General features: G+C 41.9%; 2 protein-coding genes and 1 long non-coding RNA gene across 4 annotated transcripts; 2 read left to right on the top strand and 1 right to left on the bottom strand.

Annotated features, from left to right (window-relative positions):
• Positions 1–1310: 1310 nt before the first annotated feature.
• On the bottom strand, positions 1311–34739 carry SP4 (Sp4 transcription factor). Of its 2 annotated transcripts, XM_077303579.1 has the most exons (6): positions 34444–34735; positions 33728–33819; positions 31814–33344; positions 7111–7342; positions 6766–6962; positions 1311–5077 (listed from the first exon to the last, which is right to left on the bottom strand). In XM_077303579.1, the coding sequence occupies exons 1-6, from the start codon at positions 34448–34450 to the stop codon at positions 4830–4832; spliced, it is 2307 nt and encodes a 768-aa protein (XP_077159694.1). In that variant the 5' UTR covers positions 34451–34735; the 3' UTR covers positions 1311–4829. The 2 variants fall into 2 exon arrangements, with proteins under 2 accessions (XP_077159694.1, XP_077159695.1); XM_077303580.1 differs by lacking the exon at positions 7111–7342 and having other exon boundaries at positions 34444–34739.
• GVQW3 (GVQW motif containing 3) lies at positions 15510–16042 on the top strand. The gene is given in 1 exon segment (XM_077303583.1): positions 15510–16042. A coding segment is annotated over 1 exon segment (414 nt). The 3' UTR covers positions 15924–16042.
• Positions 33829–45521, top strand: LOC143820588 (uncharacterized). The gene is made up of 3 exons (XR_013225413.1): positions 33829–34010; positions 41270–41692; positions 44797–45521. It is a non-coding gene; the product is annotated as an uncharacterized LOC143820588 (long non-coding RNA).
• Positions 45522–60948: the final 15427 nt, after the last annotated feature.

Here is a 60948-nt window from a genome sequence, read left to right as displayed (position 1 = left end):
ATGTCCCAGTGAGGAGCCTTGCAGCCACATTTTGTACCAGCTGTAATTTCTGGGTTAAAGCCAAGGATAGGCCCACATAGAGCGAGTTACAGATATAATCTCAGATCATTCATAGGCAAAATATTTGTGTGTTCTTCCACAGTGTCAACAGGAGAATCTCCAGCTGGTGCAAAAGGTTAATCGGTGTCAAGGCGATGCCAGTGCTGTTCAAAGTAGATGGATCGTGACAACAAAGAGCTGTACCATGCTGAGCATTTATTTTGCCGATCCCAGTCTTCCCAGTCCAATCCAGCAGCAGCATAATTGGCATGGAAACCCAGAATGATGAATGTCTGTCGGAGTCATCAGCAGGTGATCGGCAATGATGCTTCTCAGCTGGATGGTCCAGTAGCAGGAGCAAATCATCATCAGAGTTGGATGGATAATGAACTACTAATACCAGTGGATGGGTGTTATTTTTTGACATGCAGGCCCTTTGGCACATTGTAGGGCATGAGCCTGTTATGTGGCCTTCCCTGAGACATAAGACATCCTTTTGTGCCATTTTGGCATCACACTCATGACATTTTTTAAAATAATGCCATCATTGTTTACAGGATGAATCCATATTTCCTTGGAGAAAGAACCCCTGAGGTAAAAAGTCACAGCTTGCTGTGATCTCACTGGCAGCAAGAAGAGAACTGAGGGAAGAGTGCTAGCTCCCTTAAGAGATCAGGGCCCTGCCCGAACTTCCACAATTCTGCAGGGCCTGCAAAAGGGACCTCCTCCACTAGGCATTTGCTTTGAGGTCTACCAACTCAAAACATCTACAGGTTGCCCCCCCCCCAGACTGAGAGGTCGAACCTACCCAGGGATTGTCAATGTTATTGTTCTGTTGAAATGCTGTTCCGGTTGGCATATTATATCATGATTGTTATCTGTTATATTGTTATCTGTTCTATGTAAATATTCTACAATGTTTTATGTAAACCACCCAGAGCTATATGGAAGGCTGGTATAAAAATATAATTAAATAAAAATAAATCATGTGACTTTTGGGTGGGAAAGTCACTCTATTACTCCTTAGTGGAAAGGTTTGCACTTCTGGGAGTGAATTCTTTACAGTGAAAGCTCACTAGCTTCTCTTTGTGGCTGGCCTGAGCCAACACAGTCCCATGTGGGACTGCTCAGAAGCTATGAAGATGAACTGTGATGTTTTAAATTTTGTTTTATTATACAACTCTTGAGTGCTTAGATTTTTATTGGCTATATGACACAAATATTTATTACAAACAATAAAAATAAGCACAAATATATAGAATAAGCACACATTTAAATTCAAGAGAATTTTAATAGGTTACTTGCAAATTGTTATTGCAGGCAACAACATCTACACAGTTTTAGTTCCAAATCCACAAAAACACACAAAATTTATACAAATTAACATAGTAAAAATTAATGCCTTAGAGGCTTTGCTGGCAGAATCGGTTTTTAAATTCTAGAATGGGTGTTCTTTGCCTCCCCCTTTTCCTTTTTCTTATAAAAATTTACAAGTGAAATTACTACAAAACTTTTAATAAGGATTTTCTGCAAAACATTTACAATTTTACCACCAACTATTTTCTCTGTTTCAGAATCATTATGTAGATTTAACATCCTATGCTGCACATCAATTTTTGTGGGATGACAATTTAGTGACATGCATAAAAAAATCACAAGGCATTAGAAATGGAGACTTAAATACAAATATTCTTGCAATAAAACAGTTATAAAATTGAAAAATAGGACCCAAACATCATGCTTACCTAAATTTGACAAATAAACTTTTTCTCCTAGATTATACACACTTGTATTACTTCTTTCATGAAACAGTGTGATAAATAATGACTTAACATCAATTTCTAATGTAATCAAGAAACACATACACAGCCCCTATTCCAAGAAAGAATATTGTAAGGAGAGGGGGAAAAAAACTATTCCAACACTGGAGGTCTACCATGATAAATACACTTTGCACTGATAATTACAATAAAGCAAAATTTTATAATGGTGGCAAAGGAAATGAACAGTGAAACAAGTTACTACTGCACATCTGTGCCCTATTACATACAACAGTTATATCCCACTGAGTCAAATAAAGGACACTGAAATTTACGATCCTTCTAAGACTGAAAAGTGGACTCAGAATGGTATGCAGAACAGACTATCAAAATGTTTCTAATTCCAGGGGTAAAGAGTGCACCTGCTAACACAGATTAATTTGCATTAGATTCTGTAATGCCAACAATATTTCGATATACTTGTAATAGGGATTTGCTGCAGATTAAAAAATAATTTCCATTTCACATCTGCATACATAAGTATGCATATAAATATCTAACAGCTGTGCAGAGTCCTCATACCTTCCATTTATAAAAATTCTTTATTTCTAAGTAAACATGATTCTTTAAGGAAATTTTGTTTGCTTAACTAAATTTTTATAGCAGTGATTGTGAAAAATAATGATAAAATGTATTTGATGCTTCAGTTCATAATCAACAAAATTAATTCATAATAATTAATGACCACCTGTATTAAATGTATCATCTGATTCTGATGCTTCAAAGCCAGGCACATCAGCTGCAAATCTTTTAAATAAAATATACAAAATAATACATAACCTCCCCCCCATCAAATTTAAAGACTAAATTCAATGTCTACAAAAGGCTCAAGAAACTTGATGTTTGTAACCACAGTGGAAAACTGTCTTCTATGCTCTGTATATAACTGAAAGTATAAAGGACTTTCAGCCTCACATTTCACTACACAGGGCATCCCTAAAGTGTATGTGGTACAAATTAGCAATAAATTTTTGTCATTAAAAATGCATGCAATGTCACAAAATACCTGTGTAAGATTATAAAAAGGTATCTGTTTTCTCAAACAGCTCCCAACGACAAAGATCATTTTCAAAGGGCAAGTGTTAACTTTGTGTTCTGTACTTTTTTTTACCACTAACATATTCTGGTGTAAAAGTCTATAAACAGGGTTGTCAGAAGATCTTTTCCAAATGAGTAGAGTAATAAAACTTGATGTTTATATCTATGGAAAATATTTAAAAATCTGAAGCATGTTTGACCATGCTTTTTTGCATAAGGATGTATACAGATGTCCCAATCCAGCCAAGGAGATCTGTATGTAGAAACCACCATATAGATGTTCACTGGGCATGTACCTCCATTTGTATTGTGAGGATCATCCAGGTGCTAATGTCCAGCTAGCTGTGCATTCTCGTGCAGATGGGGATAAGCACATCTATCTGCAATGATTACCTCTTATATGCATGTACGTATCCTTGAATAAAACTGATCAGGGACAAAAGTTCTTCAATATCTGGCCTTTTTTGAACTCTGCTCTATCAAATGAATATATATGGAAAATTTATGGAAAATATAATAGCTTCTTTTAATTGTCCAGAAAAGGAACTATATTTTGCTGATATGTCTTGTGCCTAAAGAATCAAACTTATTGATGATACAAGAAATTCCTTACAATTATTTTTTTCTGGCCTATTTAGATACTGAAAAGGAAATGTAAAATTCTGCCAAGGATCCAAACCAAATCTTGCCTAACAGGACTTTACAGCTTGAGTTTCACAACAGTCTGCTTTGCTATACAGTAAACCACTTTTGAAACTGAGGAAAGTTTCAAAAGCTGTTTTCTATGTGGTCTTGAGAGGCTGCTATTCAAAGTAAAAGATTTTTTTAAAATCCTACTGGATATACCACCCCTGATGATGCATCTTTGAATCCATGCCACTATTGTTCCTAATAAAAGAAAAGGAATAGATTAATTCAGAGTTAAGCATTTGGTTCAAGTGTTTCATCCTTTTCTTTGGCTGCTATATCAGAAGCTGAAGAATTCAGCATATTAACCACAGTATTTGAAACTGCCATAGTGGTGCATAAGCACGTAAAATTCTACATTCCACCACTTATTCTAATAACATTAAATGTTTAAAATTACAGATATTTTAAAAGCTGAAGTTAACCAAAGTTTAGTAACCAATCATCTGTGTTTTGAAATGGGATGAAATAAGGTATAAGATGTCAGACAGGTTCCCAAGTTTCACTTTTACACAGAAATTAATTAAAATCTTATGTCAATATATTTCTAAGATTGAATATTTGCTACTGTATACATTGGCTCTATAGATCTCTTAATCTCTCCATGAGAGTAATCTGTATTTACTGATTGTCGTTATATACACTACTATAATGTAGTGGTTAAAATTATCTGAGATGCATCTCAGTCTCACTTAGCAGCTGTATTGCACATGCTGCCATCTGAATCATTAAAAAACAAACAAGGATGGCCAAACTTAATAAACATTTCACAAACCAAAAAGATGGTATTCACTAAATTATGAATTTTTGTTGTGCCTTTTGGAGAAAGGGAGTTCTCATGAAAACACTAGAGACCCTCATGTGAAAACAACCCGAGCCAACAGCCATGCTGTTGCATATTTATAGTTTGTTGCTACAACAAATATTAACATATAAAAGAGAAGAAAAATTGAATCAAAATCTTTTCCATGATACAGAGCTACATAAATTAGTACAGTGTGTGGAAACAATATTTTCCTCATCTGTTTTATCCATAATTTATCCAGGTCAATTGGCTGTTTTAATTTTTGAAAATTTTGTCTTGTATGATGTACACTTTCTGTGCTAATCCTCCAGGTTGGAATACTTACAGAAATCAAGGCTGACTACATGATTTCCTGCTCTGTAATACATATACAAGCCCACTTCCATATCTTGAAAGGTTGTAAACTCAAGTGCAGCTCTAGGCATTTGTACAATGTTCTTTCAAAATTCTTCCATGTTTGTTGAAACATTAGGAGTTGCTGGGTTTGAATCTTGAGAAATTGCTGCAACTGTGACAATCCTTGGAGATCCAAGAACCTCAGTAACTGAAGAGTCCAATTCACCTGAGGTAAGAATAGCAAGGGCTGTTCCTCCACCCTTCTTATTTTGATGGGTTTTGACATGCTTGGAGAGATGGTCACTTCGCATAAATCTTTTAGAGCACTCTGGGCATTCAAATCTTTTCTCACCTATTGAAAAAAGGCAGAATGACCAAATCATTACTTCCCCCCCAAAATGCTATGTGGCAATTCTCTGGCCTCAATCAGAGAGGAAGTCCCAGTTATTTGAACTGTCAATCTTTTATTTCTTTTTTATCTTGCTAAAATATAATCATTTTGAAAATATGCTTAAGTAGTAGCAGATCAACATGTGGCACATATTTCTGTAACTATTGAATGATAGTATTTAATTTGTATGTGTGTGTGTGTTTTTTCTACACAAATTATTTGCAACCCCTTTTTCTTGTTTCTTTAAAAAGAAAATCATCTGAAGAACCATTCACAAATCATGATAGTAAGTTTACAATGGCTTGTTCACAGTATGTGAATCTAGCGTCCTCATATAGTTTCCTAAATATTGCTGAAAATATGTCTTGTGCATAGATGGATCTTGATATGAATGTGTTTGAAATGACTACCAGAGTATCCATTAGTTAGTTATGGATACAAAATTACAAAGTTAGTTATTTTATACAGTTATTAGCCAGATGCTAACTTACCACACTATAAACTGGTGTGGCTTGGGCTTCTTTCTATCAAGATACATAGAAGTTAACTTGATGCATGTGTTCTGACTTCAACGTTTATCTATCTTGATGGGATCTTAAACAGTTCAAAATAATTCTTATCAATCCTTCTAAAAAGACTGAAATATGGGAATCTTTGCCAATGGTTTTGTAAGATAATATATAAGCAAACAAGTTGATATAAATATCTAAATTTATATTAATGTATTGCTTTTGCTAACATGAATTCTAATGCACTATGTCATCTTTTATCACCTAGTGACTTTATTGTGCTTGCTATACATCCAACTTAGACAAATGCAGAACCAAAAGAATACATTTTATAATTCTGGGATAGCATTTACTTCTGCAGTCCTTTGCTGGTAATAATAGAAGTTTTATTCACTAACTATTCAGAAGATTGCACAATAAGGACAAGATGAGTTTAGTGAGACACCCATGGCGGTGTAAAATGCTCCCAAATTACAGCCAACTTATAGCAGCCCTGTAAAGTTTTCAAGACATGAGATGATCAGAGGTGATTTGCCATTGCTTGTCTCTGCATAGCAACCCTAGATGTCCTTGGTGGTCTCCTGGTACAAGTACTAATTAGGGCCAACCCTGCTTAACTTAACATCTGGTGAAATTACACATGAACACACATGAAGATGCCTTATACTGAATCAGACCATTGGTCCATCAGTCTGTCTACTCAGACCAGCAGTGTCTCTTCAGGGTCTTAGTCCAAGGTCTTTCACATCCCCTGATCCTTTTAACTGGAAATGCCAGGGGTTGAACCTGATATCTTCAGCATGTCAAGTAGATGTGATATCACTGAGTCGCTATTCCTCCCTGATCAGGCGAGACTGAGTCATCCAGCTCAGAGCACTTTCCCATATAGTATTAGAATTCTCCTGGTATGTTTTTTACTTCACACACACACACACACACACATTATGCAACAGTGAATTTTCTAAGAACCACTCTTATTTTTCTATACCAAAGTTCAAGACCATCTTCTAAGTTTTAATATTTACTTTAAAATCAGCATATTAAATATGTTCAGATTTTTAAAAAATACTCAGCATTCTAAGAAACACTACACCCTTCTAAGCCCACTAACTTCAAACCCTGTACAGTCTAATCACTGACCTGTGTGGGTTCGTCTATGTCTCTGCAGCTCATCACTCCTTGTAAATCTTTTCCCACAGAAGATCCAATTGCAAATAAATGGTCGTTCTCCAGTATGCCAGCGAAGGTGTGCCCGGAGATGAGATGTTTTACCATATACTTTTCCACAACCTTCAATATGGCAGATATGTTGTTTCTTTTTCCCTGGTTCATTACCTCTAACAAGCACAAAATGCAAACAGAAAAATAAATTACTTCAGGCATTCATAATTTCTTCACTAAAAGAAGTAATAGTAATATATAAGAGCAACAGGATCACTGGTAGCCCTGAGATGCCTGATGCTATATAGCTATCATGGCAATTACCTTCCTTCTCCTTCTCTGCAATTAGGGCACGAGCAAGCAACTCTTCTTAACCTTTTGCCAGGCTGCACTTCTTGATCAGAAGCTTGCTGGGCTTGCTGCAACTGCACCTGAGTTATCTGATCAGGACTAACAGCACCAATTGCTGCATTAGCAATGCCTCCTACTGCTACAGTTACAGGAGCTATTGTGGCTTGCTGTACTTTGACTCCTCCATCCTGTCCTTGTTGTTGACCTGTAAAATAAGAAAAATCTTAACATCTACAGTTTATCACAACAAGACTGCAACATAATTTGTAGCATCCTCTTTACTGTGTTATAAAATGGAGAAATCCCATATCACAACATGCAATTTCCTCTATATTCATAATACTTGCAGGGGGGAACCCCTCACTATCCTATCAAGTTGTGAATCCTTTACATTAAAGCACTAAGCCAGTGCTTCTCCTCAGCCACACTGTGCTACTTGCAAATAGTGACAGGAAAATAGTCTGTTTATAAAATTGCTACATTCCTTATCAGACAGGGCATACTGCTAGCCTGGCTACAGCTATGTCTGCACTGTGCAGTAAAACCACTGTGGAAAGCCCTTACTGTCATAAGTGAATTTGGATGTATTAAAAATGGAATTAACCTTGTACTTGCCCATAACTCTTCTTCAGTTGGGGTAATTCTACTAATGATCTAAGTTACCTTGAATGTTATTTATTAAAAACATTAATTAGACACCTGACTGCAGCACTCAAGGCAGCTTACAATATATTAATATATAATTATAATATAAATAAGTTATAAAACACATGAGATAGCAGCTTAAAATCTCCATTAGGACTGCTAATAAATAAAAATTAAATTAGCCAAATAATTTTTCTCCTAAATTAGCCAAATAAAAGTGTCCTAAATAAAATTGTTTTCAATAAAACTGTATTAGATAAGGTGAATACTTAGATCAGGTGACATATATATAATACTGACAACATATGTTTAATAACAAGATTATACATTTACATATACATTTGTCAGAACGATCTGACAAACCCAAGATGTGAATTGCTTCATCAGTATCCCTGTAGTACAGACAGGATAGGATGCATGAGTATTTAGACAAACTAACTTAGAAGCATTAAAATTTGTAAACAAGTGAAGAGAAATAGATGCTATCAATCCAGAAGAGCATGTAAAGTAGAACAAGAGTTGTCAATGCTAGATCCTTCTCAGTTGATCATCCAGAACTTCTTCAGTATTACACACGTGGCTTTAACTGTAATGAAGCCCAAGATGATTCCTATGGGTGGAATGAGCATCAATTTTAACATACTGAACATGAAACCATATACTGCAGCACATTTAGGTTGTAGTGAGATCTTTGGCACATTAAATCCTTTGGTCAATTTATGAACCCTATTAAAACATGGGATTATACCCATCTTAAATATACTGCTATTGCAGCAATATGCTTTGAGAAGATCGGTAGACTAAATACAGCTGAAAGGGAAGAAGAAGATAACAAAATTTTTCAGTTCTTTTCTTTGATTCATCCACTTCACTGAAGAGAGGCATATGCTGTTGAACAGCAGACCCTATAACTTCTAGGAGGAAGATACTGCTTGCAACAAAACAAGCATACCTAGAACAGATTCTATGGAGGATTGGTCTTTCACTGCTTTGTGTCTCTACCAAGGAATTTGGAAAAAAAACCTGCTTAAAAATAAATACAAACTCACTACCTGCACCCTCTAAAGTAGCGATCCCCAACCTGTGGGCCGCGGACCACATGTGATCCTTTGACTAATTGGAGGTGGGGCCCGAAGGACGCCTTCTCCCCCCCCCAGCCCTTTACAACACACTTCGGTTGTCATTGTCTCCCATCACTCCCAGATGGGACTATCTCGTTGCAGAGAAACAAGCTCAGGGTTCTCATTGATTTGTCATTGTCATGAGTTAAAATTTCCATGAAAATAAAATGTTCCTTCTGTTCATTGTTGTGGCGTGTCTGTATCTTATTTTGAAGGGATGTTTAAACATTACCATAGCGATCAGAGAGGGCAGTGGTTGAAAGTAGAGGAGTAAACTACCCCCGCCCACCACTGGGCCTGAGTAAAAGTCATTGAGTGGTCCCCGGTGAGTGGTCCCCAGCGTTGAGTGGTCCCCAGGGTTAAAAAGGTTGGGGACCACTGCTCTAAAGTTGTCTCGAGCGGTGGTCCCCAACCACCGGGCTGCAGCCCGGTGCCGGGCCGCGAAGACCCTGGCACCGGGTTGCAGCTCCCTCTCCCCGCCCCCCCCAGTAGAAACTTCCCAGGCCGCAAGCAAATCAGCCACAAAGCGGCCAATTAGCTTGCGGCCCGGCAAGCTTCTTTTTGCGGGAGGTGGTAGAGGGAAGCAGGGCCGCGTATGCGCGTTTGCGCCATGCGTGGCCGCAAACACGCATTCGTGGCCGCACATGCGTGGCCGGGCGATCGCCCTCCCCACCGCCACCGGTCCGCAGCCTTAAAAAGGTTGCGGACCACTGCTCTAGAGTTTGCCTGACATGAAACTGACTTCTTCTATATGCCTTTAGACACTTTAAAGAAATCTTGGGAGAACTGGCAATAATACAATATTACTGCAACACCCTAATTATTAAAACTTCTTATTTCAGTTGATATATCTTCAAGGCCTTGGCCATCAGCATGTCCTCACCAGGCATTTAAGGCATGTTATAGAATAACTAGGGGAAAAGCCCATTGTATCCAGGAATAAAACGGGTGCTAGAGCTTGGGGGTGGGAGAAAGGGAGGGGTGTTCAGTCTGTAAGTGCATGGGGGTGAAGGGGTGTGATGTGTAGGGTGTGGTGGCCTGGTGGCAAATGAGGGCATGGGAGTGGAGAGGTGTCTCAAGTTTACTATTGCCTTTCCTTCCTCTCCCTAGAGCAGATACCTCATGAGAGGTGGGTTCAAGAGAGCTCTGAGAGAACTACGACTGTCCCAAGGTCACCCAGCAGGCATCAGGTGTCTCAAAGCAGTTTACAATCACCTTCCCTTCCACTCCCCATAACAGACACCCTGTGCAGGAAGTGGGGCTGAGAAAGCTCTGAGAGAACTGGAATTGTCTCAAGGTCAACTTGGCCATGCTGCCTATGGGAAATCAAACCTGGCTTTCCAGTTTAGAGGCTGCCATTCTTTAACTGTTACTGCACAATAGCTCTCAGAGACCAATGCTAGAGTTGCTCTTCTCCCTCCCCTGTTTCGTTCTGCTAAAATTGGTCCAACATTAAAATCTTTCGCAAGGAATCTTAAAGGCACCCCCAACCGGAGGGATTTCTCCTCAAAATTCTCACACGGAGGCTGGGCCTTAGAGGGCTCTCCCTGTGATTGGTTGACTCTCCTTTCCCCACATTCTCATTGGCTCTGGTTGCCGTCTGTTGCAGGGAGCCTCGCTGAGACCAGCTTCCAGGGTTTTAAAGGCCCCTTCAAGCTTCTTAGGGACACATTGAAGATGGACCATTTTTATTCTGTAGAGCTGACTTCTTTTGGCAGCAAGTTCAAGGGGATGTGAAGGGCCAGAAGTACAGATGGTGGGGATTATTAAAAGTCCATATTTTATCTGGAAAAGTACAGGGAATATTTGCTAATGTATTCGCAAAACTTGCTGACATCTTTGTTAGAACAGCTTTGGATCCCTAATGACTCTTCAGACCTGGTTTGTGCTTGCAGAACTGAGGTGGAAGCGCCCTGAGGGAGGAGAAAAGATTAGACCAGCCCAACCCAAAGGGCCTCCCATGCAATCCTGGCAGGTCACTCATCAGGCACCCAACAGCTCAGTCAGCGGTCTGAGGCAAAGTGAGTGAAGTTGTTGGATGTGAAGGTTGAGGGTAGGAGACGCAGCCTGATTGGGTGGCTGGCCACTCAGGCGGCAGGATGATACAGACAGAAACATTCATTGGTCCTTAAATTGTGAGGCCCAAGGCCGGAGCATTCATTGGCCCTCAAATTGTGAGGGCCAAAAGGTAATTGTGAGGCCCAAAAGGTCACTAGGCCTTTTATTATAGTTACAGATACAGATGACTAATCATAGTATGAGTGAACAGCAGCGTTGTCACTGCATATTTGTTCAGGAATTCAAATATGCTTTTTAATTTTTAGTTTATTTATAGGAACAAATCTGGAAGTTCTAAATTTTAAGATCAAACAGTTTGTCGTTCCCCTTAAGCAATTCTCTTGCATCCGTCATCAGCTGGTTTACTAGTCCAACACAAAAATGTGGCCTAATAGGCAAACAAAATCAAACTACTCAAAATAATAGAATGCAAAGCAGACTACATTCATCTCCAGGGAATTCACACCACAAAACTGAAAGGCAAACTCGTAGCTAAAATCACAGGATGCCCACAAGTGGACTGACAGTTGGATCGAACTATTACAGTGATAGGCAAGAAAATGGAGCACTGCGAGGTCTAATTACTACTTTAACTATAATTTCAATAGTACACTGAACTATCCTGAGCCTGCAGCAAGGAAGGAGCAATCTATAAAATCAATTTAAAAAATAAATACAGCAAAGCTCTAGAAATATCTTTGAGTAGCTATCAGAATGACAAGCAAAAATCAAACTTAATGCTTACTTTGAAGAGATGTAGTCACTATATTTAGCTGTACAAAGTATGTGCAGCACAAGACGGTACATGGCAAATAACAACTGTTTTGCAAACTCAGGCAGCAAGGATAGATGGTTATTCAAATCCTAGTATGCAGCCATACAGTGCTGTTGGATTGTCTGTTCAGCCTCAAGTTTCACAGAAGCAGACAATGATATCAAAGGGTTGCCAAAAAGGAGCAAATTTCAAGTTTGCATTGGTACTTGGAGAAGGAATGACTCATCATTCTTTTTCATCTCTGTTTCCTTTCCTTTTCTCCAATAAAAGCTTTACGATACATCATTCTTGAACAGTGAATAGTTGTTAATCACTTATCACCCAACAGACAAAGGGAGTACAAAGATTTTTCACCTACTAAAGTTCTTTTAGGATCCCAGTCAGTGACTAGATATATAACTAAATCATAAGAAAGTATTACCAGAATGAAGTGGCAAACATGGTAAAATACAATGCCTCCTGAGTTAGCACACAAATGACACTCCAAAAAATATGTGCAATTGTGTCAACCTTACCTAAGGAACAGAGTTGTTGTAAATAATGTACCCTTCCCCTCATAATTGCAAACAAGTAGGTGTTTAGTCTGGCCGGGATGAATGCTCTTAAAAGGCTTTGGGAAGTTGATAGGTACAGGTTTTACTAAAGGGAGATGGGATGAGGTCTCAAATAATTTATTAAACAGTCCTTGTTTAAAATGGACCATCCAAAGATTACCTTACTCTCTGACAACTATTTATGATCCTTTGATACATTAGCATATTTTAAGAAGTATGTTGTGAGCGCAATGTTTAGTAGGGCAATAAAGGAAAGACACATGGGTTGTTGGTAACAATCAATTGAGGAAGTATGACCAAATTTTACAATCGCAAACTGGATTGGAATCAGATACAGAATTACCAGAAGACAGTACAATAGCAGCCTTCAACATATCAGACAAAACTGTTACATTTTCTTAAAAGTCATTTATATTTCAAAGGAATTAATTTCCACATGTGCAGAGGAATCAGGTTCAATGGCAACCTGAAGACAGAAATTATGAATTTATACAATACTGTATTTAAAATTCATAGCCAACCAGATATTGGAAATGTCAAAGTTTTCACTATGTAGGCTTCATGCTTTACCTTTATTTCAACAGTTGTTTATGAACTACCTTATTACATGTATAAATTCAAATCAAATCAAATTTTATTATGGCCATTGCCAACCATAACAGGAAACTAAAAAAGAATAAATTTAGAGTAAAACTTAATTGTTAATAAAACCAATCAACCAAAAGATAAAAACTATTAAAATTGCACAGTACTTTGCAACCTGGAAGGTGGTAGGAGTGTAATCTCCCATGAAGAGCTTTTTATTCCAAATCTATTCATCCTCAGCATTCATATCTCTAATCAGAGGCTTAATAATTAGTGGTTTCCTATAAAAAGGGCATCTGAATAAAACATAGCTAATGGTTTCCACTTCATAAGTATTGCATGGACAGGTTCTCTTCTCCCTAGGGATCTTATTAAATTTTCCTTCTAGAACAGCAGAAGGTAGGGTACTAAATTCCTATATGTATAGGATAGAAATTTAAATATCATCAGTAAATGTTAAATTGTTTACTTCCGTGATTTTCTAACATTCCATTTCCAAATATACAAGTTACATTTTTAAACATTTAGTTTCTTTTTCACAAGTCTACCCAAATCTACTCATGCTCACTAAACTGTTGCTTGTCCTTTTTTAATGATACCAACTGCTGGAATTGATAGCCAACAGCAATTTTCTTTTGCTGTTTAAAAGGATTTGCTCAATATGATGAGGGTAGATCCCACAGAATCATGCCTCCATCTACTGGCCAGTCAAAGGTGTCAATCTTGCTATATGCAGATGACATGGTGTTGATCTCTCTAACTAAAATTGGCCTAAAGAGACTGCTGGACAAGCTGGGACTATACTACAGAGATGAGAGGCTAAATATAAATTACACAAAAACAAGGTGATGGTGTTTAGGAGGAACCCAAAAAATCTGTATGGAACATTTTGGGTACACCAATTGAACAATGTAGTTCCTACAAATATCTTGGAATAACATTCAGTGAAACAGTCTCCTGGAATGCACATCTCCCTGATATGAGCATCAGCACTGAAGTTTAGGTGCTATAGCTAAATTCTTTTTCACAAAAGGAGACTATCTGGTTGATCTGGCCATTAAACCTTTCAACAGTAAGATGATTTGTCTGCTATATGGAATAGAAATATGGGGCTGGGGAGAAGATATATTAGCCAATATAGAGAGGGTCCAAAATCTGTTCATTAGAAGAATTCTGGCATTACCAGTGGGATTACCTGCAGCCTTTATGAGAGCCAAGTTAGGACTACCTTCTCTCGGTGGTAGGGTAAAGGTTATTATACTTAACTGTTGGATGAAAATTACTCTCTGTGACACAGATTCTCTCAGTAGAAAGAGTTTGCTGATTGTATTAGAATGAGACAAAATCTGTTCTAATTTTCGCAATCAAACTCAAGCTCAGTATTCTATCCCTGATAATCTACTGAGATCCAAAAATGATCTATGAGAATGGATTTTCCATATGGATGAAGTAATTGACAGCGGTGTAATAGGCCATTCTAAAGTTGCACCCACAGACATTCAACCTTTTTAGGTCCTAACTGTTACTAGTTGGGTTTTTATGGTTCCAGTTCTAGTTTCCTCCCGCCCTTCTGGTTTCTATCCAAGGGAAGGCCTGCTCATGGGCAGTCCCCATGTGTGCATAGAAGATATTTTATGAACAACAGTCACATATAAGAGCAACAATGTTTACTTTGCCACTTTCCTATCCTCTATTTTATCCTATCTCTATCATTTATAATCCATATTTACATGAAATACTGTTTCACATTAGGTTAATACAGGAGAAAACATATTGTCAGTTTCATAGTACAAACATACTTGTATTTTATTTTTCAAAAGAAAAGGGGTGGGGTGGGCATTTATCATTTTTCTTGCCAATATTTCTTCATTCAAAGGAACATCCCTGCACTAAATGTTCAAAATGCATTATCATTATGATAGGGAGAAAAGAATAAGCATTCCCTCCTTGTTCCGTTACTCTGTGAATAAACCTCCCCACAAAAAGAAGAAGTTTAAAAAGCCCATGCTTTTCTTCTGGTAACCAGCATTAAGGATCTCTTACCTATTAGCAAATGTAACATTTAGGCAGCCCCTTAGTGTGATCAGACTGAGAAGTCTCCATTAAAATGTCAAGTGAAAAGTGCAGTAGTTTGGGCTTTGAATATGAAATAAACTTTCCAGGAACACTTGTCTTCTACAGGGATTTCAGAACCACATACATATGACTATTTTCAGACAGAAGAACAGTCATATGACAATCTTTCCCCTAAATATATCTACAGCAAATGTAAATGAGCCTTAAGTATGGATAATAAAGGATAGGAAAGTGGCAAAATAAACATGGGGGCTGCACATAAGTAGGCCCACCCTTAGATCAGTCTTTATTGCTAAAAGCCTCTAGGGATGCTGCACACCACAGCTAAAAGCTGAAGAATATTTTAGGGGTTTCTCAACAGAATAATATACAAGGTTGTCTTAAAAGTTTGGTGAATGGTCCGATATCTCAACAGCAACATGGGCTGCACGCACATGCACATGGCTATCCAGAGACACGTCAAGAAGTACCACCAAGTGTGGAGTACACATGACTGTCAAGGTAAACCTGCTGAAGGCAGTTGAATGTAGTCAGTCTGAGAGGTAGGGTCACAGTGCAATGGAGCAATGAGTGAACATCAAGTTCTGCTACAAATTGGGGAAAATGGTAACAGAAATGCATGAAATGTTGGTGCAAGTGTATGGGATGGAAGTCGTGAGTAGAAAAAGTGTTTACAACTGGTTCAAATGTTTTCACGATGGGAAAGAAATGACGGAGGATGAGCCACGTTTAGGTTGGCCATCAACAAGGAGAACCTCAGACATAATTGAGCAAGTGCAACAAATGTGGGTATAAGATTGGCAACTGACTCTATGATTGATGGAAGAGGAATTGGGCATTAGCAAGGGCACGGTGCGCACCATCATCCGCAAAGATTTGGGTAAGCCAGACTTTCTCAACCATGGTTTCATGAAACCTTGGGGTTTCCTGATGACCCTGGAAGGGTTTCCCAAATGGATGGAAGTTAATTAATTTTTAATATAATTTTTAAATTTGTTAAACATTTATCAGTTGATATGACCATATACAGTCATGACAACCTTCCTCCCTTCCCAAAATGGCTAATGATGGACCTGGAAGAGGTGGGAAGGGAAGAGGCTCCAGGTGGGTGTGTACACAGCTCTGTTTCCCAACCATATTCTGCATGATTGTGCCACTTCTGGGGTTTCTTAAAGCCTGAAAAACATTTCAGGGTTTCTCCCTTGAGAAAGGCCAGGGTAAGAAGATGATCTGGTCCCCGTTTGTGCCAATAAAAGTAATGTGTTTGTATCTTCTGCTTTGTTTGTTTTCTGATACTATCCACACCTTTTAGACACAACTCATAACTTTTGACCTAGGACATCTAGCTTTCTCCCCTCCCCATCCATAGGAGAAGAGTGATAGGAGTGGCAACCCCCTGGGTGCATCTCCTATCACCAAGGTGGAGGTGGATGGGTTATTTGAAGGATTCTTAATTTTATAAAAATGCTCTACCCTTCTGGAAGTAGGTTGGATCAATGCAGGTTTTTGCTACAGTTTCTGTGTTATGTCTTTAAGGCCCTCCAAGACTGGGAATGCAATGTGGAACCGCACAGAAGAGCAATATAAATGCACATGCGCACAAACAGAAATGCTAACACACAACAGGGTTTAGGCAGGTATAAGCCTGGGTTTAGGCAGGTATAAGGGAAGTGACCATGTCCTCATAGAATTCCTTTTGAGATGGGGAGCCAAGGAAGCTGGTAGCCAGACACGGATGTTGGATTTTCATAGGACAAACTTTAATAAACTCAGAGACATGATGAGTGTCATACCATGGACGAGAAGGCTGGAAGGGAAGGGAGCATGTGAAGGGTAGGCGCTACTCAAACAAGAGCTATTGCATGCTCAATCAATGACTATCCCAGAAAGACGAAAACACTGCAGGAGCTCTAAGAAGCCTATTTGGATGAACAGAGAACTTCAAGAGGAACTAAGAAAGAAAAGGAAATGTTCAGGAAATGGAAATGTTCAGGAAATGGAGGGAAGGACAGAGCTCTAAAGAAGAGTACCTACAGGTTACTAGGCACTGTAGATCAATCATCAGAAAGGCCAAAGCTGAGAGTGAGCTAAGATTGGCCAGGGATGCCCATTGAAACAAGAAAATATTTTTCAGTGATGTGAAGAGCAAACGTAAAGTAAAGGAGGCAATAGGCCCACTGTTGGGTGCGGATGGACAAACTCTAACGGAAGATGCTGAAAAAGCAGAAAGGCTTAGTGCCTATTTTACATCTGTTTTTTCCCACAGGTCAAAGTGTTTAGGCACATCTAGAGATGGCCGTAGCCATAGTGTCTAGGTGGCAGGTTGACATGGACAGAGAGGTTGTCGAGAGGCATTTAGCTGCACTGGATGAGTTCAAATCCCCTGGTCCGGATGAAATGCACCCAAGAGTGCTCAAAGAACTTTCCAGAGAACTTGCACAGCCCTTGTCCATCATATTCGGGACCTCTTTGAGGACTGGAGATGTCCCGGAGGACTGGAAGAGAGCAAACGTTATTCCAATCTTCAAAAAAGGGAAGAAGGATGACCCGGGAAACTACAGACCAGTGAGTCTGACCTCTGTTGTGAGGAAGATAATGGAGCAGATATTAAAGGGAGCGATCTGCAAACATCTGGAGGACAATTTGGTGATCCAAGGAAGTCAGCATGGATTTGTCTCCAACAGGTCCTGCCAGACCAACCTGGTTTCCTTTTTTGACCAAGTAACAGGTTTGCTGGATCGGGGAAATTCGGTTGATGTCATTTACTTGGATTTTAGTAAAGCTTTTGACAAGGTTCCCCATGATGTTCTGATGGTTAAGTTGCAGGGCTGCAATCTGGATTTTCAGATAGTTAAGTGGATAGGGAATTGGTTAGAGAACCACACTCAAAGAGTTGTTGTCAATGGTGTTTCATCAGACTGGAGAGAGGTGAGTAGCGGGGTACCTCAGGGCTCGGTGCTTGGCTCGGTACTTTTTAACATATTTATTAATGATCTAGATAGGGGGGTGGAGGGACTACTCATCAAGTTTGCAGATGACACCAAATTGGGAGGACTGGCAAGTACTCCGGAAGATAGAGACAGAGTTCAACGAGATCTGAACACAATGGAAAAATGGGCAAATGAGAACAAGATGCAATTTAATAAAGATAAGTGCAAAGTTCTGCATCTGGGTCAGAAAAATGAAAAGCATGCCTACTGGATGGGGGATACGCTTCTAGGTAACACTGTGTGTGAACGAAACCTTGGGGTACTTGTGGATTGTAAACTAAAGATGAGCAGGCAGTGTGATGCAGCGGTAAAAAAGGCAAATGCCATTTTGGGCTGTATCAACAGGGGCATCACATCAAAATCACAAGATGTCATAGTCCCATTGTATATGGCACTGGTCAGACCACACCTGGAGTACTGTGTGCAGTTCTGTAGGCCTCACTTCAAGAAGGACGTAGATAAAATTGAAAGGGTACAGAGGAGAGCGACGAAGATGATCTGGGGCCAAGGGACCAAGCCCTATGAAGATAGGTAGAGGGACTTGGGAATGTTCAGCCTGGAGAAAAGGAGGTTGAGAGGGGACATGATAGTCCTCTTTAAATATTTGAAAGATTGTCACTTGGAGAAGGGCAGGATGCTGTTTCTGTTGGCTGCAGAGGAGAGGACACGCAGTAATGGGTTTACACTTCAAGTACAACGATATAGGCTAGATTATCAGGAAAAAATTTTTCACAGTCAGAGTAGTTCAGCAGTGGAATAGGCTGCCTAAGGAGGTGGTGAACTCCCCCTCACTGGCAGTCTTCAAGCAAAGGTTGGATATACACTTTTCTTGGATGCTTTAGGATGCTTAGGGCTGATCCTGCGTTGAGCAGGGGGTTGCACTAGATGGCCTGTATGGCCCCTTCCAACTCTATGATTCTATGATTCTAAGCACTGATTTCACATGTTCAGATGCTGGACAAATACCACAGTAAGGGAGAGTATTATAAGGTGCAAAGATCACACATAAACAGACTTTTACTATTGACTTCTGAAAAATACACTGTTGAACATTAGAACGAACCACATCCTTTAAACAAGGCCCTACATCTCTTCTGTTTCAAATCATTTCCGGTTGAAAACTTGCTGTTCACAAGCAGATAAATCTGGGTCTCTTCCAGCCAAATTGTTTGAGCTGCTTAAGTCACTGCCTACCATACCGAGCCACAGTAGCAGCTGCTTTGGGTAGCCTGATGAGAGGAGTGCTAAGATGCCTTTTCCATCATTGCTTCTGCTGGCCACTCCCAAGAACTCTCCTATACTTATTTTCTGATCATTCCACAGAATTATCCGCATTTTTTTACAGTAATGCGAAACCTTAGCTGAAGCCAGGAGCTTCATAAAATTGTGTTTTCCAAGTGATATATAGATAGGTGTATATATACATACCCCAGTTTGAAACCTTACTCTCCTTAGTCAATCACAAAAGTTAAAGCCATGCAAATGTTACAAAGCCATACAAAGAAACAAGCATAAAAACAGCAAGGAAATTAAAAACATTTAAAACGAGATAGCTAATTAATTGTATTTTGCAGTTAAATATTAATTTTAAAACATATTTTTTAAAAACTGGGCCCCTCCCAAGGGTTTGTGGGCTGAATCATCATATTAAAAATTCCTGCCTAAGTCTATGCACAGAGACAACCTATTCTTATGGTATTGAGTATAGGGAGGCAGGGGATTAACTATTAAGTGATGAGGGAAAGGTTCTCTGCATGATCACAGGTCTCTCCTCCCCTTCCCAGAATCAACCCTATGTTGAAGACAAACTCCTTAGCTAAATCCCTGTGAAATTGTGATCCAAAGTAAACAATTTGAGAAACAAATTCAAAATGCCACGTAAAAGTACTATAGCAAAACCAAAAAAGTGTTTACCATTTTCATCAGATGCCTGGAATAAAGCCCTGCAAAAGTTAGCATCTCATGTTTCTATGCAGAAATCAAGGGATTGTTCACAATAGTCATAGTCCTAGTTTATATAATGTAATTAGAATCCAACAATTATTTGTGCTACAATAAATCTTGTCTTTGGGAGCAACAAAGCCTTTTTCGCTTATACAGACAGCAGTTGTAACACCCATTAAAATGTATTTAACTACAGAGCTATGATCTTTTGCAATGAAACAGCAGTGATATTGTTGCCAAGCTACTGAAGAAACCTGCCCCATCAGAGACCAAGAAGATGTCAGTTACTAATTCCTTATGCATCCTGTGGAAATCTCCCCTTGTTCCCCATCCACACTATACTCAGAAGGGGCAATACACTAGAAGGGAAAAAAGAGAATGGCCACCTAAACCAGAGTGTGTGCATGCCAGTCACAGAGCTGGTTTCAGTCTAATAGAAGATATCCCTGGGTACACATTCTGAATAATGACATTTAATAATAAGGAAATTAAATGTTTAATTAAAATATAAGAAATTGGAATTGTTTTCTATGGACTGTTATACTGTTTATAAATCAGGGATGTGAGAGAAAAGGAGATATTAAAACTCTGGGATGGACACCCCCCTACCCCCTGAAAGCAGGCAGGAAACAACTGTTGCTGGAACTGTTGTGTATGGCTGTGTCCTTGGCTAAGCCCATCCTCTCTACAATGACCAGATAAACACAGGCCCAACCCCTTCAGCCTTGGCTTGAGAGTCACTCACACAGAAGGTGGCCTCATTTGCTTTCATTCATGCACAGAAGCTACTGGCACACACCAGAACTTTTTAGTAACCATGGAGGAGACTTACATTTGATAACTGGACATCTATCAGTTTCATTTTTATTGTGCTTGTTATTCATAGGGAATAAATTGAATTTTTAAAATCTCACTGGCTGCATGTTCTAATGTATTATATGTGTGCTCAGGAAGAAGACCCATTTTGGGGTTGAGTTAGGTCTATTACTGTAGGTCGTATTGTATATGGTATGGTGCATATATTGTGATTTCAATGAATAGCCTATAAGCTCTGTCCATGTTTTTAAGTTTTTGACTTTATTAGTTGTGCACAATAAATGTGTCTCCCTGGGTACACCTTCCCTTTGTGGACAAGGATTGCAGAGATGTTTAGTTTCCACTTCTTGCTTTATCTTTTTAAATAGGCAGCTGCAGACAGCCATCTTTCAGAGAACAGATCACAACTGTACGGGGGGACTCCAGTACGACCCCATTGCCAACAGTATCCTGTTCCTGAGAAGGGTTGGCTGCACATGCACCACTATCCTCCTAAGTCATCTTGGATTTTGGAGCCCATGCCCTACGAATACCTGGCTACAAAGACGACTTTCATCAGCCAAGTTATGTATCCCTACAACACCCAAGCAAAATGAAGTCAGGGATGTCTCTGGAATGCAGGCCCTCCACACACACCAAAATGATTTGGCTATACTCTGTAAATACCTTGTCAGCAGGAATACTTAAAGACCATGGTGAATCCAGATGGGAGCCCCTCTCCTTAACAACTCGAGTCAGATCACATGTTGATAATGGTGAGCATGGGCAGCTGTGCATTGGAATCACCTAGAAGGTTGAGTTACAGGATAGCTCAAAGCCCAGCCCACCAAGTGCGACCATGAACACCCAAACACAACCATTGCTTGACCACAGCCACCTTTGAGTGAACTCTGAAACAAATCCTCCAAGGCAGTGGTCCCCAACCCTCGATCCGGGGACCAGTCCGTGGATCAGTTGGTACTGGGCTGCAGCCCCTCCTTGTCCTCCTCCCAGCTGCTGCCTCGCGGGCTGCCCTGCCACTCTGCCGCCAGCTCACCTTTGGTGCTCTCTGGCGGCCACCATGGCTAGGCTCACCCTCAGCATGGCACTGCACAGCTGCTGCTGGCAGCACACCCCAATGGGCGGTGGGAAGTCAGGGGCGCCAGCGGAAAAGCAAGTGGAGCAGGGGCTCAGGCAGCGACAGCGACGTCCCTCAGCAAAAGACTACCCCCCCCCAGGCCTCAGTAAAATTGTCAAGCGTTGACCGGTCCCTGGTGATAAAAAGGTTGGGGACCACTGCCCCAAGGCAAGGTGTGTGTATGTGGGGGGGGGGGGGCAGGCTGACAAATACAGATAATCTCCCAAAGAAAAGTAGGCTGGTAAAATGGTTTCAAAAGGAGTGGTCAGTAAAGACACAGTTCACCCCTCAACAAAAAGCAGCCCAGTGTCTGTGTGTAAACAGTATCAGAGGACTAAGTTTAAGTCCTCTCTCACAAAGTAGCTTGGGAAAAAAATCCAAAAACAATCCCTCATCTTATTGCAACCCAAAAGTGGGAGAGAAATGGGGTAAAACTGAATGAAAAGAAAAAGGGAAACCACCAAGGAAGCAGACAGCAGAAAAGTCCCACTTACAAAATGCTGTGAAAGATGAATTAAATCCCAAGGGCATTTCCGCACATCGAAAAAAATAGCATTATGCCAGCGTAATGGCATAACGCTAAATATTATCGCAGGTCCAGCCATTTCTCACCTTCTTGCTGCCTCGCTTCTGTCTGATGCCTTTTCACTCTCCTTACACTTCACACTGGCTGCTGGAAATGGCGGAAGGGAGCAACGCACTTTACACGACACTCTTCCACCTGTCAATCAATCCTGGCAACCAATCCCCTTTCTCAATGTTTTAAAGGGCCCTCAATGCTCACAATTTTTTTTTTCAAATTCAATACTTCATTTAAACGCCCATGCGTCTAATCATAGATCCATAGTTTTTTTTTATTGCCAACCCTTATGGAATCATGAGTCTGGAATCTTTTAAAAAAATCTAATTCCTGATTGGGGGTGACAGGAGGCATGCTTTTTGTGACAACTTTGGGGGAAAATAATTTTTGGCTTTGCCTGCACACTTGTACGCCTATTAATTGCTCCAGGCAGTACGCTAAAAAAAAACCCCATCCCCGGGAGAAGGGAGGCAGGTGTGAAGGTGGGACATAGGAGGTGGAAATAGTACTTGTTTGCCTTCACACATTTTTTTTTGATGGTGGCCTACTGATTGCTCTCTTCTAGAGCTGGCGCTTTTTAGGTTGGGGAATCCACGTTATGCAATTCCCAAACTAGCGCTTTAAAATGGAGGATGTAGCCAGCCATTTGCTGCGTGAGCACTGGATGTTGGCAACATCACGTGGAGCAACCAGAAAATAACAACTACCTAACCTAAGGATTTTGCTACATTTAACAAGAGCCCATTTATCAGTTGCTATGACCATAGGCCCCCCATTCCCCCCCCTTCGCAGCAAATAAAAACTGAATTGCAACACTGAGAAAACCAGGGTTAAGCAGCTACCAGGCCCCTGACTAAGTAAACTTGCTAAGCAATACTTCCAACACTCTCAGCAGCAAAGCTCTTTTGTTAGTGCACCTCCTCTATCTGAAACCACAATGCCAACAAAGGAAACATGCACTCATTCTACACTTGTATAGGTGTGAGTCCCATTGTGACAAATGCAACTGTTACTGGCAAGCAGCAGTGCCTGTCCAGCTTTGGAGGGCCAGTTTAATGTAGTTAAGAACAGCTGCTTCTAATCTGGAGAGTCAGATTTGATTTCCCACTCCTCTACATGTAGCCAACTTGGTGACCTTGGGTTTGTCCGTTCTGTTAATGCTGTTCTCAGAGCAGTTCTGTCAGAACTTTCTTGGCCTCACCTACCTCAGAGGGTGTCTGTTGTGGGGAGAGACTCCTTTGAATAGTGAAAAGTCGTCTTCTTCTATTTATGTTTCCAAGACTGAAAACTACAACCTCAAAGTTGTCTAGCGTTTTCATGTCAAAGTTCCAGGGCAGGTTACATTTGCCAAGCTGCCGAACTGCATCTAAAAGCCTGACAATTTCTTCAGCAACTACGAAAGTACACAACGTTGCCTCCCAATCCAGCTAGAGTTCAGCTCAGACTTCAGTTTGTCATGTTTGTACATATCCCTACTCTCATAGCATAAATTAAAGGTAACTAGACATATATGCCAATTTTGGGGGGCTTCCAGATCCTGAAAATATTCTCTCCCTATGGCAAAAGATATGTAGCCCCTCACTCCACTAGCTGGCCTCTTTTAATTTTGAGAAAAATACCTGCATGCTGAAAATATCATCATACTTCAGATATAATTTCACATATAGTATGAATATTCACAATCTATTTCACCCTAACAACTTCTCAATATAATCAAACACTGAAAGCCAACAAAGCTTCCAGGATTTCACCTTATCAAAAGATTTCAACAAGAGGCAATTTTTCCATTTTATTATAGCAGATTTTTACTAGCTACTCTTCTATTGTGTAAAGGCAAAGTTCTATATCTCCTTACATTTCTTTCAACTACTCCTCTGACTAGGCAGTATTCACTTTACTCAAGCTTATTTTAAAATTTCAGATCAGGAAAAGGTCATTTTTAGCATAATTTCCTAGTACATGGCTCATAACTGTAAGAAGTTAACAAGATACTAAATTTTAGTCAATTTATTTGGAAAAAAATATTAATTTATTTATTTATTATATATTTATATACCACTCTCCCCTGCGACTCAGGATGATTTACATGGAACATGGAACAATACAGTATAATTCAGAAACGTCGAATGAGTAACAGCAATAACAGTGATAACATAGACAGCAGTGTTTAACAACATCAATATATTAACAGTCCCATGGTTGGTCTGTTCAGAGTATTTGCTTCAGGGGGAAAGGTTCTGAGACCCTAGTAGATGTTGTCGGTTGACCTCAATCAAATGCCTGGTCCTTTTTTCATGTCCTGCGGAATTGATCTAGCTCTGGCAGGGCCCTGATCTCCTCTGGGAGCTCATTCCACCAGGTTGGGGCCCGGACTGAGAAAGCTCTGACCCTGGCTGAGGTCTGATGGGCTTCCTTGGGTCCAGGGATCACCAGTCATTTGGAGGTGGTGGAGCATAAGGCTCTTTGAGGGGTGCAGACAGAGAGGTGGGGCTGCATATAGCCTTAACATTGATTACCAAAAACTTGAACTCAACTGGTAGCCAGTGCCATTGTTGAATGTGGGACCTCCATGGTATTGCTGTGAGGACCCTGGCCACTGCATTCTGGACCAGTTGTAGTTTCCAGATCAAGGTTAAGGGTAGGCCTGTGTAGAGCAAGTTGCATAAGTCCAGTCTAGAGGCGACTATCGTGTGTGTGGCTAGGTGTTCCAGGCCAAGTAGTGTACTAGTAGTTTGGCTTGGCGTAGGTGGTAGAATGCCAGCTGTGATACTCTTGTGAACTGTGCCTTCATAGAGAGAGAGAGAGAGAGGCATTGAGGATCACACCCAGGGTTCAGGCAGAACAAGCCACTGATAGGTGTGTATCAACCAGGATGGACAAATGGACTTCCTTTCTTGGACCCTTCCTGCCCAGCCATATGACCTCCGTCTTGAGCTTCAGGGTTGAGCTTCAGATGACTCTGCTTTGAGCCACCTCATCATTGCTTCAAAGCATCTGGCTAAGGCTTCGAGGAGAACAAGGGCAGTCATCCATCGAAAAGAAGAGCTGAGTGTCAACTGTATATTGATGACATTCCACCAGTTGAACAAGAGGATGCATGATGGTAAATAAGATTAGAGAGGACCGCTTCATGTGGAATTCAGCATGTGAGCAGCTGGCGGCTTGATATCCTCTCTCCTATTGCTACCCTCTGTCTGTGACCCCAGAGAAAGAAGATCAGCCATTTGAGGGCTGTACCCCGTATTTCGGCGTCAGCAAGGCAGTAAGCTAAAAGCTCATGGTCAACTGTGTCAAATCCTGCTGAGATGTCTAGTAGCACAAGTAGTGCTGACCCACCTCCATCCTGCTGGTAGCGGAGGTCATCTGTCAGGTGACTAGCACTGTTTCTGACCAGGCCAGAAACCTGACTGGGATGTGTTTAGGATTGAAGCTACTTCTAGGAAAGTTGATATTTGGTCTGCAACATCCCTTTCTACCATTTTCCCAGAAACACTAAGTGCAAGACAGTTGTTGGGCTCTCACAGGTCCAGATATGGTGTTTTCAGCAATGGGAATACCACTGCTTCTTTTAGCCTTTCCGGAAATTTTCCCATTGAGAGGTAGAGGTTGATTATATTCCATAGAGGGGCTCCTTTCTTATATGAGTTGTTTTTAGTAGCCACAATGGGCAGGGGTCTAGTGGGCATGTGGTTGGCCTCGCTGCAGCTAGCATCCTGTCCACTTGAGTCAGCATGAGTTGTCTGAAATAGGGTTCCCTCTAGAGATGGCCAAGGGGCCTTTAGTTTGCTTTCTGTGTCTCAGGTTGAAGGGAGATTACAGTGGATTATTGAGAGTTTGTCTGCGAAATGACTTGTAAATACCTCACAGATGGTATCTGATTGACTTATTTTGGTGCTCTTCCTCCAGGGTGGTGAGTGACTGAACTATCCTAAACAATTGTGCTGGGCATTGGTTAGCCAGTAAAAGTTGCATTTGGTATAGTAGGGGGCCTGCTTGAGACGAGGGCAGAGGGGACATCGGGAATCTATTTCATCAGTGGTGGCCAGCATTCTGTCATGCCAGTCGCTGACCAGTCCATTTAAAGAAGTGCCAGGAGGCATTGTGTCCTGCAGAGCATCCAGGAATCCAATCAGATCAATAAGTCTCCATAGGCAAGCTAGAATCTGCTTGGCACCCAAATGAGGAGAGGTGGCAGTCTTAGCTGAGCCTTCAGAGCATAGCGGTGTAACCATGTCATGACATTTGTGGTGACCATGCACCAAAAATGAGGTCCAGGGTGTAGTCTGCCTGATGGGCAGGGCCAACAACAAATTACATGAGCCCTAATGTTGCTATAGCTGATACCAGGTCCAGCCCATTTCCATAGAGTGGCAGCTCGACATGGATGTTAAAGTCCCCCAGAATTAGTAGTCCAGGGAACTGTATCGTCTAGGCCACCACCACCTCCAGTAGGGCTGGCAGGGCATCTGGTGGTGCATTGGGCACATGATTATACCAACCAGACAGCCATGATCTCAGTTGTGCCCTACCCAGGGCCAAGACATTTAATTCCTGGGACTGATGGCACAGGAAGTGCTCTGAAGGAGAAGTCCTCATAGATTAGGATTGCTACTCCTCCTCCCCGCCCCACAGTCTATGACTGATGGAGGACGGAAAATCTACAATTTATTAAAACATATTACTATTAAAACCTGTTTTGGCAATTTGAACAAATGGATTCCCTTCAGAATTTAGCATGAAGTCTTACATATTCATATTTCTATTATCTATTAAATGATATAACTCACAGCTCAACACATTAATAGATTCCAATATTTTAACTGGACATCACTATCTTTTTAAAGTAAAATGTTTTGCTCTATTTCCCCTGACTTCATTTATTTATCTAAGTCTGAATCTGGCCATAAGGTGCAGAACAAAGAAATATACACAACAAGGCCAGAGATGGAAAGGGTAGACTAAAAGATGGGATTGAACTGGGAAAGTTCAGTTTAGTTTGAGGCATGTCCAGTTTGTTTGGTGTCTCTAGCTTGCACAGGATTGGTTCCTGAACCTACATATGTCAAAATGACCACCTGTCAGGTACCACTGTGACAGGAGTGGGTTCAGGAGTCTATAGAATGGATCACATGGAGGCTAAAGATATCAACGAAGTTATAGAAGGCTCCCGCAGATGCTCCTCTACGTCCTCTCCTAGTGTTGTCCTGTTGCTTTGAAGTTTTGTAAACATTTAGAATGAGTGGAGACAGTCTGATTGAAAATGTATCCATTCATGAACTACCACAAGCAGACAGAAAATTTATGTAAGTCAATCTACTGTGAGCTTGACTTTGCAAGCCACTCAAAATTCATGAGCTGGTTCATACTTATTCCAAGATAGATGTTACATAAGCTAACTCCTGGGTTTACCAACCAAAAATTGAAAAGTGCAAAGAAAGATGTTTTATAACCTCCAAACAGAGACACAATACCTATGCAATCCACAGTGCAATTCTAAGCAGAGCTACATCCTTTAACACCAATTGACTTAAATGTAGTAAGTAGGCTTATGCGCTTCGGCCACTTCGGCAGCCATTCCCTCTGGGCGCAGCCAGCGCAGCGGGAGGGGGGAGGGCGGCGGCGCGACAACAGGCACAACCATGCAGGCGTGGAATTCTGCGCCTTCGTGGTTGCGGGCAGCGGTGGGCGCAACCAAGCAGGCGTGGAACTCTGTGCCTACGTGGTTGCGCCCACCATTGCACCGCCGTCTCCCCCCTGCGGCGCGATGCTGGCTGCGCCCAGAGGGAATGGCTGCCGAAGCAGCCGAATCGCACAAGCCTAGTAGTAAGGGATTTTAGTGTCAGTTTAGAATTTTAGTGTCAGTTTATTCCTCATATTCCCCACTTCATACATGTAATTTACATTGTTGCTAAACATTAAAAAATGGAAGCCTTAAAAATGTGCACACTAAGAAGAATTGGTTCTTATATGCCACTTTTCTCTAACCAAAGGAGTCTCAAAGTGCCTTCCCTTTCCTCTCTCCACAACAGACACCCTGTGAGGAAGGTGAGGCTGAGAGAGCCCTGATATTACTGTTCAGTCATAACAGTTTTATCAGTGCTGTGGTGAGTCCAAGGTCACCCAGCTGGCTGCATGTGTGTGTGTGGGGGCAGGTAATTAAACCCAGCTCACCAGAGTAGAACTCTGCACTCCTAACCACTTAAACTTAAATTCTATTTGTTTTCATTATGGTATTTTATACACAACTTTGTATACTACTCATAGCCAGTTCACTGGAAGAACGGTCTAAAAATCTAATAAATAAATAAATCTACATAGTTCCCTTTCAGTCTAGAAATAACCCATTACCTAACAATAGCAATACTAGTCACAACATGGTTGAAACATGAACTATATAGGAGGATAGGAGGACTACTTTGAACCAAATCTTATTCCTACATTTTTAACACAGAATAGAAACAGTGCTGGGTAACTTAGGCTGCTCATTAAGACTGACAGTTAAGGAATTAGTAATAATTTCCAATACATATAATGTTAAATGTTTTAGAACATATAGGATCCCTGGCCCTAAAGAAGTCCGCCTGGTCTCAACCAGGGCCAGAGCATTTCCTGTCGTGGCCCCCACCTGGTGGAACGAGCTCTCGGAGGAGATCAGGGCCCTGACGGAGCTTAAACAGTTCCACAGGGCCTGCAAAAAGGAGCTCTTCCGCCAGGCATTTGGTTGAGACCAAACACAATCAACAACGACTGGAAGGCCCCTGCTCCCCCCCACTGCCCCCCTCAGAAGTCCACCAACATGCTCTGGACTTGTTTGTATTGTTGTATTGCCTATATTATTTATACTATTACATTGTTATACGGTTATTATTGTAAAGTTATTCACATGTTATAGATTGTTTTATGTACTGTTGTTGTTCTTATGTAAACCGCCCTGAGCCCCCGGGGAGGGCGGTATATAAATATAAATAAATAAATAAAATAAATAAAATAAATAGTTTTCAATTCAATTTTTTCCTATGTTATACTTAAAAGAGCAATAAAAATTTAACCATTTTTAAAACTGAATGGACAGCCTGTATAACTTTACCTAGCTTAATTTGTTACAGAAAAGAATGAACATTCATGACTAGCAGGGATTTTCAGTGTTGTAATAACTTGCATTTCTGAAACCTCCCTTTCTAGTCTGTTCTTGAAGTTTCTTTGCAATAAAATAGCTACATTGAGGTCCCTTCTTAAATGTCCTGAAGGCTGACGTGTACAAGTTTCTCAGTGTATTGGAACACTCAAAACAATGACATTCCCAGAACTCAACAAGGATATTGATTTCTTATATCATTATGTATGCTAATCTCATTCAACTCTTATATCCACATTCCTTACAATCCCCTCTTTTTATTTTATTTGGAACAATGAGACTGTTATGTAAGTATGTAATGCTATTTAGAATCTATTTCTCTGTTCTCAAGACAAGATAGCAAACTCAGCATGGTTTGTCACTTGTGGGGATTCCTCCATGTTTGGGTGGAGATCGATGGGGCTAACAACAAATTGCTTTTAATTATTTCTTTTCACAACCGGGAAAGTGTCTGCCATTAATCATATATGTTAACAGTTGGGAACTGATTGGGTTTTCTTGCAAAGAATTATCATACTTCATATTTGGACTTATGATGCTGTTTACTAATTTGCTACTAATTTACTTTCTCCTTATATCTGTACTCTTGTGATCCCTGTTCCATTGTCTAAGTAAGTGTGCATGCACAAAAAAGCTCATGCCTTGAATACATTTTTGTTGGTTTTAAAGGTGCCATTGGACTCAAATTTTGTTTCACCTGGATGAGAAGTTTCTGCCTCTTAACTGTCAATATCTGCAGGAGGAATCAGAAGAACAGTAGTAGCTATAGTAGTTGGATTGACAGGCATCTTGAGGAAGACTGAAAACATTACTTCTGCAGTTAAGTAAACACACCTTTTTGTTAATGACATGATAGCATCAACTTTTGGGGGGAGAAGTAAAAGAAAAGTACAGGCAGGGTTCACCTACCCAGTCTTTTGCTTTTCAAGTCATTCAAGCAACCATTTATAAGAATTCAACCTTGAGACATACTAAGTATCAGTTAGACTCAGAAATCTACATCAAAGATGAAACTCATCTCAAATTACAACTTTACCAATATGAACTAAGATTAGCTAGAATATCAACTGAAAGACTGCTGAAAACAAATGCTGGTTTAAAATAATCCTGGTATTTCCCCAAACTGCTAATCCAGATGCATCAGTATTCAAAGATATAAGAATCTTACTTGGGTCTATTCAATTTGAGCTTAATTTTAGGAAAGTGTTTTTAAAACTACACTGTAACAGGCTTAGATTGAAGGAACCCAGCATAGGAGTGCATCACTTACAAATACTTATTTACGTGGCAGACAAAAAAGATATCTATCCATGTATTTCATAGTGAATTACTTACTCTTAACAATAAGGATTAACAAAGGACTCCTTTGTGTAAATTAATTTCCTATTAACTAGTAAGTTATTAGTCATGACTTCTGCTGATTAAAAATGAGGATTCTTCAAACAGCTACAGTCCTATATATGCATGTTATACAGAATATAAGACGTTATACACATGCAATTGCAACTAGCATTGACAGGACTTTTTGGGCTGCAATCTTGTACATTTTGTCTATATGTCTCTTACTTTTTAGATATCTGTCAAACTATTTTATGTTCCTATTCTTCCACTTTAAGAAGGCCTGCAACTTTTCACCAGAGAATCAAATCAGCACAAATCAATTTTCAGTGAATTCCAAGCTCCTGAAAGGAATCAGAACAGCACCAGATGAACACATATTCTACATACATATTAATTCAGACAACTTTTATTAGATCATTGTTTAATTCCATGACCTACTTATGTTAATGCCTTGAGGTGGAATCATTGTTTCTTAGTAGTAACAAGTTATTACAAAACACATGCTCATTTCTTCATCCATTCAAGTGACATCTAAAATCATGAGAATTTTTATTTGCCAAAAAGGTGCACACAAAACAAGTTTAATGCAAATAACTTTCGCAACATATAGAGTTCTGCAATCTGTTAGGTGTTCTTATTTTAACCATATAGTTGAGATCCAAAATAACCTTCATTCCCACTGTAACAACCACCAAATCGATTCAAAGTCAAAGACCTTCTCAGGTGGCACTTGATGTTGAAAGGGAAAATATAATAACCCCTTTGGACATAAAGGGTTCTTTGGATTCCAGACAACATGTACATGTATCTTAACCATTTTTTCAATAGCCCCTAAAGGCAGACATATCGATGATTAAGATGTTTCATTATTACACTTATACAACTGAACAAAGGAACCAAGCTACACTACTCAACATGCATTGTCAATAGAGCACTTACCTGCAACACTAGTAATGGTAACTGGAACTCCTTGCACTTGGACACCTGCAGCACCCAAATTGGCAACGCTTACTGTTTGAAGATTAGGCACTGAAGCAATCTGGGCAGCATTTAGGGTTATTGGTGTCCCAGCAACAGCAACTGGTGCTATTTGAGCTATAGTGCCACCGCTTGAAGATACGGGAGTAATGGTTAATTGTTGGGGTAAACCAGCATTTTGAACCTGAAGATTTGAAAGGCTTTGAAGATTCTGGACCTGTACTGTCTGCCAACTGATCTGCCCTGATGGGGTTAAAGTTGGTGCTCTTATGAGCACTTGAGTTGGACTCATTGCTTGTAGTTGAACATTTTGCAAAGGCTGTTGTTGAATGGCCTGAATAGTTTGTCCTGACTGAAGCTGAAAAGACTGCGGAGAAATAGCTTGAATGATCTGCTGTTGTGGCTGTTGGATCTGTATCTGCTGGAGAATAGGCTGACCTACTATTTGCACCTGTTGCAGAGAATTTGACTGATCCTGCACATTTTGCAATCCATTTGATTGAAGCTGACTAGAGTTCTGGGCCTCTGTTTCCGAGGCAGTTGTTGGAGGATCTTCAGTAGCAGACTCACAACTGTTTGCTGTGCTTGCATACTGGCCAGCTTCTGCAGTGCTTGCTAACGTTTCACTGCTTGTTAGAGATGTAGAGGCAGTAGTTGTGCAAGTGGAAGGAGAATCTGGCATGCTACTGACTGAAGCTGTTGTGACAGGTGTGGATATTAGCTGATTTCCATTGGAAACACCACTATCAGTGGGCTGTGTGACCTGTCCAGAACCACTGCTAGCTGCAACATTTATTACAGGTAATGCTAGGGTTACTCCCCCAATGTTTATGGGCAATGATGTTACAACTTGTGCTTGAGTACCAGCAATAGGCAGCTGCAGTGGAATGGAAACACCAGGCCTAATTTGGACTGGTACTGTTTGATTTGCCAAGTTTTGAGCGATAATATTTCCAGAAGCTGTCCTATTTGTAGTTGCAATGACAGCTTGATTATTCCCTGCAGGGATGAGCTGAATTTGACCCTGTAAATCTTGCAGAGTTGTGGCATTGGCAGGGCTGATCTGAATTTGTTGACCTTCTGTTGTCTGAATCTGTGGGATTACCTGATACTGAACACTACCACCAGGATTCTGTACTTGTATGACCTGAAACTGTCCTGGAGCTGCTCCAGAGGAACTGCTTGGTTTTGTTTTTGAAGGAGATGCATTTCCATTGTTGCTGCTAGAAGGGCTTGCTGCACTAGAAGTGACAGAAGATGTTTGTTGGACATTGTTTTCTTTTGAAGCAGGAGGAGCAGCTGCAACAAGCTGCCAAGCATTTCCAGCAAGCTGAGTTGTCACTAATTCCAGTTGTTGTGGCTGATTCTGAAGTTGCACCAAACCTTGACTTGGATCTATTATAATCTGCTGTCCAGTTGCTTGATTCTCACCTGGCGTCCCTATTTTGCTGCAAGTTGCTGCCAACAGAGCCAAGGGAGAAGGCTGGGAATCCTGAAAAAGACAGCATAGCATATTAGGAAATAAATATCACTTCCAAATTATAAACAGCAGGAATATCAAAACTTATTAGAATACAAGACACCTAAACATATAGACCAGATGATGCAGCAACCAGATGATAGGATAACTGTTAATTCTACTTGAACATTGAAGATAGGCAAGATATAAATGTTTTAATAAATAAAATAATTATTTATAATCTGCATTTACTATGAAGCTGGCCTCTCTAGAAAATTTCTGACAAATTCAAGAAACAATGAAGTCACAAACACAAATTAGTCCAGGCAATAAAAACTTGTGCATATCCATTAGCCATATAGGATAATATCTTGAATTGAAGGTCAGTTATTCTGGAATATCCTTCCATATTATACCTGAGAGACTCCAGTTTTGCTTTTCTTATTGTTGTTTTCTGCCTCAGGTGAATTCTCCCCCTCTGAGGGCATAGTTTCCTCCTTCTTTTGATCTGCAATATATGTATACACACACACACACATTTAAAATACAGGTATTTTTATTTACATAAGAAATCACAATACTCTCAGATTCCATGCCCTCCATTCCATTTCTGTTTAAAAGGCACAGACCAGTCCATTGCAACGGCAAAGGAATCCTTAAAACACACAACGTGGTTTGAAACCCGGCCCACAGGGCTTGGTGAGTGCGTGAAAACCCAGAAAAGGGAGGTTTGATTGGTTTCTTTTCTCGGAGACTACAAGGCAGGAGGGGAGAAAAAACCACCCACAACCCTCCTCCTCCTCCTGCCCCTAAAGCATCTACGGCTACTGAGTGGCCCAGGATGCTTTAGGGGCAGGAGGAGGGAGGCGCAAGGGAGGGGAAAATGGGAGGCAACAGCAACGGAGGAGGAATGGATGTGCACAGGAGCGAGGGCTGGGAAAGAAGGGGAATAGAGGAGGGAGGAAAGGAGGAGGGACAGAGGGAGGGATGAACGGGGACGAAAAAGGGACTCCGAAGCAATGGAGGAGGCAGGTCGGGGTTGGCGGGAAAGCAGCAAAGGGAGAAGCGCGCCAAGGTGTCCGAGGAGGGGGGGCGGGAATAGAGAAGGAGGCAGGGCCGGGGGGTTACATACCGCTCATCCCGCGTTAACGCCCGCTGAGGCGCGGCTCGAGGAGGAGGGGAGGGACGGAGGGCGGGGTGCTGGGGTAGCGGCGGGGAGAAGGCCGGTCGCAGCCGGAGCTGGGAGGAGCAGGTCGGCCTATTTTTCCACGAATGGCCGCCGCTGGGCTGTGGCGTAGCTGCCTGTCTCTCCGCCCGCTGCTGCCGCTTGCCTCAGCCCCCGCGCTTGACTGACAACTTGGAGCCGGGCGAGGGAGGGGGGAAGAAAGGGCGGGCGGAGGAGGAGGAGGAGGAGGAGGGGCGGGGCCCTGCGAGGACCAGGCCGACTCCCACTGAGGAGGGAACCGAAGCTGCCCGGTGGCAGCTGCTCTGGGAACAGGGAGAGAGGGTGGGGCGGAGGAGGCGCGGACCCCACACGCGCCGCCGTTGGCCTGATTTCAGTCAAGAAATAAAACACTAGGCAGGCCTGACCTACTTGAGGCAGCGCCGGCAAACGGCTCGGCGTGTAGGTTTAAAAGAGGGCAGAAGGGCGAGCGAATGGGGAAGCGCGAGCTCAAAGGGGAAGCCGATTTAACCGTCGTTTTGGCTTGCGGGCGAAGGGGGGGGGGGCTGCGTTTCCTGACAGCTTTAAGGCGAAGGAAAGCGGAGGCGGGTGAAGGGCGGAGCAACGCAGGAGGGGGGGGGAGCTCGGTTTTTCCTTCCTGCCCACTAAAGCTTGTTGCGCTGCTGATTGACAAGCCCGGGAGAACGAAGCGACGAATGAGGCAGGCTGGTTTGCGAAGGCACCTCCCATCTCGCGCGCCTGTAACTGACAGCGCGGGAAGACCAGAGAACACTGTTCTAAGCACTTCTCTTGTTTGAAGGCTCGCCTTTTCTAATTGGTCGGCCGCGGTTTCTTTCCCCTTCAGCCACTGTACGCAGCCCCTTTCGTGCCTTATGAGTGGGGTTTGCCTGTGTGTAGGATAATGGGCAGCGTATTTATCTACAAACTTGGGGTGTAGAGTTCAAACTTTTGCTTGTGATTGGCTGCAGTAAAGTGAACTACATGCCGGGATTTGTAGTATTGAGTGGGCTAGGGCATGCGCGAAGCAAGTTGAATGCCACTTGCAGCTGACGTGAGACCTTTCCCGTGCTGGGAGGAACAGCTGTTGAGGATGCTGTTTCTTATTGTGATGTGGCCGTCGATGGTTCAGCTGCAGCATGAGACAGAGCCTGGTTTAAAGGGGTTGGGAGGGCCCATAGTAGCAATTAATCTGGTAACTTTGAATCCAGTTGTCATCAGTAGGATTTCCTTGGCATGGTGTGAATGGGTGCTTTTTCCATTCATACTACTGAATGTGTATAGCAGATAGCTAGATCCAGACTGTGAGTACAATTTAAAACTTGATGTCATTATAATTCAATTATTTCAAGTGACAAAATATGGACGAAGTGGAAAAATAATTCCACTAGGCTCAAAACCTAGGTCTCCCACTCAAATGAACATATATCCACAGGGCTGCAACAGGATTACAGAGCAAGCTTCAACATTAAGAATTTCAGGAGATGTATGTGGGCTTTGGTCCTCTAGCCATGTGGTCTAGCATTTGCTGGCAGGGGCTCATGGGAATTGTAGTCCGTGGACATCTGGAGGACCACAGGTTGACTACCCCTGGTCTAGCTGACACACATGGCTTAGGCCCCAGCTATATTTTACTAAAGAGAATCAATAGACCTTTCAAGTTAAAAAAAATAAAATTGCAATAGGAGGGGCTGTGAATGTATTGATAGCATCAGAACGATTAGAAGGGACACTTAAACGTGTCTTCCCATACTGTTTTCCTGATCAAAATGATGTGGTTTTCCCCTCCTGCCCAAACAGACTTCCTATCATTTTCTCAAAAAATAGTAACAAGAATCCTGTACAATAAAATCAGAGTCCAGTAGCACCTTTAAGACCAACAAAGATTTATTCAGGGCATCTGACGAAAAGTGCTTGCACTCAAAAGCTCACGCCCTGAATAAATCTTTGTTGGTCTTAAAGGTGCTACTGGACTCTGATTTTAATTTGCTACTTCAGACCAACACGACTACCCTTTTGAAAGAATCCTGTAGACACACTGAGTAAGTAGTATATGACATTAAACTTACATATGACAATGTGCGATTTAAGCACATGAATACATGTACTAGTTCTGTTCCCCCCAACACAAAAATTAAATGAGCATTGGCTCTTTCTTCCAACAGATGTATGTACATTCACTTAAAGATGTTCAAATGTGAAGCAATGGATTCAGGAGCAATTAATAGCATTTATATTGCAAATGTTGTCCCCATCTTCAGCCCTGGCCCCAACCTGGTGGAATGAGCTCCCAGAAGAGCTGAGGGCCCTGAGGGAACTACCTGCAAAGTGCTTGGTTGAGGCCTGGTGGATGACCGGGGTTGTCAGCTGTGGGTTCCCCCTGGTTATGCATTGAGATCAACCCATGGGCTTATATTATCTAGGTTATGCCTAGACTCCTAGGCTGGAACTGTAGACATGGGACTGAAATATTCTTTTGCATTTTATGCTGCCATTTATCGTTCTTCGTTGTTTTTTTATTTTTTGGTCATTTTTATTGGGGAATTATGGGGTTGTATTGTGATTTTTTTTTACTGTTTTATATTGTAAACTGCCAAAGGACAGCAATTGCCATGAGTGGTGGTATATAAATAAAAAAATAACTAAACTAAAATGTTTACTGAACACTTTGTATCCTTTTTTTTGTAAAAAAAATACCAGGCTTTTACTTTTCCCATCTTTTTTTGCAAAAGCAGTCCTGACATCTGTTGAACCCTTTCACACAGTGACTTTACCTTCCTTATACAGATCTTCAACATTATAATTCATGGAGAGGGGGAGTTAAAAAGTTGAGTGGTATGGGTACCTGAGCTTTGCTGGCTAGCAAAGCACCTAGAATGGCCAAAATGCTATTATGGAAAATAAGAACAACAGGGGGCTGACAGAAGGAATCATGGAGACCCAAACAAATAATGTTGCTATTGTATTTTTTGCAAGAAAGGGACAGGATGACCAGCAGTAGATGGTGCATCTTGAGGCAGGAAGAACAGTATGGGATTGAGGGGGAAATGCCCTGAGGGTGATAGCAGCACACAAGCAGGTTGGAGGGCTGCACAGAAAGATGTTGTGGGCTGAATGCATCCCGCAGGCCTCAGGTTGGGGATCCTTGGTCTAGGCACATCCAAACCTCATTTTACATATGGTTTTTAATTGTAATCATAAAAGCCCTTGGTTTATTTTTCTAAAGAAAGCTAACTAAGATTTATTGTGTGTTTCTGTTTTACATGGAAACACATTGGAGTAACCACATTTCTCATCACAAACAAAAATCTGGGTGAGGTACTTATTGTGGCTATCTTCCCTAGCCAGGAATCTTTTGTGCAGACCCGTTCTTTAAATCATGCTGAATTGATTCAAAGAAAAGTGCATAATTTGCAGCTTGCAGCTTACAACTTCAAATCATAGCTCAGTAATATGATCTTTAATTTTGTCTGAAATACTCATGCTTAATTCATCTGTTTCCTTAGCAGTCATTTTGTAGCTCTATATCTTTCCAAACATTGAAACCATCTTATAAGAGCTAGTGAAATAGTAACCTTGCATTGGTAATGAAGCAATAGCATGAGGGGAAAATTTTATATTCAAGGTGCTTCCCACCTGTTAAGAAATAGTCTTTTTTAATCTTCCCAATATTGCTCTGTAAAGATAATGAAAAGCAGAATGGCCAGGCACCTTTGAATGGTTTCTTACTGATGGCACTGTTTCAGAAATATGACAATGGCAAATCCAAATTTAATGGCTAAATAGTCATAATTTTTTTTATAACGCCAGGAAAATAATTCATGTTAGTGTAATACAAAGAAAAGTTACCCTTGATTTTACATGAGCCACAAAAGGCTTTTGATTGGGTCGAATGACCCTTTTTAGCTATTGCATTGAAATCCTTTAATTTTGGGAGAATACCTTCAAGTGTAAGAGCCTCTTGTGGCGCAGAGTGGTAAGGCAGCTGCCTGAAAGCTTTGCCCATGAGGTTGGGAGTTCAATCCCAGCAGCCGGCTCAAGGTTGACTCAGCCTTCCATCCTTCCGAGGTCGGTAAAATGAGTACCCAGCTTGCTGGGGGGTAAACGGTAATGACTGGGGAAAGCACTGGCAAACCACCCCATATTGAGTCTGCCATGAAAACGCTAGAGGGCGTCACCCCAAGGGTCAGACATGACTCGGTGCTTGCACAGGGGATACCTTTACCTTTACCTTCAAGTGTTCAGAAATGTTTCATGTACATTATCTTGTAATACAACAACCCTGTATGGTAGATCAATATTATTGCAAGATGGGGGTCTAGCCTGAAAGAGGGAGTCCCAGGCAACTAACAGCCACTCCCTGTCCCCTGGTCCAATCCCTGGTAACTCCAATTGAAAGGCTCAAGGAAATAGGTGACATGAAATACTTCTGACTTAGACCCTGGAGTGCTCCTGTCTATCAGTACTGACCTTGATAGGCCAATGGTTTTATGCAGCATAAAGCAGTTTCATGTGCCCAATTATCTGTTGAAGCTGTTATATGACCACCAATTGTACTGTCCATTGCATATCTTGGTGCTTTTCTGTTAGGTTAGCAAACTCTTTTATAACATCCTGGATCCTGCACCATTGCACCATTGCTTAACAGATAGTTTGACCCAGCACAGTTATATTTTGCATGATTGTGCACTGATGGGGGCAATCAATCTGCAGCTTTTCAGAGCAGATGGCAAAAGGAAACAAACCTTATTGTTGTTCAGATGTCTGATCCCATTCAATAAACACACAAAACAGCCTCATTGCTGTGTTTCTTATTGACAAGATTTTGATACATAGGACTCAGCTCCCATCCCTTGCGCTTCACTAATATCAGCTGCCTTCAAAATACTACTCATAGTAGGAGGCGGCTGAGAGGAGGTCACCCATTGCTTGCACAGGTATTCTTTTCTCAGGAAGGGGGGGAATTGGTCCTTAAGTGGTCACACACCTAGATTATTGCTAGTTTCTAACAAACTAAATGGTTGGGGGGCAGATAAGGCATGAAATATTCCTGAGTGATTCAGAGCAGGTGAGTTCCCTGAATGGAGTAGAGAGATGGTACAGTGTGTGTGTGTGTGTGTGTGGGGGGGGTGTTCGTCAAAATGAATAGCTGATTAGCATAAGCAGCCCATCCCACTCACCGTGTCTGATGATATAAAACATCAGCAGTGCCTGAAATGCCTCCAAGGGCTAACTAGCAGCTTGCTACATACAATGTTCAAACCAGGGACCTGGGCACAAAATACATTCTCGCTGTGCCATGTCCTTTGTGAAAGAATTGCAGTTCTTCTATCTCTGCCAACCCCAAGCTTTGTGTAGAAAAACTATTGAGTATTCCATCAGAGCTTCCTCTGCCTTAGTGTATTGCAGAGCTGTTGTGGCTGGAATGACCCTTCCAATAATGTGTACCTGACAAAAAGGGATGTAGTTGCAGAAGGGAACTCAACCCCACATGCATGGTATGTGTTCATTCCAGAGCGCCTCCCATTTGTGTCATAGTCTTGCTTCCAGTATAAATAGCTGGGTTCCTTCCCTTGTGACCTGCACATGAATTGTGGCACGGAGATTGTGAGGGGAGGGGGAAAAATGGAGCTCAGTGGTAGAATATGCTTTGCATAGGCATGTGCGCTAAGCAAACAATCTGTGCTGCTTTGGCTTCACAAGGACCCATTATGCACGGGGGTTTTAGCGCACATTCGGGGTGGAATGGCGGCGACTAAAATCACCGATAACGCATGGAGCCGGCTGCAACTGGCCGCAGCTTCGGTGCATGCCGCCGAAAAAGCCGCGTCAGTGAAACGCGGAAGAAAGCGCAGCTTCCAGGTGACCGGGGCGCAACCAGAAGCGGCGCCCGGATCGCCGCGTGCATAATCGGTTACTCTGGGTTTTGCCGCCGTCGCGCCCCGCCCCGTACATAACCGGTATGCGTCGCGTCTTCCCCCTCCGCGTTTTCCATGGGACCTGAAATCGCCGTTTCGGCGGCTGTGCATAATGGGCCAAGAAGACACTTCGTAGATTTCCAAAGCTTTGAAGATCTCCAAAGCACTTCGGCAGCCATTAAAGTCAAAGGCACCTTTGACTCTAATGGGGATTTTCAGGTTTCTGCCTTTCCCGTGGCCGGGGGGGGGGGGCAGGTTCCAACTTTCAGGAAGCTCTTCCTTGATACCACTCTGAGTTTCAAAAAGATTGGTCCAGTTCTAGGGGCTCCCAAAGAGGGTGCCCCTGATCCTCTCCCTTATATCCTATGATGAGAAAACACCATAGAACATAATGGGTCCATTACTGGAGAGGAAGGGGTGTTTGGCAAGGGTATGTGTGTAGGAAATCTCATAACACCACTAGCAACACTAGTGGTCTAGGAATGCCAGCCTCCAGGGGGCACATGGAGGCCCACCAAACACCACATCAAGGGGGGGGGGAGTGGGACGAATCCATGCTAATAGGCAATCCATTAGCCCCGGGGAACCCTCAGAAAGCAAGGGGGTAGTGTCACGTGGACACCTTCCTCCTCCTCAGCAGGATTATCGCATGCACTGGCCTCCAGTGGAAGAACTCAGAGTGGCCTAAGCGCTTAATCCATGCTCCCATCATCACAGGTTCTCCCATCTAGCCTCCCCCCCCCAACAAATACAGAAAAGTCAAGTGGAAGACTAGCTGCTGGCTTTTGTACCCTCTTTTCACTACCCAAAGGAGACTCAAAGCGACTTACAGTTGTCTTCCCTTCCTCTCCTCTTGCCAGACACCCTGAGAGAGGTGGACTACCCCACCACAAAAACAACACTGAAAGAACTGTAAAAAGCAACAGCACCCCAAGAAGAAAAGCCAAATAAACATCGCTTTCCATCAGTCAGATAAAAAGATGAAATAAACACTAGGAGAAAGAAACAGTGAACCCCAAAGCACCCCTAGACCCCACCCACAGAAACCCAAAGAATTCGTTTTGTTTGAAAATAAGAACTTAAGTAAAGTGTGATTGAGAAGAGGAAGAACATTGAGAAGGCAAGGGGAGTTCCTCAGGAAAACCATTGGATGTCTTCTCCAGAGATTAAGATCCTCCAGTGTTCAGCGCAGCAGCAAGCCAGCCAGCCAGCCACGCAGCCAGGCCTAGCACACTTTACCTGAGTAGCACAGCTCTGGAGGCAGCAGCCAGCAACAGAAGCAGGTAAGAAGACCCCCTTGCCTTATATACTTTCTTGGGCAAGCATAGAAGATTTCCCAAAAGAAAAAACCTTCTATGATTGGCCAAGAAATGTTTTTTCCCCAGAACATGCCTCCCCCCGCCCCACGTCTTTCTTTGCAGCAAGCATGCTTTGCAAGTTGCAGGAGCTCAGCATTGTAAAGCATTTGCAGAGGCAAAATGCTTTGCAATGATTGGCCCTATTGTAGGGAGTCCAGCTATTGGTCTCTTCCCCCCCCCCCCTTTGTTCCAGGGCCTGAAGGAGCCCAGATAATGGCGGGAAAGACAGAGCAGGAAGGAACGGCGCCAAGGAAAGAGGCTGTTTGTGTTTCCCTCCCTGTCTTCCTTTCCCCTTTTTAAAAATTTATTTATTTAATTAATTATATTTATATACCGCCATCCCCGGAGGCTTTAAATTTTAAATGGGCACCTTCGAAGCACACTTTGGACCGCTCACTTCGGATCTGTTTAACAGATTTTGCGCTTAGGACTGCTTTGGAGCAGTCTGTCTCTGAAGCAGCCTTGCTTCAGAGGTTTTTCTTCCAAATCAGTTCAAAGTGCACATGCCTATCTATAGCAAGTTCTGTCAGAGACCCTGACAGAAGTTGGCTGCAAGGTGGCTGCCACTTGACAATACTTTTCATCACCACCATTCAACTGTGCTATGCCAGATTCTGACCCCTAAATCAGCTGCACACGCTGATCTAGCTCCCTGCACAAAGCCCCTCATCATTGCAGATGCAAAATGTCTTGCAATGATTGGCTGCGCTCCTCCACCTCAGTTGGCAGCCCCAATTGAGGCTGGTAGATTGGTCTGTCAAAAGCCAGCACTGAGTTCATGACAGATGACATGTGAACCAGGAACCAGGCACTTCTGAGATCAGCTTCTCCTTTAGTGCCATCATAAGCAGAGTTACAAATTTGCTAAGTCCATGGATCTCAGTGGGTTCTAAGGGTGTAGCTCTGCTGAGGATGATAATGTATCTGAGTGACCGCTTTCTTGCCTATACCCCCAAAAGAGTCTTACGCTCTGCCACCTCCAACTGGCTGCGGATCCCTGGCCCCAGAGAAGCGTGTCGGGCCTCAACAAGGGCCAGAGCCTTCTCGGTCCTGGCCCCCCCCCCTGGTGGAACGAACTCCCTGAGGAGATCAGAGCCCTGCCCGAACTTCCACTGTTCCACAGGGCCTGCAAGAGGGAGTTCTTCCACCAGGCATTTGCTTGAGGCTGTCCGACTCAGAACACCTGCTGGTCCCCCCAGACGCCTGCCCATGACTCTCCCAAAGTTACTGTTAATTGTTATCTGTACACCGCCCGTGGCGCCGCGGGCGCCACGGACTAAATAAAACAGTAAGGGGTTCTGGGGCGGGATGTGTCCGGGATGAGGAAGGGTCCGGATTGGACCCTTCCTCATGACAGACAACCGGAGGGACCAAACGGCAGGCGCGAAGCGCCTGCCGATTGGTCCCTCCGATTCCCAGCCCCAGCAACTGCGAGCCGCGCTCAGCGCGGCTCGCAGTTGCTCCCGGCCTGACGTGGTGAGAGGCGCGAAGCGTCTCTCACCGCGTCAGGCCGGCCCCAAGGAAGCCCCCGCCGCAAACACAACACAAGACTCCAGCCGCCGAGAAGCTGCAGAAAAAAAAAAAACACCCCCGGAGGAGCCTTTCGCCGCTAGCGCGACGAGAGGCAGCAGAAAAAAAAACCCCTGTAGGAGCTCCAAGCCGCCGCGCCGACGAGAGGCAGCAGAAAAAAAAACCCCTGTAGGAGCTCCAAGCCGCCGCGCCGACGAGAGGCAGCAGAAAAAAAAAAAACACCCCCGGAGGAGCCTTTCGCCGCTAGCGCGACGAGAGGCAGCAGAAAAAAAAACCCCTGTAGGAGCTCCAAGCCGCCGCGCCGACGAGAGCTAGCAGAAAAAAAAAACCCTGCAGGAGCCTTTCACAGCTCCAAGCAGCAGAAAAAAAACCCCGGAAGGAGCCTTTCACAGCTCCAAGCAGCAGAAAAAAAAACCCTGTAGGAGCCTTTCGCAGATCCAAGCAGCAGAAAACAAAACCCTGAAGGAGCCTTTCCCAGCTCCAAGCAGCAGCTCCCTGTAGGAGCTCCAAGCCGGCACGCCCACGAGAGCTAGCAGAAAAAAAAAACCCTGCAGGAGCCTTTCACAGATCCAAGCAGCAGAAAAAAAACCCCGGAAGGAGCCTTTCGCAGATCCAAGCAGCAGAAAACAAAACCCTGTAGGAGCCTTTCCCAGCTCCAAGCAGCAGAAAACAAAAAAACCCTGTCGGAGCCTTTCACAGCTCCACGCAGCAGAAAAAAAAACACCTCCTGGTGTCCCCTGGGTCCTAGCGCCCATTGCATTCCTGGTTGCAATGGGCTTTCTTGCTAGTTACATTATAATTGTGGTTTTGTAATTTTTTGATGTTTTATTGAAAGTTGTTTTGATGTTATAGTCTGCATAATGTTTCATGTACGTTATAATGTTCTGTGTAAACCGCCCAGAGCTGCAAAGAAATGGGCGGTATAGAAATCTAAATAAATAAATAAATAAAATAATTAAATATGAAGTTATTCAAAGTTCCCTTTTAAGACCCAAAGCATCTACTGAATATCTTCGTAGTACCCATATATGACCAAAGCCCTGAGTTTTATGTCTACATTTATCCATGCTGTTTAGAAATATAAATTTACAGAGTTATAAGCTATGCTAATTTTGACAAACCATACAGGAAAGCAATATGACTTCTCTAGGGGTCACAATGACTAACAATGAATGCAGTAAATAGCCTTTTAATTTTCACTAAGAAAGCTCAACCAGCATCTCCCCCTGACTAGTTCAATTGGCCATTCCTCTGACTTCCACGTGTTCCATCTCTCCAGTGTACACTGGCAAACCTGCATCTGTCCTCTGTTCTGTTTTAAGGGGAAATGGAAAGCAAAGTATGTGAAGAAAATGTCCCCGCTCTGTCACAGTGGTCATGCTTGTCTTTGATTGAATTATGACAGACATGCAAGAAGTGCTTTTTGTTACAGAAAAACATAGAGTTTAAAAAATCCAATTATAAACCATATCAAATGTTTTTTTTTCTTTTTCTTCAAGGTTTAGTTATCATATTCGAGAGGAAGGAAAATTGCTTTCTGATTCGCCTTGGAATTATGTGATGCTAAGGAATAAGAGAGTTCAGCCTCTTTTACTTAAAGGTGTGGAAAAAGCATGGCTGTGAACAGATCTCCATCTACCTAAGAAGTGCACCTTGATTTATGGTTGTGTGTACATATTTTTTTATCTTACAACACAAGCACAGTTGCCTGGCATCAAAGGCAACTTTCTTCGTCTGCAATTTATTGTACTTTGCTAGCTCTAGCGGCAGCACGTTGAGGCAAGCAATCCACAAAGGTGGACAGAACTAATTTGATACCATGTAACCCAGACACTTTAGCCTACTACCAAAGAACTACTCAAGGGTTTTTATGTCAAAGTTGTATCTCCCGTAATAGTAGATAACAACTGTAAACTACCTAGACACTTCAATAGCTTTTGACTACTCTGAAAGCTGAACAGGAAATCCTAATTCATCTGATGTGGTTTCCTGCTGAAATGCATGTTTACTCTGACAAATGAAGGAGCACAGTGTCAAACTCTTTAAGCCAGTTCCACTCACACAGAAAGACCAGCAGCCTAAAACAAAGTGGGACTAACATTCTCTGTATCGAAAAATGTAGTATATGACTGTAATGTCACAAATATGGAAAATGCAAAACATTCAAAATCTGAATGTGGGATCTATGTACTGTAGTGCAAAACATGCATGTTAAGGGTGCAATCTAGAATCATTCATATAAATGGAACTAATATTGTCATATTTTTAAATCTTAATGAGTCTCAAGCAATGTATGGACATCACCATCTCTTTGTTTGAAGGGAGCTTAAGAATTGTCTGATGTAATGCTGCTTTCCATGTTAAAAGGCCTTTGCTAGCAGGGTCTTCTGCAGGGGCCAACCTGAATATGAGCAAAACCAACAATTGCTCATACATGTGCTTCCTCCATTGTGATTCCCACCTAATGGAATGGCCAGCACGACATCAGGAAAGCTCCCACTTTCCTGGCTTTTTACAAAATATGCAAAACTGAATTATTCAAGAGCACTTTCAAGCGTACGTTATAGGGTTGCACTGTACAAAATTGCTCACAAACTTCCTTGTATACAGTGTCAGCCATGTTAGTATTTAGATAGAAAATCACCAAGCAAGTGCCATGTCTCTATGCAGGGGCAGGCAATGGCAATCCATTGCTGACAGCTCCTCACTCACAACAATGCACTTCCTAACGTGCACTGTGAGACCAGGATTTGCAGCAAAATGAGATGTATACTCTGTCTTCATAGTCATTCTGACAATATGGTTGTTTTTGTTATATTTATAGACCGCCCCTGTCCACAAATGGGTGTAGGGCGATTTACAAAATAGGTAAAACATTCATAATCAGAATGTAAAACATCCTACAATTAAAACTCCCCACCCCTAACAGAGAGGTAGGTTAGCTTGAGAATATGTGACAGTGCCCTGGGCTGATTCTGCACTTCGTTTATTTCATTGTGGATCCTGCTGAATCCAGATCAATTTGTACTTGGGTCTTGCTCTATTCCCCCCCCCCCCATTGAAACAGAAAATTGTTCTGCACATGATTAGGAACACTCAGAGGGGGGGGGGAGAGCCAAGTGCAGCAGGAGCCTCTTTGTTTTGTTTTTTTTCTTGGGGGGGGGCGAGGATTGGAGACAGCAAAGGAGGGGGGAATAAATCCCACAGGCAAATCTCTGCCGATAGAAGTTAGGGCTTCTGGAGCTTCTGCTGAAAGAAGTTAGGGCTTCCCCATTAAGGGAAGCCTTGCAACATGGGAACGAGGAATCAGGGCTTTTCTACAGCGCTGGAGGCTCGAGGCAGCAAGTTAGTTCATGACAAGCAGAGAGCTGCACCTTTACTCAAGCCGATTTTCAAATATTGAGGGTTTTATCCACTCCAGGGTGTAAACTGCATGGAGCTTTTATTCCAACCCCAGGTCGATTCAGTCCCTGCCCTCTACACAGAATGCGATTTCCATTTGGATTTGGGCCGATTTAAAATTTCCTTCTGCAGCAAGAAGGATTGATCCGGAGTGACCCTACCTTTATTGTGTGATATCTTAGAGTGCTTTTAACGCTCAATATTTCAAGATTCGGATTAGAGAAACCAGGCTGTTTTGAATCTGGGCTCTCCTCCGGGGTAGAGGACCCATGATTGGCCACAGGTGGTCATGTAACAGACTTGCCTTAAAGGAGAAGCCCCTAATTTCTCTCAACTTCTTTCGGTCCTGGATTTTTTCTCCCTTCTCTGCCAAGAAAGAGGCTTGGCTCCCCCCCCCCACCTTCTGAGCCTCCCTAACCACGTGCAGAAGACTTTCCTGTTTCTATGGGGGGGGGGGGAAGAATCGAGTTCAAAGCGATCTGAATTCAACAGGATTGACAATGGAATAAAGAAAGCAAGTGCAGACTCTGCCCTGGTCTGATATTCTTAACTACCCCACAACATTGGCTCTTGAGGCAAATAATTCCTTTTCCCCCTTCTTGGAAAAATGTTTTTGTCTTTTTTTCTGATATAAAGAGCTAGCAAGTTACTGCTTTCTCCAAATATTTATTTAGAAAAATTAACCTGTTGATAAATAGTAGTAGTAGTAAAAAGTTGGTGGTGAGGACGGACGCTGGGGCTTGAGCTCTGCCCATCCAGGAGTTTTTTTTTCTGGATATAATTTACTTATGCTCAGAACTTTTGGAGACCCAATAGACTTGAGGTCTTATCACGTTACAATGGTGGTACAGCTCCCCTTGAAATGGACCGTAGCAAGGAGACAGCCAGCAGTCAGAAGACAAGAGAACTAAGGGAGATGGAAGATAAGAGGCCCCACCAGGACCAGCAGGCTCTCGCTATGGACATACCCAGGGTTGAGGATACCTTGCCCAAGAGAACGAGACGACGCAAGGCGGCAGAGGCCATGCCAGCAGCGAGCTACCCATGAGAGGGGGAAAGCACACTGTAGGGGAAATATCATTCTGACTCCTTTCCCCCACCTCCACCACAATAACTCAACCCTGCGAACATACAAACTTGGGGAACAACGAAAAGGGCTTGGTTGTTGTTAGCTCCGTGAGGCAAACTCTGCTCTTCGGTGGCGTCACGGCAAAAGGAACATTCCCTGGGCTGAGGCTTTGGGTGCCTCCAAGGCTTACTGGGAAACATCTGCCCCCCTAGCTGAGCCCTGGGTGTATACCTTGGATCAGCAATCTCTGGTCATAGTGTCCATTGGTGTGGGGCTAAGTAGTCCAGAGCTCCAGTGCATGGAACATGTGTGCAGGATTGGAGGAGGTAGGCACAATGATCCAAAGGGCCGGATGACACAGAGGAGGCCCCTCCTATGCCAGGATTTTTCAGTCACTGAAGCACCCTGTTGGAGAACAACCTGAAATAGGAGTTCAAGGAGGAGCTTCCATCTGGAGTCTCAGAGCAGGGACTGGTTTTGTGGAGATAGCCAGCAGAGATGAACTCCAGCGACACCTTGTGGTAGCTGGAGGAATTGCACCCAGAGGAAAGATCCCACTGCCACCTGGTGGCTGACTGACTGCATGCTGTTCTGTTTAGAGAGGCTGAAGAGCTAGTATTGTGGGTTCCATGGGTTAGGATGATGATAGGTGGGAAGGGGTTAGCCTTAGGTTAGTTGACTGGATGGAAGGCTGGGGAGAGCTGCTGGAGACAGGGGGAACTTAGCCCAATGCCTAGCTGAGATTAGTTAGCTGCTAGACTAGGTTTGGGGGGGGGGGTTGGAGGGCGGGCATGGCCTGGGTAGGAATGGGTGGGATGGGGTAGTTACTAGTGCAGCTGAGTAGCATTTTTTTTGCTTTAGACTAAGGCTTGGTTGGGATTGTGTGGACTGTCCTCCCTGACTGAGAATCATTTTCCATGTCAGTGTGTTTCCTGACTATTGGTCCCACTGGAGACGAGTGCTCTTGATGAAACTGTCACAGAATGGAAGAAGAAGTGGGCTGTTGGGAGGGTCCCAGCCCAGGAAGGGGATTCCAGCAATTCTGGGCCAAGAGAGATATAACAGTGGGGAGAGGTTCAATAACGGGAGGGGGGGGGTAGCAACGTACGTGGTGTCATAATTACCTTCACGACCCCCTGAGGAGTATTGACTTAGAGGTTCGATGGGCCCGCGGGTCCTTCACCCATCCCTAACTCCACATTCCTGTTTCTTTTTTCTTTTTGAAGAGGAATTATACTTACAGGTCCAGAGGCTAGCCATGGGGTCCCCCATCACCTGAACTGTCATGTTCATGTTAAGTTTGGAGGAGACTTTAATTTGTAATAAGGATTGTAACCCATATTACCAACATATTAATTTTTATGCTCGATTACTAGATGACATCTTTATTATTTTTACTAATGAGGAGCTTATAGATCAATTTGCTAATTGGATTAACACTATACATCCCACTGTTCAATTTAGTATGCAGACCAGCACTTCGTAGATTGTTAATGATAATTTAACTGTTTCTCATATCACAAGGACACGGATAGGAATACACTACTGGATTTTCAATCTTTCCACCAGTGACACCTAAAAACCAATTTACCAGTTGGACAATTTTTGTGCACCAAAAGGAACAATTCAGATGTTAAGAGATACGAACAGACATGTATCGCTTTAAGAAGCGATCTATATGCCCAAGGCTACCCATTGTGGACCATTAGTGCAGCTAAGATGGTGAGGGGTTTGGAGACCAAGACATATGAAGAAAGGTTGGGGGACCTTGGTCTGTTTAGCCTAGAGAAGAGACGAATGAGAGGGGATTTGATAACCATCTTCAAGTATTTAAAAGGCTGCCATGTATAGGATGGAGCAGAATTGTTCTCTCTTGCATCAGAGGGACAGACCAGAACTAATGGGATGAAATTAATTCCAAAGAAATTCCGTCTAAACATCAGGCTGAAGTTCCTGACAGTTAGAGTGGTTTCTTGGCGGAACAAGCTTCCGGGTTAGTGCTACTTTAGTGCCGGGTTGATGAGTGGGATCAAGGCCATAGAATGCTTTTGCATGTGATAGCCAATATTTAATTGAGCCAGGGACCATATTTTCACTTTGAAATATGGGCTTAAGTCAGAGTGTTTCTGGTTTGATAATAAACTAGTTGCATTTCAGGTTCACTGTCTGAAGGCTTATGGATTGTTTCAGAATATTCACCATGTTAAGAATGATACACAAAATGCAAACTAGCACAACTATCAAAGAATGTGAATGGAACCTTTATTCCTGCTGTGGCAGGTTTCTATTTACAGGCAATTCCTTATGTGTGTATGTAGGGGGGGGGTCTGGGGTTCCCTGGGGGCTCCAGCAACCGTGCCAGGCTCCTCCCACCCTGATCACCCACTTTGGTGCTAACCCGGCACTAAAGTGGCGCTAAACTGACGCTAAAGTGGCGCTAACTTGGCACTACAGTGGTGCTAACCCTGCGCTAACCTGGAGCTCTACCACTGAGCCATGTGTTCACCCCATTCAAGTCACTTGGGACTTGAATCCTGACTTCAAACAAAAGGTTTTCTCAGACTTTCTGTCTCAGATGGTCTATTTCACCCAGCACTAATGGTAAGATACAAATTCAGCTTGTCAGTGCCTTATGCCAATATGATAGGGTTACACCTACCTGTAACTATTGTTTTTCAAGTGCTCTTCTGTGCAAGCACATATGGGGTTACACAGGTGCATGCCAGCCATGGAGATTCCAAAGCTTTCTGGAAAAAAGTTAGGGTAAGGAAAAAAATGTAAAATAATTAAACAACAGAGCAAAATAAGAGAGTTACAGATGGTGAGATGAGAAATGAGGGAAGATGGCATCCCTCCCTCACAGCATGTGTTGGTTTGGGTAGGAAGCCGGGGCAGGGAAGGCTGATGTTACTGGGGTGAATCTGGGGTGACATTTTCTTCTTCACCTTCTTGGGTGTTGGCTCAGATGCTGCCCTCAGAGCCGAAGGCAGTTTATTAGTCAGTTCTGATATCGGGGTGAAAGGCACAAACATGACTGAAGGTAGTAGGGGGTCTGCTTTTCTGGGTTAACTTTGCATTTATTGGGACAAGTGTTAAAACCCAGCACTTTCTCCTACAGAGCAATATTAAGTCCAGACCTTTCATGATGGACCTTTGGGGTAAATAAGTGGCAGGTATCACACGCTACAATGTTATATCCTTCTCCTAAACAGGACACACGAGGTAGCACATAACTCTGAGTCATTTTTGACCAGTCTCCTTATATTTTTTGAAAAGAGACATCTTTAGAATTTTACCACTCAGTTTTTCCAAAGAAAACCAATGTTAATAAAAGAGAGCTTCAGAATACATTTTCCCTCCACAGTGATGAAAAGAGGGCTGTAGGAGAAGCATTTATCCTACTCCATCTTGTGCTCATCTGGACAGGAAAACTCTGGCCGAAGACAGAAGGGTGTAGGAGTACTCCATGCTAAGAAACTTCTGGAAAGTTTAAGAATCTTTATCTCCACAGCTGACTTGCACCTGCACAGTGTCATATCAGACTGCACAGAAGCCATGAAGATCAGGTTGCCATCCTCCAGGAAGTTGCTGGAGGTCTCCTGGAATTACGACTGATCTTCAAGGAACAGAGATCAGTTCACTGTGATAAAATGACCACATTTTATGTGGTGACTTTATACCCCATGAAAGTCCCTCCCCTCCCTAAAACCCACCCTCCTCAGGCTCCACCTCAGAGATCTCCAGGTATTTCTCAACCTGGAGCTTACATGATAATGAGTCTTCTGTTTCTATAGTGGTGTAAATATTATGATTTAAAAAAAAAAATCTCCAGCAGAAATGCCCCACCCCCCATTATGCTCGTAAAAGACAGGATCCAGCAGAAGAAACTCTCCACAAGTATTTGTACATATCAGAACAGAACCACTTTCCATAACATCACACACTTCCACATTTTGTGTGCTTTATCTCACCGACTTCACATTATTTTAAAAACATATGCAATATGAAATTAGTTTCCTAAACTTGAAAAAATGAAAACTTTATGGCCGTTTGCTCTTCACAGTGTTTAATGTTTTTTTTCTCCCTGTTGGGGAATATTCGTATCTTTCCCAATCTCTTTAAAGTTAGTAAAATACTCCCTGGGCATAGTTCTTTACAGTTGTCTTATTAGAGGAACTTTAGGCCTCTCCAAGTAGGTGACATGCTGAGGAGAACTGTTTACGCCCACATCAATAATGTTAAATAGCATTTTCTATTAAAGAAAATTCTGTTAAGGATCAACTTCTGATCTCAGAGTCTGATTCTATCACCTCTTTTATCAAGACCCAGTCCTCTGAGACTCTGTTTGAATGGAGAAGGGCTTGATTTGCTCTGGCTGTATAGCATTTCTTTGCTGCCAGCTCCCACAAAAGAGCTGTTGCTGAGGTCTTGAGAAAAGAATCTGGTATCTCAGATTTTTCTTATATGGGTTTACAGCTCCTGGGGATATGGTGGCATAATTTTGTGCCATTTCCCCCCCTACTGCAACTTCTGTATGGGACATTTATTATGCCACCCTAAGCAGAGTTTCCACTTTCTAAGACTGATGGGTATAGAAAGGCATAGCTCTGCTTAGGATTGCACTTTAAGGATCTTATTGTTAAAAGGAATAGATGCACCTTCAACTAACACTTAGGAATTGTTTGGCTAAAATAATGGACAGGACTTGCAGATATGAAGACAAGCAAGCAACAAGCATTATGTTTTAGAGAGAATGTTGTTGTGTGCATTAAGAAAATAAATTAAAACTGATTATTTACTTCATTTCCTTTCCCCCCAATGGGAACCTATAGCAGCTTACATCTTCTCCATTTTATCCTCACAAAAGCATTATGAAATCGTAAGTCACCCAGCAAGTTTCCACAACAGAGGGGCAATTTGAACCTGGATATCTCAGGTCCTGTTCTAGGCATTGTACCTCACTGGCCAGCAGTAGTTAAGTAAACTAGTATTTTTTCCCAGTCTAATCTACTTGGTAAAATTTGGACCAGACATATATGAATTGCAAATTTGCTCATGCACTTATATATAATATCAAGGTTAGAATAAAGATGATAGTGTAGGATAACTCATGGGTACAGTAAGAGTATCTAATCTAGAACAGCTCATAAATCTTCAGAACTTACTCATTCACACTTCTTTGCCTGGGGCTATAACTTCTGAGAGTACAGAGAGCTTCGTCATCTTGCCAGTTTATAGGGGCTTCTGTTGGAAAACACTTTTCTCTTTATAATTGTTTATAAGTAGGGCTGCCAGGTCTCAAGCATAGGTTTGTGGATTCATTCTTGGGGCCTAAGGGCAGCTCAACTACATCTGGGCTGAATCTGCATGGAGCTTTTATTCCAATCCCAGGTCGATTCAGTCCCTGCTGTCTCCTCTGAATGCAATTTCCATTTTGATTTTGGGCGCTTGAAATTTTCCCTCTGCAACAAGCATTATTGATCCGGAGTGATCCTACCTTTTCCCTGTGATATCCTAGAGTGGACATAACAATATTTGAAAAATTGGCATGAGAAAGCATGCAGCTATCTGCTTTCTCCAAAAGAGCTTGATGCTGAGCATCTGCTGGTTTCAAACTTGCTACTGAGCCTCCTTGGTAGAGAAGTCCCGATTGGCCAAGGCTTCAGTTCAAAGGCTTCCTATTTCCCAAGCTGCAAGCTTGCCTTAAAGGGAAAGCCCTAACTTCTCTCAGCAGAAGCTCCAGAAGCCCTAACTTGGTTTCCCCCCTACCTCTGCTGTCTCCAATCCTATCCTCCTCCAAGAAAAGAAAGAAAGAGGCTCCTGCTGCGCTTGGCTCCCCCCTCCCCTTCTGAGCTTCCCTAATCATGTGCAGAACACTTTTCTGTTTCAATGGGGAAGGGGGGATAGAGGAAGAACTGAGTTCAAATCGATCTGGATTCATCAGGATCCACAATGCAATAAACAAAGTAAGTGCAGATTCAGCCCTGGTTTCTTTGAAGACATCTATGTGTCACTGCTTGTGGTAACCATCTGATGATAAATAGGATACTGGGGGCCTTTTCGCACAGGGATCTTTGTTGCAAATTGTTTGCGGAATGAAAAATCGCCATTTAAAATAGTGGAATTCGTCGTTATGCATACCTGCCTTTGTAGTGGAATCAGTTGCGTTTTTTAGCGTTTCCCACAGGCTTCCGGTCTCGGCAGAAATCGCTAGAAAGGAAGCGCTATTGCCAAGCTCGTCCCGCCCCTGGCCGTCAAGCAGCCAATGGGCAGCCGTTAGCATGCTCCCAAACAGCCCCTTTCCCTTTAAGAAAGGTTTAAAAAAAAAAAAAACGACCCATAGCAACGAATCTAGGTAGATTCGTTGCTACGGAGAGACCCATCCAGCTGCCTAATGTGAGCTGTCGCTTGATTGTATGATCGTTTGCACGCTGCCTCGAGTGATAAAAAAAAAATCCCCCCCCCCTCTCACGGGCCCGATTTTCGGCTGAATTTATTTGTAAAAAATAAAGGGACTTTATTTCAGCAAACGGGCTTTTCAGTGGTTTGTGCTTAGTGACTAAAGGTGAAGGACTGAAGCCAGGGAAGCCTCTAAACAGAAAGAGGCTCGCCGGTGCGTTTATCCCCGCTCGCTCGGAGAAAAAAAAATGGCGATCGCTTCGCCGGAAGTTTGGAGGAGAGAGCCAGGGGGAGGGACTTTGAAGAACCAGCAACAATGGTAACGCACAGGTCTTTAGCGCTACTGTTGCAGATTGGTTGCAGGAGTGTATCGCTATCCGGAGGGTGAATCCACTTTTCTGGATTCCCCTGAAAGCGCCACAACGAAGCGCTTTTTGCTGATTGGTTTCAGGATTGTTGCAGATTGTCTACGACGTCGTGGGTTATGGCAAATTAGTAGCGTTTCCAAATAGCAACCATTGTGCTACTTTGAAGCCGTGCGAAATGGCCCTGGGTATTAACTTACATTTAGCAGTGATTTTTATTTCCATGTTTTGGAGGAAAGTGAGTGACCCTTCTCTTCAAAGCTATACAGTTCTGATTACATTCAATTGCAGATGCCAGGTGGTAAAATTCCTAGACATTTATGGAAGGATTACTGTTAGAACTATGATTTAGTGTGAGTTCTCTAAGCCTCGACCAAACCACCTCTAAATCTGGGGTGCTGAGTACCTTGGAACCTTATATCTAGGAGACAAGCAATACCAACTAAAAGATCTCAGAGGGAGTGGGAAAAGGGCAGGGTTTTGAGAGATACAGCAATAAAAATGTAATGCCAGAGTCCTAATAAGAGAGTTAATTATATAACCATAGGAAAGACAGATGAAGCAAAATGCAACAGGACATAATAAACCATAGTAGATGAGGGACATGAGGCAGATTGATCCAAAAGCTTTGATCATAATAAGAAGGCAGTAATATCTTAATATTAACACAGTTGTGAGCTTAAATGGACTACGGGGAATGATAGAGGACAGGAAGGCCTGGAGGATCATTGTCCACGGGGTCGTGATGGGTTGGACACGACTTCGCACCTAACAACAACAACAACAACAACAACAACAACAACAATTAACACAGTGAATAACAATTTCAAGACAATGTCCAAAATCTTGTTTTTGCAGTTTTTCTTCTCAAAGGCCGCAACAGCACAATACACCTTGAAAAACGATTGCTTTCGCTAAGAATCTTCAACCATTTGGATCCACTTTCCTTAAGCTTTCAAAAGCTAAATTATATTCTGACAGCAGATAATTAAAAGCAATATTTAATTCCATTAGATGCTTTCCATAATATATTGATTTTTGTTTGTTTGTGTTTGGTACTCAGCTACATAAATCCAAGATGTAGCATATAAATAAAAGATGACAGTTAGGAAAGGGAAACTTTTTCCAGACATGGCGATGAGTGGTGGGGAAATCTCCTTCTCCTTTCTATAAGTACTTGTTGTCTCTGTTTAAGAACACATTGTATCATGTTTCACTGTTCAATAACTGACGGACAGGCAGCATTATTTCACAGTTGGCATGAACTGGTATTTAGTAGATGACAGTACTGCTAGCTCACACACAAGTAGTCTTCACATCAACTCCTACCATAGAAATTTTATGTGTTGCCAGATTCTGGGGCGTAATTTGTACTACAGGGATGGGCATGAACCGAACCGTTAAGCAAAATTCATCATGAATTTTACCTTGTTTGTGGTTTGCAAACTGAATTTTGTGATTGTTTCACCACCATGAAATTCCAAGAGCTTTTAAAGTAGTTTGTGGTGGTTCATAAATGAAGCAGAAAACAGGGATTTAAAGGGACTGCAGACTGCCTAATAAACAGCGAAACCAGAAGGGAGCAGTCTCCTAAGGGGTCAGCTGTTTTGGGCACATTTGCACAGCCTCTTTTGAAGTCTCCCTGCTGGCCTGCTTTGGTCACTCTTGTGTAACCTCTTTAAACAGGGCTGCACAAGAGACTCCCAAAGCTGGGTGGTGGGAAGACTTCTCACTGGCTTAGTTCTATTGGATTCCCTTGTGAATGAACCCATCAAAAGGAACTACACAAGACATCCCAAAACAGCTGAGTGGTTGGGAGCAAGCTGTTTCCTATGGCTCACCTGTTTTTCAGGCTGTCTGCAAACCCCATTGAAAAGGGTTTCTTCTTACAGAGTTTGCAGGGCCACAAATCACAAACCAGTTAGGTTCATGACCAGAACTCCTGGTTTGTTTTGTTTGTTGAACCACATTTTCTAGGTTAATAGTCACCTCTGATGCTTTACAATGCACCCTTATTTTGTGCAGGACTCTATTGGGCATCTTTATGAACTGAGATTGTTCTCTAGAACAGGACTTCTCACCCTTTTGTATTTTATGTTGTACCAATCAAGCTATCAAAGAACCTTGGACTCGCCATGATAGGAACATAAATCCACTTTTCCCGAGAAGGATATTTATATGTTTACAGGCATTTTGTTATTAAAGTTAGCACATTCTGTAAGTATTAGGACACAGACATACAAAATATCACAGATAGATGACCCAATGACTGAAGGAGAACAAACTTTTAGTAATTGTCATGAAAACCCTCCATTCTACCAACAACTTTCAAGAGGTTATTTTTTATTATTTGATTTATAGACCACCCTTTTCTGGTTACAGTCTCAGGTTTCCAACACTTAAAAACAGAGAGTACTACCAGCTGAGAACCACTGCCCTAGAACATGCCTACATACACCATATATCTGTGAGTGCAGAAAAAGTACTATTGGACTGATTTGGGTGATCTTATTGGTTGGAGAGCCCTAGAGATACTTCTAAAGAACCCAGGGTTCCTTATCTCACTCTTTAAAAATCAGTGCTGTATATTACCTTATGGCTTGCATTATTTTATTTATTGGTCTTTGAAAATCACTGTGTGATATTTTATGCTTGGGATGTCATAATATTTACAGAAATATTGGATGGTGTCTGATAGGGAGTATACACTTTTTAAAGTCTAAATGATAAAGATCATGCTTTCAAGAGGTTAAAATAAGCTTTTCTCATGCTCAGCAATTATACTAAGCTTCTGTGTAACTCAGATTGGGGCTAAAAGTATAACATCGGAAGATGAGTCTATAATTTTGCACTTTATTTATTTTATTCAGTATGGTAATTTAAATACTGTTCCTCTCTATGATGTCTTGGGAGCAGTAGAAGTTAGGATCTCAGAAACACCTGCTTTTTTCTGTCTTATGGATCCTGTGAGATAAGTTTGGATTAGCTTATTGCTATCTTAAATCTTGTCTAGGTTTTTTTTAGATTGAAATTAAAACAAACACATTTTCAAAGGATAGTAGAGGTAATTTATTGGTCATGTTTCCCATTGCTGCTTTTTGCCAGTCAATTTTGTTTATAGAATTCCAACTGAAGCCAATGGGGAGGGGAAAAAAACTATGTAAGCAAGGCTAACACAATAGACTATGTAATAATAGCAATAGTACATTTGTTGTTTTTACAGCAAATCCAAACCTGTTAGTGTCCAATGCTTACATTAAAAAACAAGCAGTCTGCTTGAAACTTGCATTCAAATATGCAATGGTAATTAGCATTTGACAGTTGACAGCTTATGAGATTTCATACGAGATGTCTGGCAAACACAACACAGCTCTTTGCAAATTAATTGATTTGTACTTGCCCTCTCTGGATTGCAGGTAGTTTATACTATGTGCTACACAATTAACTCCCTTTGCCAGCAGATTTCCTTGTAGTTAGCAAAAGACCTCAGATCTACACTAAACTAATGATCTTGTAAAGGGATTCGTTACATCTAATCAGTTTGCCAAGAACTGAACTGTGGTGCAGAGTGCTTTTCTTTGGTCAACCTAGCCATATATGCAATCCTGGTTCTCAATTTATGTTTACTAGGGGGCATATTTTGTTTCGGTCAGGGGCTGACGCAACAGGACCATTCACTCGGCCTGCTGACTCACTCCTACATGAGCCAAGATACAGACCAGGCCTCATTTAACGGATCTCTTCTGCCTGGTCTTTGGCTGAGACCAGGTTGCAGAAGATCGAAAGGCCCCTCCTCAGATTAGAATGATTGTCGGCACACCTGGAAAGCTATGCCCTGAGGCATTGAGAGAGTTGAAGAGGACTTGTGGGGGGGAGGGGGGAGTAGAGGGTGGATATAAGGTGAGTTCTTGATTTTTTTTGCTGCCAGAGCTTGTTATCTATGTTTAATGTTAAGGTTTTAATTGATGCGGGGTTTTATTTTGTAACTCGCTATGAGACGTTTTAAGAGAGCAACAGGTAAGAAATCTAATTAATAATAATCATAATAACATTAAAAGAATAACAATACTTCCTTCCCAATCTAAAAAGGCTCATGTCCTAATTCCTGCATGGGAATGTGCAGCTAAATTGTCTTGAGGGAGAGTTCTGAATGGGCCTCTGAGAGTGTTCACAGTGGGGAGGAAAACACTAAAGAAAACAGATTCTGTATAACACTGGGGGGGGGGCTTAGAGAGCTTCTGGGGACTAATCAGGAAGCAGATTTGAACCAAACACCATCAGTTGGGTGGATAGGTTGTACATCTTGACATATAATTAGAGAATTCAAATTCTCTATTCAAATAGAGAATTCAAATAGAGAATACACATTCCTTATAGTATAAAACTATAGATTTGTAAAATGAAAAGTAACCCCCCCCCTTTAAAAAACACACACACACCCTTTTTAGCAGATTTCTAGCATAAGGGTATAATAGACAAGTATTTGGTGTATGAACACTTACTCTGGTTTAACATTCTTTTGACGTGCATTGATTTAGTTTTCAAAAAGCCCTCATCTTTTTAAATGACAAAAATATATTATATTTTATAGAACAAGCATAAAAATACTTCTAAATAGATGGCTGCTTTCCAAAACACTGCTACAAACTAATAGAAATTACAACAAAAACCCTCTTGTGCCCTCTTGTGGTAAGTGAATATTATATAGATTGAACAGAGAGAAATTGTCAATATCACTGCATGGATAAAGTATTTGGTGTTGTTTTAGAAATATTTGGCAGTTAGATGTATCTCTTGAGACAGCAAAACAGGAACTGTTTCCTCAAAAAAAATTAAAACTAATGAAAACACTAAATTCAGCACATTCTGAATATTTTTTCAGATGAGTACCTCTGAACTTGCTGTGTTTTTACCTGTTTGGACATTTTTGCAAGCAGACTTAAATTCATTTTTGCACCTTTCCTGCTATTCACCTGCATGTACATGGATGACTGTATGAAGTTCTGAACACACAGAAAAAAATTCACTTCTTATATTCATTGAGGACCATGCAGAAAAGTGGATTTATGTTTGCTTCACAGTGTTCATGTGCTTCTGAGGTCAGTTTTGAACAGAAGCATTGAAGTGCATTCTTGCTCTTATACCTGCTTTGATTTTTAATGTTCTGAATACTTTAGGCAAGGAGGAGAGTGGAGTAACCTCTAAACCAGGTGAAGCCTCCCAAGTTAACAGAGATAAACTGGAGCAGTTGACATGATAGTGCCCATCTCAAAGAGGCTTTAATTCTTGTAAGGCAAGCACTAACATAGTTTGTGCATCACACACTTGAAGAAGTGATAAAGTAAAGGGCTAAAACTATTGCCTAACATAAAAGTAATATGTTCTTCTGGCAGACTTATTGTGGCTCAAATTAACTATTGTTGGTCTGTCAGAAAATCCAGTGTTGTTTTTGTTTCAATAAGCTAATATAAATGCCAGGCTGAAAATTCTAAAAGTTTTCAGTAGTGAGTTACCATAAAATAAAATACCATTTAATTATCATAATTATTAATTATGTGTGGATATCAACTCTTTTCTAAAGAGAATAGGGTGGTTTCCATGGAATTTCCACATAGAATATAAAAAAGTTAAAATATTTGATGTGGGAAGTGCAATCATGTCTATAATTTGAAAAGAAATACAGGCTGAAGTACTCCAGATAAATACATTAATTTCTTATAAGAATTATGCATACAATTTTAGATCAGATGTTGGAAGAAGTTTCCTGAAAATAAATACTTATAAACACTGTTACATTTCCATATACCTTCTGCTTTTTCTTTTCTTCTTTACTTTTTTTTGCTTTAAAAATAATCATGTATGAGATTTTTAAATTCAGTGAGGCGAATGTTTTAATCTACGGACTTGACAGAAATGTGATCATATGCAAAATGGTATGATGAATGCACATTAGAAGATTTAGCATTACCATATTCTCAATATACTAAAACATCAGTTTCAGGGATACATGCTTTAATCCTAATATCAAAAAGAAAATCTGTTTTGCAGAACAATGCTAAATAGATACAGTATAAGAACTTTCAATAACAAGTTTTGTTTTTCGCATTTTTATGTTCCATTTACTGATTTCACATCATTCATTTGCATCTGAAAAATAAATACCTACAAGGGGTGCTATCCCATCCCCCCCCCCTTGCTAGCACCAAAATGGCAAGCTGAATTATTTGTGGCATGGATGCTTTTATTTTTCATATTTTATTCCTGAATACATAAGCATTCCCACGTCTAGTTCCTAACCTGAACATATGCTGCTTTGTGCATATCACAGCACATGAACTAAGATGGGCATAATTTCTATAATTTTGCTATTTCTGTGGACTAAATACATTTTGGCTAGAAAGGAGTTTCATTTAGCA

Source organism: Paroedura picta, chromosome 11, assembly GCF_049243985.1.
Source record: "Paroedura picta isolate Pp20150507F chromosome 11, Ppicta_v3.0, whole genome shotgun sequence".
NCBI lineage: Eukaryota > Metazoa > Chordata > Lepidosauria > Squamata > Gekkonidae > Paroedura > Paroedura picta.
This window is presented reverse-complemented; position numbering and strand designations above follow the sequence as displayed.

Coding starts and splice junctions, on each gene's coding strand:
- SP4 (XM_077303579.1), bottom strand. Junction 7,343..31,813: donor TACCATTACTAGTGTTGCAG/GTAAGTGCTCTA, acceptor CTTATTTTACAG/GTCAACAACAAGGACAGGAT. Junction 6,963..7,110: donor TGCAGAGAAGGAGAAGGAAG/GTAATTGCCATG, acceptor TGTGCTTGTTAG/AGGTAATGAACCAGGGAAAA.